The sequence below is a fragment of the Camelus dromedarius genome, chromosome X, assembly GCF_036321535.1.
Source record: "Camelus dromedarius isolate mCamDro1 chromosome X, mCamDro1.pat, whole genome shotgun sequence".
NCBI lineage: Eukaryota > Metazoa > Chordata > Mammalia > Artiodactyla > Camelidae > Camelus > Camelus dromedarius.
In genome coordinates, this window is record NC_087472.1 from 18,492,811 (window position 1) to 18,564,899 (window position 72,089).

Consider the following 72,089-nt stretch of genomic DNA (forward strand, 5'->3'; position numbering starts at 1 on the left):
CTGGCTGCTGAGACCTCCAGGAATAATCGTTATTCTCCCCTGCAGTGCTGTACCACCCAAGTTTCAAAAGTGCAGAGGGAAAGAGTGCATCTGACTGGCAGACCCTGGGCCACATCCCTGCTACCTAGCTGCTGATAGGTAGAGGGAGGGAATATCTACCTTTGTGTGTCTTGGGATTTGCTTCAAATCATCAAGGTGCTTGAATACTGAGCAACCCAAATGAAAAATGTCCAAATACAGTTGCTTACATTTCTTGAGCACTATCAATTTGCTGTACAGATTCCCCTCACCATCTTCTCTCTCCACTCCCTAGCCAGCCCCCTGAGCCTGGACTGGGGGTTCCTTAAGGACTCTCTGGACACCAGTCTTATTTCCACCCTTCCAGCCAGACATGGCACCCTCATTGCTCTACAAACTCTTTACATATATTATTTCATTTAATCCTGAAAACCACTCTGTAAGTTGGAAATTATTATTATCCCTGTTTTATAGAGGAAGAAGCTGAAGATGCCCTTGGTCACAGGGCTAGTAAGTAAGGGGTGGAGCTGATTTTGGTCTCAGCTCCATCTGACGCCAGAAGCCAGAGCTGTTGCTTGCGCTTGTTCACTCTGCTCCAGAGTGGAAAAGAATGGTGAATAATAAGACCATAAGCAACCTAGAAGAAAATAGGGAACTATTCCTCTGGTCCTGAGAATAGGGAAAGTCTTTATGAAGAAACAATAAAGGATATGAAAATACAGAATTGGCTATGGAAAAATGTAAAAATTCTGTGTTTAAAAAATAATAACACCACAAGCAATATTAGATGGCCTACAGGCAAGGAGTATTTACAAAGTTTAAGTATCTTTGATACATAAAGAAGTCTTACAAATCCACAAGAACAGAATAAACAACTCATTAGAAAGCTAGGCAAAGGCATGAGTTGGCACTTCACAAAACAAGAAATACTAATGACCAATAAACTAGGAAAAATATTCAGTATTGCTAAAGAAGTGCAAATTCAAATATTCAGATAGTGAAGTAGAATCTTTTACCCATCCAGTTGGCAAATATATATGTATATATTTTAATTTATTTTAATAATATTTATTTAGATAATACTCTGTGGTAAGAGTTTAGGGAAGCATATTTTAAAAATCAGCTTGATTGAGGGATAATTTAGCTACAATTAATGTACATTTATATCATACAATTTAATGAGTTTTGAGATATATATATATATATATATATATATATATATATATATATATATCCACCCATAAAACCACTGCCACAATCAAGACACAGAACATTTCCATCACATCCAAAACTTTGCTTTTTACAATCTGTCTCTTCCCCTATCTATGTCCCCAAGTAACCATGGATCTCCTTTCTGTCACTATAGTTTTGTTTGTATTTTCTAGAATTTTATATAATGGGATTATACAGTATATAGTATTTTGGTCTGGTTTCTCTCACTCAGGATGTTTTTGGTATTCATCCATGTCATTACCTGTACTGTAGTTTATTTCTTTGCATTGCTGAATGGTATTCTATTGTAATAAATATACCATTAAAAAATTATTCACCTGTTGATAGTCATTTGATTTGTTTCCAGTTTGTGGTGACTGGGTTATTGTGAATAAAGCTGGCATGAACACTCTGGTGGGAGTGTAAACTAGTTAAATCTTTTAATAAGTCAGTTTGGTTCTGTGTGTCAAAATATTAAAAATACGCATACCAAAATTACATGATGTACAGGATTTGCTTCAAAATAACCCATTGGCAGGAAAGGTGGGGGTGTAGATGACAAAAGATTGGCCATCAGTTGATAATTATTGAAACTAGGAGATGGGTACATGGAGGGTTGATAAACTATTTTACTCTTGTATATGTTTGAAAGTTTCCATCATAAAATTTTAATATGCATACCTGTTGATCCATTTGTTTGTAAAATCACATGTTCACAAAGGATGTTCATAAGAAATTATATTTATAATGATGAAAAAAGGCTAAACAATCTAAATACCCAACAAAAGATTGGATAAATCAGTTATGGCACATTAAATGAATGGAATACAATGAAGTCTTTAAAAATCATGTTTTCATTTTCAAAGAATACTTAATGACTTAGAAAAATGCAATATACATTTTATATGAATATGTTACAAACCAGTTATATATAGCATGATTCCATTTTATTGAAAATATATAGTAAAATACAAATAAAAGAATGGAATGTTAATGATGGTAAACTATGTGGTAGGATTACAAATTTTTTTATGATTTTTACAGTTTCTTGTATTTTTAAAATTTCTACAATGAGCATGTGCCACTTTTATAATATTTTTAATGGAAGAAAAATCGTGTTTCATTTTTCTTTGGTATTTTTCTTTTTTCGGGTTCTTTTCCTTTACATTGTCTTCTTTTTAACCCTACAAGATCAATAGGACAGCCTTTTTTTTTTTTAAATATTCTCACAGACCCAAAGTAGTACATTCTCAAAACTAGATGGAACCTTAGAGACTAAGACAGATCCCATTTTTTAGATGAAGAAACCCAGGATCAAAGAAGGGAAGTGACTTGCTTAAGGCCAGCCACACGGAAAATGAGTGTCTGAGCCAAGACCAGAAGTCAAGCCTCCCAGAGGCCAAGTCTAGGGACCTTTCACTGCCTCTTGGAAGAAGGGACCTCAGTGAAACCCAGTTCCTCCCAGGGAGCATAACTAGACATTCTTAATTGGAGGCCCCGAAGATGAGACACCTGCCCTGACACTGGCTGCAGACTGAACACTCCTGCGTTAATCCAGGCCTCAGTGGACCCCTCGACTCCACATACAGAACAATTTCCCCAACCCTGGCTGGAGGTTGAATTCGGATGTGTGTTGCACAAGGAGACTTTTCTCCACCCCACCCCCCAATCATACAAATCTGTGTGGTGGAAAGGGGGACAGGGGCAGAACGTGAATCGATGCAACCTCCTCCCCGGGAGGGTCAAGGGCAGCATTTTCTTACAGGCAGGCTGGCAGGCAGGCAGGCATCTTTTAACTAGAAAGACAAGGGCAAGTCCAGGGCTCGGACGGAGGATACTCAGAACCAGCGTTCTAACTTGCGGAGGGTCTGGCTTCTCTTGAGAACATCTCTCCCGCCAGTCCGTGTGGCTATTTGGGGCCCTCAGCCTTCTGGCTCAAAAGGGCCAGGCCCAGAGGCCTTTCCCTGGGTCCCAGAGTTAGAGTTGGCTGAGGGAAGGGAGTGGCCCAGCGAAGGGCGGTTCTTGAAAGGTCTTTGGGAAACAGGGGCGGGGCGCAGGGGCGGGGCGTGTTGAGAGCTGCTGAGGAGCGCCAGACGAGATCCAGGGAAAAGATGCGACCCGCGATGCCTGCTTAAAGGAATTGGAGTGGCAGGAAGGAACGGACCATCCTCTCTTCACCTTCATTCCCGGAAGCTGTCAGAACTTCTCTGTGCTGGGAACCCCAGCGGAGGGGACTGACACTCCCCGCGGGGATAAGGAGGTCCCCAAAGCTGAAAAGGAATTTCTCTTCCTGTGAGATGATTGGACTGGTCATGTTTCCCAGGGTCTCAGTTCCCCCTATCTGTACAATGGGGCCGCAATAACCTCCCTGGCCCCGCCTCCTGGGGGGATACGGGAGCATGCATAAGACAGAATGGGGTACAACATTGCTGAAGCATCTCTAGTTTCAAGCTCAGCTGGGAGAGAGGCACCTGTCATCCTAAGAGAGTCGTCATCCATTTGGTGTCTCTACTGACAGGCACTGGAAGGCTGGACATTTAGCTTAGGACTTTTTAAGGGCTAGGACACTTCTCCCCGCCTCCCCCAACTTAAATTTCCAGGGGTGGTGCTGGGAGGAAGGAAGGGGGCTCAACCCTTGCCTCTCCATCCTCCCTGGACTGGCAGAGGAAACCTATCCCAACATAACTGCTCAAAGATTAAGGCGACCCCTCAATGTCCAGCATTTTGCCAAATGGAAAGAATTCCTTTGGTGGCATGAGATGGCTCCACCTCTGAGTCTCTGGAACGTTGTTTTCTAGCACTTCCCCACTCGGAGCTCCTGAAATCCGGAAAATGAGCTGTCTCTTTCTAGCTGTAGTTTGTGTGTGTGTGTGTGTGTGTGTGTGTGTGTGTGTGTGTGTGTGTGTGTGTGTGTGTGTGTGTTGGGGCGGTTTGGGGGGAGAGTGAGGAGGAGAGGCAGAGGTGAAGTAGATAAAGGGGAGGGAAATGGGACGTAGTGTTGCAGGTATTAACACGCCCAATAGATTTTGTTTCCTCTCCCACAAATGCTTAGGGGGAAAAAAATGACCCTCAAAGCTAGAGAGTAGCTTCAAGATGAATTTTCTGATTTAAGGCTTTTCAGACCCCAGTTAGTCCTCTGCCCACCTGAGCAAATGAAAGAGAAGAATGAAAAAGTAAAAAGAGATCAAGGTAAATATGTGAATCTCCTTTTTACCTCTTGATCTTTGTAGAAAATATGCCAGTGGCAGCAAAGCTAGAAATCCAAGTGACAGCATGGAAGAAGCAAGAGGACCATGGGAAGAAAAAGGAAGCTGACTACATGTCTTTCTTGAAAGACTTTTCTTTATTTCTCTGTAGCCAAAACTGAGCTCAACAGACTTACAGTGTGGGCAAGGAACTAGCTTATAAGGAACGGTTAGAGAACAAGGCAAGAGAACAGATCATCAAAATTCAGGTTAAAAAAAATCAGACTGGAAGAGAAAGTTGAGAGGTGGGCAGAATCAAGGAAGGCTTCTAGGAGGAGGTGAGTCCTGAACCTTGACTTGGAGAATTTAGGTATGGAGAGTGGTGGGGAGGGTATCTCAGGCTAGAGGAACACTATGAATCTGAATCCCTGTTGGGTGGAGGGTGGTGCAAAAGAACAAAGGCTGCAAAGAACAAGGTTTACTGAGGGAGGCATTAGGACCTTAGAGGAAGGTGCAAGGTCATTATGGAAATCTGAAGAGAATGTTCTGTACTGGTGGGATCCAGGGAAGAGACTTTGTTTCCCTTTTGAGAACACTGTGGCCCTGAGATAGTAGGGTAGGCCTCCCTAATTACACACACACACACACACACACACACACACACACACACACAGGCACGCACATATACACAGTTCAGCCCTCTGCCCCCTGGCACCCCCTCTCGTTTCTATGCTTGCAGGACTAAGGGGTGATTTATAAGATGAAGATACTGATCTTACAGACAAAAATCAGTGTAACTACTTTACAATCCTACTGTGAACATGCGGGGTGCTGGGTGGCTGTGTATGCCTGTTTACGTGCGTGCTATTCTGCAAGGACACACACAAAGCATGTCTTGTACTGTGTAAAACTGAAGCATAGCAGGCGGCAGCCTGCTGGGCACTCTTTGAGACAGGCTGCACGGCATAGTGAGAAAGGCACAGGACTTGGGTTCAAGTCCCAACTCTGCCATTGTCCATCTGGGGGGCCTAGGTAAGTCCTTTCACCTCTTGGAGTCTCACTTCTTCATCTGTAAAATCAAGATACCAGTACCTACCCCATAAGGTGAGAGTGAAATGAGATCAGCTATAAAGCGCCTGGCTCATAATAGCTACTCAAGCATGGACAACTTTTTTTTTTTTTGCATTGTTTTAAAATTGAAGTATAGTCAGTTTACAATGTTGTGTCAATTTCTGGTGTACAGCATAATGTTTGACTCATACATATACATACATATATTCGCTTTCATATAGACAAATTTTTATATTAGTTACCCACTCCCCCAGCCCACGTCACCCCCAGGAGCCCACTCTGCAAGCCTAAATTCCCACCATTTCCCGCCAAGCCCTAGCTCCTTTGTTGAAAGAGCTGTTCAAGGCATGGCTAGGCACTGTTTGTGTGAGCTGGGGGATACAAACATGAAGTAGAAACAAATGTGGCAAAATCTTGATAATTGTGGAATCTAGGTGATGGGAGTTCACTGTACAATGCACTCCTTTGTGTATGTTCAAAACCCAAAGTATAAGATGAAGTGGAAGCACTCCTTGTCCACAAGAAGGTTACGTCTGTCCCATAGGAGAGCAGCAAGCCAGTAACTAATTTTTATGCCAGGCAGAGTGTGCATGGAGGCCCTCAAAAAGGGATTACTAAGTGCTGTAAACCCAAGTGGGAGGGAAGATGACTTCACCTGAGACACTGTGGGAAGCTTCCTGGAGGCAAGTACAGTTCAGCTGGTCCTTTGGAAAAGAGAATTTGATTTGCAGAGAACAGGGTGAGGGGCTTGGTTCCAGTGGTCCAGGCTCAGAGAAGAGGTGTCAGCCGTACAGACTCTGGACCAGAACGTGACATGACCGGTGTGCTTGGAGAATTGCAGTCCAGTTGGGTGGCAGGAGGGAGAACACATTAACCCCTTAGCCCTCAGTAAACAGTTGTGGAGAGGGCTTAACTGTTCAGGTTAATCTGCTCTTGGTTAGTTAAGTGCAGAGCCAGGAGGGGGCCTATTTCAGGGCTCAGCTGGGAGATGTGGATGAAGGAGCATGGAGCTTGAGGACTAACCTGCTTATTCAGGTGTGGGGGGTACTCCAGGTGTAGAACTGGAGAGGAGAGTGCCAGGTGGGGTTGAGTGGGTTTGCTCAGGTCCCAGAGTTCAAGGCAAAATTTACAAGGAGGTAAAACAGAGTGTCACAGACTATGAGGGGTAAAAGTTCTCTCCTTCCCATGCCAACTTGGCCTGCTGAAGGCCCAGAAAGCCCCTGCTATCTGTTTGCATGCTCTTCTAGGCACATTGAGGATCTTTTTTTCAAGTTAAAGGGGCTTCTATGTAACTGCAAAACCTAGAGAGGGGGCAGCATATTGAGCCACTATTAGCTTAAGTCCTTATCTATGCAGAGAGAATCCTCTAAGCCTTTCAGATTGAGAGCAAGATTCTCCTGGAACAGGAAGGGATGAAGGGAGAGGGGTTATCAGTGGAGCTGGCTTCTCACTCCGGCCCCTCTCAGTACTGTGGTCCCCACCTGTCTTCACACAAAACAGGAAGAAGGCAACCAAGAAGAGCCCAGCATACTCTCTACAGAATGGGTCTGGTTGACTGGGGAAGGATGCCCAGGCCACTGCCACCTGGGAGGGCCAGCTTAACTCAAGCTTCTTAGGCAGGTGCTAGGACAGAAGGTCCTAGAATCCAGCAACCCTGGGACAGGACAGTGATTCTTAAGGGCTGGAGCTAATCCCAGGTTAAAGGGATGGCCTTAAGAAGTTGGAATTAACCAACCAAAAGCATCACTTTGCCAGTTGTATTTGGGAGATTCTGGGGACACCAGGGGTCCATGTTAACTTTTTATGGCTAATATCTAGCAACCATAAGTCATTTCTTCTTCATCTTCATCACTGCCATTTTTGGAGTAGATACCATGCGCTAAGTACCTTATTATTATCAACAGTAGCTCATAGGCATGGAACACTTATGGTGTGTCAGGTTCAGTACCAAGAAGTTGATTTGTATTATCTCAGTTCATCCCTACAACAGCCCTGTGATGTAGGTACTGTGCTGGCCCCCATTTTACAGAATGGACAACAGAGGCTCAGAGAAGTGAAAGAACTCGACCCACACAGCTAACAACTGGTAGAGACAGGATTCCAACTCAGGTCTCACTGGCTCCCAAACCCACATCCTTTGTGCTTCAGCAGTCCACCCCAGTCTCCAGCAGGCTCTGCTGCCTTGATCCTCACTAGCGATGCCTTCTCCCAATTAGTAGATTAGTCATGTGTTGACACGTCTAGTCTCAGTCTAATGGCTTGTTTATTTAACTGATGGATGCTGCTCCCCATTTGAGGCCATTAGCATTTAAACAAAACAAAACAAAACAAAACTGTTGAGCCTGGCAAAGTGACACTGTGTTTACTGTTTTTCTCCCAGTGTTAATTGTGAGTATTTTCCAAATATGTATTTTGATGTGCTAACGGTCCCTAAAGAGAACTTCGGAACAGTTTAGTAATCTCCTCATGCAGCTCCAGCCCCACTCCCCTTAATCTCCTTGGTGAGGGGGACAAATGGCCCTAGGGGCCAGCCTTGGTTAGATCGGGAAGAGGGATGGTGACTGTCCCATTCTGAATAATCAGGGGGCAGCGAGACTGGGCTGGGCTAGCAACTCTGTCCTTGGGGGCTAAGCCCTGGTGCATCCCTCCTCCACGTTTGGGGAGGGAATTTCATATTTCTTTCCAGGACAATAAGAACATCTGTGCCAAGGCAGAGGAGGAGGCCGGGCACTCCGAGGCATCTCTGCCCGGGTCTCTTGACACTGTCCAATTGTTACTGTTTCAGTTTCTGCTTGGATCACTGACCGTATCCATTTAGAGCAGGCTGGCTTGGGTAAAGACTAAGGAAGGACAGAGAGGACCTGTCAGACTGGGGGCGGGGGTGTGAGGTGGGTATGGAGCTGGACTGACTCTAAAGTGACCAGTTACAAATGAGCCGCTGCAAAGTACGGGGTGAATGTTGCATCCATAAATGGGAGGAAGGAGTGCTTCCACAGTCCCTCTTCCCCTGGGGTTAACTGCTGTTGATCAGGTCCAGTTTGTTTGTAGCCTCCTTACTCTGACATAGTAGGGTTCAGCTGAATGAAGAGCTATAGGTTTGATCCTTATATGGGACAACTTGCTTTACACTGAGAAAAAAAAAACCTGGCTACGTCCTTCTTTCAGCTCCAGTTGCAAACTGATGGGAGTTAAAGTGGGGGAGCTTATGGCTCCCTGCAAACCCATTCCCAGCACTGGAAAGTGACATCAGTGTGTTCTGATGATGAGTGCAGCCAGATCTGGCTGGATCTGGCCCAAGGAAGTCAGCCTGGGACTAGGAATGAATTAAGGCAGCTCCTTATTTTCTTCCTTACTCAGGACATCCAGCTCTGGAACTAGATCTGGGGACCAGGAGGAGGTAGGCATCGTCCTCTTGCATAATTAGCTACATCAGTCTGAAAAAAACATTGATGACCCATCCCTTTGGGCATCATGCTGTGCCTGGCACGAGCTAGTAATCTCGACCCAGTCTTGGCCCTACGGAGTTTACAACCTTAAGTCACACAATAATGACACAGATCCCAAAGGCGGGCAGTTAACAAATACATCCACTTGTCCGCCAATCACAAGAGATCCATTGAGGGAGCCACAAACTGGGCCCCCTTCAAAGAGCTTCCAGTCCGGTGAGTAAATAGGTAAGACTGATTGAGGGTTTGGGAGAAGAGGTTCAGGAGAGGAAACACGGTCAACTTGGGCATCACCGAACAGACTTTTTAAAAAAGTGCCCAATGGCAAGTGGCTGGGTTTTCTGTTCACTTGAGCCGCGCCCCCCACCCTGGATTGAGGTTTTAATTCCAGTCCTCCACGCGCGTGGCGTGGCTACAAAGGGCCAGAAGCAACATCGCTTTACGCCTCGAGGTGGGCAGCCTGGGACTGGGAGGCGGGGTCCGAGGCGATTGGCGTGGGCGCCCTTTCTTCTTGGGTGGCCGAGGCGTGTCACTGGCCCTGGCCTCTTCGGGCCTCACGGTCCGCAGCTAAGGTCCTTCAGTGTATTTTCGGGACAGCCTCCCACCCCCGTCCCGCTATACGCGAGTCCCAGCTGTGCTCTGCGCGTTGGTGGCACAGGTTTGGGGTGGGACCCGGGAGGCGGCTCTGGGTAAAGTCATCCCGGGCGGTTGGGTCGCAGCGTGTCCCCAGGGCCCGCCGGCCAGGCCCGGGTGGCGGGAGGCGCCGCGGCCGGCCTGTCCCCCAAACACTTCCGACGGGCGCTTGCGTCCCGGGCGGCTGCCGAGGGCCCGGCTAGGTGGGGGCGACCCAGCCCGGATTCGTGCTCCGGGGCGGTGCGCCTGCCCGCGAGGTGCCCCTGGCCGCGGGGCGCCGAGGCTCCCCCGAGGGCGGGCTGCACGCCGCGCGAGGCCGGGCCGCCGCGGGGCCTGGGCTGGCGAGCGGGCGAGGCGGGGCGGAGGGAGTGCGCGCGTTTGTGTGTGTGTGTGTGCGTGTATATGTGTGTATGCGCGCGCGCGGGGGGGGGTGCGCGGGAGCGCGAGCCGCTGGCCCGGGAAGGGTGGGTAGGGGAGCCGCGGCGGCGGCGGGAGGAGCGAGCCGGGAACCCTGGAGGTCGGCTGGCCCGCGGGCCCGGAGCCGCGGGGGGGAGGGCGGAGCGCCGAGGGCGGAGACGGGACCGCGGGAGGGAGGGGATCGGCGGGGCGCGGCCAGGGGCGGGGCGCCGGGACCTGGGGAAGATAAGAGCGTGCTCGCGGGGAGCGAGGGCGGGAGTGAGGGAGGGGCGGGGGACTTGGAGACCAAAGAGGAGACAAAAGGACGGGGTGGGTAGGAGGGGCGTAGACGAGCAGGGGTAGGGGAGGGCCGCCGGGGGACGCCTCGGAGGGAGGGATCTGTGTGTACGGGGTGGGGGGAGCCTGGTGTGGGAGGGACTTAGAGAGGGACGTGAAGGGACAACATAAGAAGGGAGCGCGGGGGTACGGAGAAAGGGGGGGGTGGGCTGAGAGTGCTCCACCACGCTGGCCACGAAGGGGAGGGGAGGCCGCGAAGGGGAGGCCGCTGGGAGGAAGGGCCACACACAGGGAGGGGCATCCTGGGGATGGACAGTCCGCGAGGAAGGGGGCCCGGGGCTTCGGCAGGCTCGGGAGGGGAAGGGTGAGCAGACCCGGGGAAAGGGAGTGCTGCAAGAACCCGAGGGTGGAGGCGGATGGGCGTGTGTGCAGCGCTGAGGGCAGGGATTTAACGCTGCCGATCCAGATGACCCAAAGACCACGGTGGGGGCCGCACAGACGGGACGGGGCTACCAAGGCAGGACCAAAACTGCCTAGGGGAAAGTGGGACCTACGAGGGCTGCAGAAGGGTGGCGGGGGCGGCCACGGACTCGGCAGGAAGGCGCCACCACCGCCCTCTGCCCGTCCCCAGCGTGCCCCGCCCCGTCCGGGGGCCCTAAGGGCAGCGGCCTGGGCCGAGGGGGAGCCGAGCCAGGGCGGTACCATTCGGAACAGAGAGGGGGGCTTGGGCGGGGGAAGGGAGGAGCCAGGGGTCAGAACCCTGTTGGGGGCGGGGGGGGCGCCACACCCTGGGAAAAAGGCTTGGGCACATCCAGAATGGACCAATCAGCGAACAAGGCCAGGGTGGCGTCAAGGGGCAGCTCCGGCCAATGGGAAGGGAGAACACTTCGGAGGTTCGGAGGAAGAAAAGAAAAAAAAAGCCCCACGAAACAACAATCGAATCCGTTTGGGGGCTTGGAAGGCTGGGAGTGGGCGTCGTTTATAGCACGTTCCAGCGCCTACCCTCCTCTTTGAAGGATGGGGTCGCTTGCATCACTCCTGGGCCGCGGGGAGCACAAGGAGCTGAGGAGGGTCCCGGGAAAGTAGACGGGGATTGGCCGTTTACTGGGGGCACTTGATTGGGCGCTCCGATTTGGGGGGGGTGGGACGGAGGTGGCAGCTTTGTGCTCAGAGGAGTGAAAGAGGTTAAGGTCTCTTAAGGGAGGCAGAAGTAGGCAGGGGTCTCCCATTCCCCTTTACTGGCTACGGACTTAGTGTCAACCTGCAAGTGGATCGCGGATAAAATCTCAAGCCGATGTGTAACTTAAAAATACACCTTGAGCTCTGAAGTCTGTCAATATACTCAGTTCCCATCCCAGCACGGGACTGGTTCTTGAGAGGATGAGCAATGGTAGTAGGGGCCCACAGCTACCACTGGGAATTTCATAGACAGTTATGGCGTGGCTTTTGGCTTCGGAGTTAATCTAGGGTTCCAGTGCCTACTCAGTCACTCATTGAATGTGTAACACTGGATACATCACTCTGAAATCTTACGCCTATAAGGTAAAGGGATTGGGACTAGTTAACTTTGAGGTCTAAACATTTGAGAACTGATTGGGAGAGTAGTGGGCTCATAAAAGAGGGCCATATGGATGGGGAGAATTGCAAAAGCAAATTCGTGGAGTGACAGAGCTTATGGCACAAATGCCTGCAAAGCTCCTGAAACTGTATGTAAAATGGTGTAGGTGTTTCTGCATTCTTCTGGGGAGGGTTCATAATTTCACCAGACCCTCAGAGGGTTCTGTAACACAAAAATTAACCCCCTCTTGGTCTAAAAGGACTGGGGGAATTGACCTCCAAGGCAGGAGGTGAAGCACAGTAGTGGTTATGTCCTTTTGGAATCAATGAAGAGGTTTCTCCAGTTCCTTGTTAGGAACCTTGTCTTCAGGGACCCTTTCCATACATATTGTCATCCAAAGAAAGGCTGTTCCTCAGAGCTGAGAAGCCCACGTGAACTGCCATATAGCAAAGTAATGTTTGAATAAACTATACTTTAAACAATGGTGAGGAGTTGGCCTGCATTAGGAAGTAAAGGGAAGAGAGCTTTACTTCTGAAACCTCATCTACCTCGTCGGTAAAGTAAGGTTAAAACCTGTCTTAAGAATGGGAAGTGCTAACTACTCTAGACAGCAACCTGGGTAAGCCTAGAGGCTCACACAGGAAAAGAAAATCATAGTGGCTAGACTTAAAGCTGAACCCAGCTTCTGCACCATCCTAGGACCCGCCCAGAGCAGAATCCAATTGCATGGTTCATGCAGACTGTTGCTAGGTTCAGAGGTTAAGACTATACAACATTTAGTTATTACCCCTGACTCTTGAAACTGGTATTTATGGTTATATCAGAGGTGATGGATTTTAAGATTGTAGGCTAGGTAACTTCCCTCCACTCTAATTTAGGACTACATAAGAAAATAAGGTCCCCCGACAAGTGTGACTGGAGAAATGCAATGGGCAGCATCCAAAGGTGTTTCTTCTGACTTGAAGGAAATGGGAAACAACACAGAATACAATCCAGTAAAATAGATAAAAATGCCTTTATTTCTAAAATGTGGCTTAACTACACCCACGTGTGCTAAGCCAGTTTTGGAACTGATCCTACAGCTTGGAGTAAAACCAGGCCAATGGAGGAGCAGTTGGGGCTCCTGGTTCCAGGCACCAAGGTGTCACTACTCCAGCAACTCAATCTATAGAGTTTTTCTTCAGCTGTTTTTTGTGACGTATGGAGAGTCGTTTTGGATTCCTCTGTACAACAGAAAGGTCCGACCTTGAGGAAGCCCGGTAGCCCACATCCTCTGCTTTTATAGGCTTAATGATATGGCCTGGCTTAGTGACAATCTTAGGCGTAGTCAGCTTTTGGAAGGCCCTCTGGGTGTTCCACGTAGATCCTATAGGGGTCTGGATGGTCCTTTCAAATTGCTGATGGTGTGTGAATGGATATGGAAGCGCCTGCACCTGGAAAGGAAGGCAGAGTGACTTGGCATGAGCCAGGCAGTTGTAGTGCACAGGCCACAGTTCTGCGTGGTGACTGCAGTGAGTGAGGCTACTGAAAGGCCAAGGTACCATCAAGCCCCCATCCAACCTTAGGAGTGCCAATCTGCTTGGCATTTGGGAGTACAGGGGCCTACTTTGGATTAGGACCTCCCTTCCCCCAGGCTTACCCAACAATCTAAAGATTGTTTAGAAACCATCCTAACAAGGGACCCGCAGCTGTCAGAACATGACACTAGCTCCGGGGTTGCTGTCCCCAAGTGGATCTTCCTATACAACACTGTGACGACAAGACACATCTGAGTACTTGTGTACTGTGGCTTTTATGACTTCCCTACCCTCTTCATGCTCTTAATCCATTCCTTTCCTCCCCCTGATTCATAGGCTGTTTTAAGGAACCCAAAGATTTACTCGCGAATACTGAATTCTACCAGGCTGTTAAGCTTAGCTTCATCCTCTTCTCAAGTCTCATTTCCCTGCCCCGTATGTTCTTCCACCCCACCACAGCGCTACCTTCAGACACTTAAATCATATTTAGATTTAGATGTTTCCCCGTGGTCAAAGAGGAGAAAGGTGTAAGCAGCAAATTGGGGAAGCTACAAGCAGTCCTTGGAGATATTCAATGAAACACTCAAGAGAAGCCAAGGAAGGCCAGGCAGTCCCGGTGGGGGTGAAGGACAAATTCTTTAGGTTAAGGGAGCATCTTAGTGGGCTTGATAGCTAGATCTGTGCATTTCACCCAGGGCAAGAGAAAAGAAAGAAACATCTGGACAAAATATTCGGTCTTGGGAGGTTTTTTCCCCCCTCTTTAGCTCAAAGTACTTTATTCTATTGCATGCTGGGACCTGTGGTGTATAACTTATTAAAAAGATGAGGAGAATCAAGGGAGATTCTTGGAAAGCTATTTATCAGTTTTCTGTGACTGTATTAAAAAAAACAAACACATAAGACTCCGGGAAGGGAAGGGTGATCTTTATTGAGGTCACACTCTGCCCTTCACCTAGAATCCCGGCCTGGTGAAGCAGCACCCCTTTGCTCTCTTTATCCCATAACTGCCTGTTCATTGCCTATTTTCTGGTTATATATCCTCAATTGAGATTAGAATTCAATTTCTGCAGCAACTGGTTCACAAAATAAGATCAACACAGTATTACTGAAATTTCTCCTCTCTTCTTTATCAAATAGCCCCTCTCCACTTTTTTTCAGAAGAAAAAATACAACTCATTTTAATATTAACCAGCTGGGGACAGATCTCAGAGTCACAGAGCTTCAGAACTTAAGGGAGCATAAAGGTCACCGAGTCCAAGCTCATTCCAGAATCCCCTCTAACATGCTCACACCCACCCCTGGGGCAACCCTTTTCCTCTCTGGACCAGCAGAAAGTTTTTCCTTGAATTGAACCCTGCCTTTCCTCTGACTTCTACTTCATGTGACTACATGCCATACAACAGCCTTGAATATACTGAAGACCATGATCATGCTCAAATTTGCTTCTCTCTTGGGGAAATATCCCTAGCTTGTTATCAGATGACACAATTTAAAATTCTCTCACTGTTCTGAACAAGTACGAGTTTGTCTTCATTTTTCTTAAGATGCAGCTCAAACCTATGCCCTCTGAACATTACCTTGACCATAAACCCAAGCCTGTAGACGGGCAATTCTTAGTTTGGCGAGACCCATTTGCATCAGAATCATCTGGGGGTACCAGTTGAAAATGCAGATTTGGGGCCCTGACCATAGTTGTAAAGATTATCCTTTAAGTCTTAACCTTCTTCCTGGTCAGTAATTAAAAGAGCAGAGTCGATCTGGAATTACTCATCTCAGAGCCAGTCAGTGAAAACAAGAATACATCTGATTCTGTGGTCAAGATCACACATCCCTCTGGATCGCAGAGCACTAGAATGCTCCTCCCAAGCAAAAGAGCTGGGCAGCAAAGTGGCAGCTAAAGAGCACTCCTTCCCTCACCTGATGAGCCGCTGCATGGATGTTCCGCTTCTCATTGATAATCACATTTGGCAAATTTTTGTCTTTTCTTGGAGGACCCTCAGGGGCTTTAATGAGAAACCTGGAAAGCAGAACAGCAGGACATCTGACTAAGAGCGTTAAGGACTTAGTCAAAAGGCAGAGAGGACTTGTGAGGGTGAAGTGGGAGAACCTGGTGCCCTTTGGACAGGCTTTCTTCCCTGTTCTTACCGGCGTCTCTTCTTGGCACTGGGCTTTAGGCCCACACCACCCCACTCGCCCCAGCCAGGCAGAGTCAGGTCCACGTCCTTTGGCTTACTCGCCTCCACAGCTTCTCTCTTTTCTTTCAAGAAGTCTCTGATGACATCATCCCCAGCAAAAGCTTCCTTTATCATCTGCCTTTGCGCTCTCTCTTCTTCATCTTCCTGGGAAGAAACGAGAACAAGAGATACAGCTTGCCTCCTGAGCCGAGGTTTGTGGCAAGACCGCTTGACTATTGGGTTATGACATTTTAGCGCCCCCTAGGGGGAAGTGTGGAACAATGAAGGTCTTGCACTATAAACTGATCAGTAGCCAATCAAGCTCCAGTCTTCTCCCTAGGGTAAAGATCCCTAGCTCATTACCAAATGACACAATTTTAAACTTTCAATAAGGAAGCTGCAGGATGGAGGAAGGAAAGGGCCCATGTTAGGAGGAGGAGCTCCAAGTGGGCCCAGCCAGAATGTGGGAGTCCTCCAGCTTATAGCCCTGAAAAGACAGGTACCAGGGCTCCTCGCTTGAGCAGTTTCAATGACTTAATTGGGGAGCCTGGACCATTTGAGATCCCACTGAGTAGGGCCAAAGACTAGCAACAGCTCAATGACTCACCTTTGAGATGTTCTGCCTGGGATCTGGTCAGAGCTTTGAGTGACTCCCTCTTTCCTCTGAGGGCCATTTTAGAGCCACCGCAGGAAGATTTGGTGGCTCAGGATTTCAGATGTGGGAGTCTCAGCGGCACTCACATATTTCCATCTATTAAACTGTCAACTAGGACCAGCCTGGCCCCATACTATTGCGGACCTCTCAACTACTGCAATGTGCCCCCAGCACAAAACTTCACTGATTCTACTCCTTGTGTAGGAAAGACACTTTCTGCACCAGCTCTGATCCCCCACATTGGCCCACAACCCTGGCTCTGCTCACCAACTCCTCTATCGTCGTGGGAACTGCCAGAGACTTGACGGAAGGAGACTTTGTGTTTAGGAGGTTCTGGAGATCAATCATTTGCTCCTTCTTTTTCTTCTCCTTGGGGGCACCAAGATGATTATCTGGGTTCCTCTCCAAGCACTGCCCTTCTGCCGCTGCCCTGGGAAGCTCCTTATTTTGAAAACACCCTTCTTTGCTCAGCTCCTCCAGCTTATCCAGAGTTTGCGCTCTCTCCGGCCTCTGCAGCAACAGGGGCTCCTCTTCCTCCTGGGCAGGCTTCTCTCTCTGGACTGCCAGAACTGTCTTCACTGAACTCACTTCTTGCTTCCTGGACTGACGGTTCTCCTTCTTGAGTTTCTGAGACAGTACCCTCAGTTCAGACAGTATCGCCTGGCTACTAGAATCTGGGGAAAGAAATGAAAGCTGTCAGAAAAGGAGGGTGGGAGTTGCCCTGTCAATGAGAGTTTATTGAGCTCTTGCTGGGTGCTGGGCACCGTGGAAGTCATTCCAACCAGGGCAAATGGGTAAGAGAAGACTCCATTTGCTGGATCTCCCGCAGAGTTCACTAATCATTACCTGTCAAGTCATGGACAATGGAGTTTAGGAGTTACAAGCGGCATGCTGGGGAAGCAGATATCCTGGGTCCTATTCCCAGTTTTGCCAATGACTCACTGTAATGGGAGCTGTGGATGAATTTCCCCATAGAGTAAACCCTGCTTGGGAAGATCACCCCAAGTTCCAAATTTCTATTAAAAAAGCTGTTTTTAGCAACTGGCCTTGGAATGCAACTACACTGTAACTTATTATTTGTAATTTCTCAAAATTGTGATTTACTATTTGTAATTTACATTGTAATTGTCTATTTATAAAAACCTTAGCCAGCATTGTTTTCTCTGAAAGCAGCGTTTCATGATCTGCTGTTGCCGAGTCACGTAGCTCGCACTTTCCAGCCACCAGCACCATCTGAGCAAATACCACTAGTCTCTGAGAGCCCAGAGGGAAACACGGCCGTGACACGCTTCTAAACTGTCCTCTGCGTTGACTCAAGTTGCCTCCATTCCCACGTTCATCCTGCTCTCTAGCTCTGGCTTGAAGCCATTGGGAGAAGCTACTTAGGTCTGGCCTGAGGACACGTATATTTATTTTCAGGGATCAAGTTTCCTTGCTCATTTTGTTTGGGGTCCAAGCCTTCCCACCATTTTAGAACACTATCTCCCCAAAGGTTTGGGATCATTCTATTTATTTATCATCCAAGGAAATCCAAATCCACCTTTCATTCCACAACCAACTGTTCTATGCATTTTGCTAGATGGCCAGCTTTTGAGGGGGCTTGGGAGGAAGCAGCTGGTGTCCCGTGGTCATGTAGGAGCTGCCCACCGCCTTGGCCTGCGGTGCTGGTTTCCAATTCCTCTTGGAAGTGACTGCTTATAATTATTAATCCCAGAAGTCTCTAGCTAAAAACCTAAAGTAAAGGTCCTACAATACATTCTAAATGGCAGCTATTAAAAATAATTTTTTTGGCATGGAGAAACAGATTCTTGCTGTCATCTAAATGTATTATTTCCATGGGAAATATAATCAGACCCAAGAATCTATCCAGATTCAGGTGACTTCTCAATGTAATTAGCTTCCTAAGCAGGCTTTATAATGCCCTGTTTTGTCCCCAGAACTGGAACCTTCTGACCTGCCTTGAGGGTGCTAAGGTTGTACATGTATATAATATGTAAATCGAATCTGAGCATGGGGTAGCAATTCTAATTTACCCTGTACCTTGCAGAGTCATTCATTCCTATCAAGAAAGCCACACCCACACTGACACATCTCAACCAGCATTACGAAGTGCTACAAATGCCACTCCTACCTCCCTAACAAAACAGAAAACTGCAGCAATGATTTGAAGATCTTTCATAATGTCTCAAAATACACTTCTGTGTGTGTGGGTGTGAACAATTTTCGGATCTGCCAGCCCATCACACGCACTCCTCTCTGGCTTGTGGGTATCAGTGACATTAACTCTAGCCAATCCTTCAAGGATGGTGCAGTTCTGTCTTTCTGAAGACTGAACAGACACTGGAAAGCCATGCAGATGCCCGCTTACTAAGTGCCTTTGAAGAGAAAGGGTCATCATGAATCTATTTTCTCTTCAGGAACCCAGTTTTCCTCTCACTCCACCACGAGCAACAGCACTAGGCAGTTCCCCTGGTCCAGCACTGCTCACCTTTTGTTTCTGGTCTGCCCACCGGCTCAGCAATCTGGTTGAGCCCAGACTTTTGTCTAAGTGATCGCCTTTCCTCAAATTCCTTCAAGAGAATTTCTTCTTCTGCCACTGGTCCTTCTTCTTCCTCACTTTCAGAAGCCTCGTGGGCCGTAGACCCTGCAAGTTCTTCAGGGTCCTCCTGGGTTTCAGCCTCTTTGGCATCACTGGAGTGATTCCTGAACATCCAGGGGTTTGGTCTGTTTGCCTTCACCTGCACCTCATTCACCACGTCAGGGACAAGGGGGTCACAGTCTTCCTCTGTGCCTCCCTCCTCTTCCTCACTCTCGGAGGCCACCTGGATCTTCTGTGTCAGTTCTTTGTTCCTGGCCAATTGTTCCTGCATAGCTTGGCGAGCCTGGAGGAAAATCACAGTTATGAGTGCCCTGCCATTAGTGACTGCGGAGACGCCGTTCCCAGTCCGTTTCTTAGAGCTGCCTCCTCTCAATTTGACTTAAGTATTTCTTACTGGTGCCTACTGTTTAAACTGCACATACACCACTGTGTTAATAGCTATGGAATAAAACGGAAGACAAATTCTTTGTCCTCAAGGAATCAACATGTGAAATAAAATTTAGAAAAAAAAACACAAAAAGACCAATTCCTCTTCCCTTTAACTGGACTTGCCTTCAGTGCTGTTTCCCTTCCATCTCTTTTTCCACTTTGTTCCTGATCATCTTCCTCTCTGCCTTAGAGATTTTCTGATGCCTTTTTAGATTCCTGGTTTTCCATTAATCCTCACGGTTCTTTCCCAACTCTGCTTCCGCTAGCATCCTTATGGACTGATTTTCCTTTCTTTCCTCCAATTCCATCTCTTCTCTCACCCTGATGGTCTCTTACCTCCAGGTCATATTTGGCCATAATTGCTTTTGACTTTGCCCATTTCCCACTGTTCTGGTGCTTCAGGCTCATTCGCTCCTGGAAAGAAAGGGCAGAGTGAGATCCTCATCGCTTTCCAGGAAAAGCCAGTCTCAAGGGCTGGGGGCCAGAGGCAGCCTCACCATCATCCTGGCCTTTTCGAGCTTTTCAAGCTCCTCCAATGCTGCAGCAGGATTGACCTTCCGCAGCTTCTCGAAGTCTTTTAGGGCTTGCTTGGCCTTTCCTTTCTTCAGAACTTTGTGATACCTATAGGGTAAGAGAGGGATGAGGGAAGAGATTTACTGAAACACTGATCACACACACACACACACACACACACACACACACACACTCCCACTATACAAGATGTTTCCCTGCACAGGGGCTGAACAGGTGTTACTGAGCTGGCTGACCAGAAGTAGCCAGTTTAAGACCTGCAAGGACTGGCAAGACTCTCAGTCCCCGCAGCCCCCAGGGGCAGACCTCTGCAGAGCAGAATCCCCTCTGTTTCTAGAGGGCCAGGAAGAGCAGCACAGGTTCCAAAGAGGCAAAAAGGCAGGAAGGAAGCTCTGCAGGCCTCCAAGGCTGCAGAGCTCAGAGCTCAACTGGCAGAACTATTCCGTGATGCCCTGGAAGGGAGAGGAAGTAACTGAACAGTCCTCTTTTTAGCAAAACCAAGACAAAGCCAAAGCCAGAGGAGTGGGCAGTACTGAAGTGGGTAAAACCCTATGAGGTTGGTTTGAGAAAAAAAAAAGGCTTGTCACTCTATTTGGGGCCTCTCCTACATGCCCCCAGCCGCCATGGGAAAGGTTCTCTCCTAAGGACTTGTGATTAGCTATGTTACTTTCTTCCATGGAACCCAAAGTTGGCTCACAGGGGCCTCCTTACTTTTTGCTTTTGATTTTCTTCTCTCTTCGAGCCCTGGCCTCATAGTAGGACTGTAGGGCCCGGGCCCTCTGAAGCTCTGCTCGGCGCATCTTTGCCTACAACGAATGACATTTACAGTGACCCCGGGGCTTGAGGGCAAATGCTGGGAGAAACAGAGCATGCCAGGATGTATCAAAGGGCCCATCACACTTACCTCTTCCAGGCTCATGGCTTTGAGAGAAGCCTTTTCCACGGGAGTCAATAAAGGGTCTGTCACTGGCTGCCTGTTCTTATGGAGGAGGTTAAAAATCTCCTGCTCCAGGGGCGTTCTTGCCTTAAGGAGGTAACAGAACATACTAAGCTTTAAGTCTTGGTCCTACAGTCTCCCTCCTTACAATCTTACGGCCATCTACTCTATGACACTATAATTAGAATCACAAACTAGATAGGATTGGCTGTTACAGCAAGAGAATGGGGTTCCGGGCTCCCTGTTCAGCTGTGTAGATAAAATCTAAAATTCTATTCTGATCTGAGACAACTTTAGCAAGAGGACTCTGAGGCTACTCTCTAATATTACCGAGGGGATCACTCTGTATTCAGATTACCAATATATATAAAACAATACCATTCTCTTAAGAATCAAAGCAGGATGCCCTTAACGTAAATGCTGGCAGGACAGAGGAACAACAGTATTAAATTATCAGTCTTGATAGTTGCAAAACAAAATAGTCGTATATTTGAAGCACATAATTCTTAACATACAGTTAGGAATCTCAGATTCATATAAGCCTCCTTTTAAGACTATTTCTAGAGGAAAGGGGAAGTCAGGTCTTCAGATGAGCCTGCTTCCTTACAGTTGAAATTTAACTCTAGTCGGTTTCTAACTTTGGCTCCAACTTCTCAGTTTCCAGTCAACTTTGCATGCTAGGTGGTGTCTATGTGGATGAAATGAATGGACTGTGAGCCAGCGACTTCACATGTCAACAAAAGACCCCATTTGCTGCTTGACTGATATTGTAAGGATGGCTAAAATAATCAAGCTGATCATGTCATGGTCCACTCTGGCAAGGCACAGAGATAGCCCTGGGCAATAGAGCCAGTTTCCAACCTCATGCACATATTTTATGTGGTTCTCTTCAATAGTCATATACATCATGGTCAGTATTAAACTTACAAATATCTGGACAAATGCATAAACACACATCATCACATGTTACACGGTGCTATTGATTTAACCATAAACCTATTCTACTGAATAGAGAAGGTGCATGTTCTTCCATTTTTAGTATTTGCAGTAGTGATCAATCACAGGCTACAAAGTGATTTATATTACAATGTTGTAATCTCCCTCCAATTCAATTCAATTTACAAACATTTATTGATTGCAGCTACATTCCAGGCACTTGTGCGGGGTGCTAGGAATACATAATTAATTAAGATAGTTCCTGTCCTCATAGAGCTCATAGCCTTTCAGAGGAAAGAGACCTGGGCACCACTAACAACATAATAGGTTAAATGTTAGTCCATGGGAGTAATCACAGAGGAAGGACAATTAACTTTGATTAGGAGGTGGGTTAGGCTTGGGGAAGGAAGACTTTTTGAATTAGGCTTTGAGGCATAAGCATAATTCTTTAAGGAGGGGAAAAAAGCCAAATGGAGAGATGAGTATAAGAACAAACGCAGATCTAGGGAGAGAAAAGGTACATCAGGGAACAACATATTGTCCAGTGTAGCTAAAGTGCTAGGTGCTTCTGTCCTATTCTATAAGTGGAGAGCCTTTTAATGGATTTTAAGCAGTGATAATCAATTTTGTGTTTTGGAAAGAAAATCCTGGTGATTGTGGGCTTTTTTTTTCGGGGGGGGGGGTGATTATTTATTTATTTATTTTAACAGAGGCACTGGGGATTGAACCCATGACCTCATGAATGCTAAGCACACGCTCTACCACTAAGCTCTACCCTCACCCTGAGAAAATCCTGGTGATTGTGTCAGGGATTCTATGGAAAGCATCAAATGCAAGGTGAAACTGAAAATGAGGAGAGGAACCACGGACCTGCGAGCTGCTATGGAGACTAAATAACAGGACTAGCCCCCTGTGTGGGCTGGGGAGGGCTGGTAGTTGAGGGGCGAAGAAGGACCTAGATGACCGAGGCTTCCAACCTAAGTAACTGGGGTAGGGAGTTATGCCGGTGACTCAGTTACAGCACGAAGGTGGCAGTACAGGGTTTTGGGGTTTGGGGAAGGAAAATGCCAGGCTTACTTTGCCGTGTGTCAAGCTTAGGTGCATAGGGGAGACCCTGGCGAGGCCTGCTAGTCATATGGAATATGGGCCTGGAACTCTGAAGGAGCTGAGAGCGATCTGTACCCTATTTACAGAGCAAGAAGAAAAAGGACTAAGAAAAGTCACATAACAAAACAAACAAAACCAACAGGAGTATGTCACAGAAGTCAAGGGAGTTTTTAACAATGTGATGTGTTAATAGCCTCAAACTGGCTGAAGGCACAGAGGGCTTGGGATCTGGGGACTGGCAGGCCCCTCAAAACACCTCTTGAGAGAGGCTTCAGGAAGGTAGTAGGAGAAGAAGGCGAGAGAACGGAGGCCAGCTCTTCCCAAAGCATGTTCCTCATCAGCTGACAAGATGTACTCCACTTTTTAAAAGTTTAAAATTCAATGCATTCAATTTTTAATAAAATCAGTTTGTACTCCCTGGCTTAGGGTAAGTCAAAGAGGTTTCTTTACAATCTTTTCATAGCCTCTAAAAGGCTGGTGTACATTGTGAACCGCCAGTCTCTAGCAGGGGTGTGCGGCAGTTTCTAGCAATGGAACACTGCCCCCCTCCCACCAGCCCAGGGCATATTGAGAAACTATGGTTTTGAGGCGAACTGTGGGAGATGCTAGTGTCAGCTGCTAGTGGAGGGAAGGAGAGTGGGGGTGGGAAGTTACCTTACATCATTTCTAGCACTTTGCAGTTTATAAATGCTTTCTCACACATTATCCCAGGTAATTCTTCTCAGCTGGAGTCAAACAGAATTTTAGGATGCTGGACCAAAACTATAAGCACACACTTTTTGGATTCTTAATCTCCAGGAATACTAGTATATTGCTAGACCTTGGGCTTTGCCCTCTAAAATGTTCCTCATCAGAAACCACCTCCTGACCTAAGTATTTCCTGATTTCTCTCTGCCTCACTGGTATAACTTCTCAAAAATGAACCTGAGAATGAATGAACAGCAGGTCTGGGTGCAGCACCTGGGCCCCACTCTGTCTTGCACAGGGGGTCCCTGGAGAGCAGCGGCTGTGCCATTCTCAGTGCAGCCTCCTCCCCCACCATCTCATCTTTAATGACCAACTTGGCATTTTCCTGCCATCTCCAAGATCACACCAACATTTGGAAAAAGCAAGGTGCAGAACAGTGTGTAGCAGTTTACTACTACTTTTTTGATTAAAAAAAAATGGATAAACATGAATAAATCAATAAAACTCTTAAGTTAACAATAATGAAAAACTCGTAAAAGTGGTGACTTCTGGGTGAGTACAGGGGTAAAAATGAGCAGATGGGGGATGGGGTGGGACTAGACTTTTCACTGTTTACCTTCTATACTTAATTTTGAATCCTGCAAATTGTATTACCTCTTAAGATTTTTTTCCTAAAGTCTCCCTTCCATCCTGCAGCCACACTTTAAACCTGATCTGTTTTTCATGTGGAAAAGGAAGCATCCTAGAAGGAGAATGGTAGTGACTTCAACAATATCAGAAACAGAACTTCTCCCCGAAATAAGCAATGGCTCGCTCAATTTCTAGCTATGGTGGCAAGCCATGTTTACTTTGATGAGCTTTAATTATCTCAGCTTCCTAACACACGGGACACCTTTTTTAGATTTATATGAAGCAGGGGAGAAGCACAAAGAGGGTATCTGTCCATAGTTTAGGCACTGCTGTTTTGGACTATTTTTCTACTTAAGACAGGACATCCCATTATAGACTCCATAACCAATGACGTACTGGAAAAGAAAGGCCTAGCTGTTCTGAAGTTGTTCAGAGACTAAAAATTGAGACTTTAGGGACTGACGTAGGATTCCTAACTTTCATAACTACCATTCCACCTTCAACCCCACCATTTACTACCACCATCATTTCATGAAAGAATAGCTATTTCAACACCATTAAAGTGGAAAGAATAACCTCATCATAAAAAAAGAGCTGGTGACCTTACACCACCACATTCACAACTATCCTTCTACCTTGGACAGATGAAAAACTTGTCAGAGATCAGTGTTTGGGAAACCCAGCTCTAAAATATCTTTTTTATTTTCTGCAGCTCAGTCATGAGCTATTTGCTACCATTTTAGCCATTAGCAACAATTTGCTATATTCTAACCTGGTATTCCTTTTCAAGCAAACTGGTTCTGCTGCTCATATACTCCTACTAAGACATCATTAATGCTGCCGCGTTTCTGATTTTCCCAGATCAGAATGTGGCTTTACAGGGGAGGGTATATAGCTCAGTGGTACAGTGCATGCTTAGCATGCAGGAGGTCCTGGATTCAATCCCCAGTACCCACCCCATTCCCATTCCGCCCCCACCCAAAAACACTATTTGGACTTAAAACAGAATGTGGCTTTAAAACGTAAAAAAAAAAACAGGGTGTGAAATGGAAGACATCATTATGTTCCCTCTGTCCTGGCAGTCAGATCTGGTAACACACAAACATGGAAATAACCAAGCAGTGGACACTACAGGCCAACGACGGGCAACTACAGAGCTACGGTGACGGGCTATTGCATGACCGACAATGAACGCTGCTCCCCCTGCCGCCCCCCCTTCTGACTGCTAAACTAAAATGACTGCAGCTGGCATTTTGGCTTAACATGTCCAGGGAGGCCCACCGCGTGCTCTGCAGTTTCCACGCTGCGTGATCTCACCTCCCAAGGTGCGCTTTCCTCGGGTTGCACTCACCTTCCAGCCACTGAGCACGTGCTCAATGGGAGCGAAGGCTGACTGCTGCTTATTCAGGGGAAACACCAGCTGCTCTGCTTGCCGGTTCTTCAGAACGATGGGATCCCATTTGGAGAGGACTTGTGAGGTTTTATTGAATGCCACTTGTCTGTGGATCTGAAACAGGCAAAGTACACAGGAGAGAGCCATGGAATGAAGCATTAAACTCCAAGGACCAGCAGGAAATTAGGAGGCAACGTTTCTTCATCCAAGAAAGAAGCAGCATGCTTGAGATTAGCTCTTGCTTTCTTCTCAGGACTGCACTTTCTCTGAGAATAGCTTTGATCTTTTCCAGGGTGCAGCCACCACAACTTGCCCTCCTCCCATTTTTCAGGCTTTCCCTCCTTCTCTTCTTATCCTATTTTCCCTGTTAGTTCAATTTCTTCCCTTTAATGGACCACATTTTCTTTGACTCACCCGTTCAATCTCTTCTCTGTGAAGGGGTAACTCCACAGTCTTCTTCGATTTGACTCTATTCAGTTGCTTTTTCACAGTGGCCAATGAGGATACCGTTTTCACAGGCTCAAGCAAATCGGAAAGGACTAGCTTTTCTCCTGATCCTGCGGAAAGGCCAAGCTTTCTGATCAGACTGGGAAGGGAGTCAAAACCTCAATATCGCACAGGGAAGAGCCTCATCAGAAAATGCTGGGAGACATACAAATGTGCAGGGAAGCAGGTATAATTCTCCTCCTTCAGTCACTAGCCAGAGGGCTTTCTTCCCTTCCCAAACATGTCAGAGGGTGGAAGAGAGAAAAGTATTTAGAACAGTCATTTGCTTTTCTCCTAGCCTCTCTGCCTCTAGCCCTGCCCCACTGGAATTCATGCTTCACACAGCAGCCAGAGCGATATTTTGAAAATGTAAATCATGGCATGTCATGATCCTGGTGAAAACCCTCCAGTGTCACCCGATTATACTTGGGATTGCACCTATCTAAGGAACCTGACCCCTAGGGGATCTGGTCCCTGTCTGTCTCTCCAACCTCATGTCACCCCAAGGTGGAGGATGCTCCAGCCACACTGGCCTTCTTCCTCTTCTTCAAACATGCTGAGCAGGTATCTTTCTTACAGCTTTTGCACTAGGGCTGCCCCCTTGCCTGGAGCACTGCCCCCTATCTTTGCACAGTTGACTTTTCCTGTCATTCAGATCTCAGCTTAAATTTTGCCTCTTCAAAGGCCTTTCATGACCAGCCAACCTAAAGCACCTAGTCACTTTACTGCATCATCCTGTTTTAGTTTGCTTATTGTCTCCCTGCACTAGAATGTGAGGTCTAAGCCCCATGAGGTCGTGACTTATTCTTTATTGTAGCCCCAGTACCTAACTGATCCTGAAACTAATACACAGTAGAGGCACAGTAAGTATCTGCCAGACGAATAAGCTTAGATGAATAGAATACATCGTTACTGGCTCTGGGAGGTTATATTAGTGCTTACTAGAAGCGCATAACTCATTCAAGCTGCCTAACTTGTGAATACTATGGAAAGGATCTGGCATCTAGACTTGGTATCAAGTTAAAATCCCAACTCTGCTGTTTACTAGATCATATATTCTCAATAGCGCTGATAGCATCCCCCCACCCAGGGGTAAAAATTGGTACCTGGGTGAGGCAGGACTAAAAAACATCTTAGATACAGTCATCCCTTGGCATCGGTGTGCAGGGGGACTGGTTCTAGGACCCCCAAGGAAACCAAAATCCAAAGATGCTCAAGCCCCTTATATAAAATGGCATAAAATCTATACTTCAATTAAAAGAATTTAAAACAGCAAACTTTAAAAAAATGGCATATAATCCAGACACATCCTCCTGTATACTTTAAATCATATCTAGATTACTTATAATACCTAATACAAAGCATACAAAGCAAATTCTATGTAAATAGTTGCCGGCATGTGGAACAAATTCAATTTTTGATTTTTGGAACATTCTGGAATTTAAAAAATATGTATTTTCAATTTGCATTGAATTACAGATGCAGAACCCATGAATACAGAGCATATTACAGTTTTGTGTCCCTCCAAAGCTCAACCTTATCTAACAAAATCTTACTCCTGGTGGCAGGGGAGGTGAGGAGGGAGAAAGGCATCGAGGGAAAAAGTTTCTAAAAAGGCTCCTCAGAGGAGTAATAAAGGAAAACTAGCGGTCAAGCTCAGTGGGAAACCTTGATTTTGGCCTTCTAGGCTTTTTTCTAGAAATGGAAGAAATGTGAGAGCATCTGATTACTCTTCTTTACCCATTCATATGTAAGTATTTATGGTATGATTCATTAACCACATCAAAAACAGTTTGGGGTGGGGAGAGGGAAGGGACCATAATGCTTTTGGAACTCCACAAGTTCCAGGTAGATAGCTTCCTTTATTAACTTACCTTTAGAACTGACATTGAACTCTGACACCTTCAGACTAGCCTCTGATCTCTCAGCCAATTTCCGCCTGAAATTAAGCAAAACAGAATACAGAAGGAATGGATACATTTTGTGGAGAACAAACACTTCAACAACGCTTTGGTTTCATTTCTCTTCTATTATCAGGTTTTGTCACAAAGTAAACAGGAAATCTGTTCTGAATCTGGACATGGTAGACTAACCATCTCTTAATGTAGACTCAGCTCCTTAAAAACACAGGGCAATACAACGTAGGCATAGTGAAAAAGGTATTGAACCTGGATTCAAACATATCTGGATTTAAATCCTGGATCTGCCACTTATTAGTCGGGTGACTTTGGAACATGTCAAATAACTTCTCTAATGGGGATAATTAATGCCCACTCAAAACTGTAAGTGTGGATTAAAAATTCAAATGTACAAAGGTCTAACACAATAATAGCTAATGATTTTTATAATGCTTACTATATGCTGGGTACTCATTCAAGATCTTTGTATTTATTAACTTGTTGAAATGTCACAATAACTCTATGAAATAGGTATTATTAATCTTATTTTCTAGTTGAAGAAACTGATGTGCAGAGAGGATAAAAAAAATTTGACTATACGGTCTCCAAAGTATGTGTTCTTAATTAACGATGCTGACAATTGTGTCTTCATAATTTTAAGCACTTGATAATAAATGTTAGTTGCAGATAAGTCTCGTGGAATCAGCTAGTTATAATTTGTCCAAATTGAGGAGGTATAGCTCAGGGGAAGAGCATTTGACTGAAAATTGAAGGGACTGTTACCTATTCTTTCCATCAAGGGAACTGATTGCTTCCAGAAGCTTTTGATGCTTTCTTTCTCCATCACTGTCCCCCTGGAAACAGAAAAGGAAAAACTATCAGAATGATGAAGGGAGGGAAAAGACAGTACAGAAATTGAGGCTCACGTAAAATCTCTTATCCTTTTGGTCAGTGGAGAACTGGGAAATCAGATGAGGTCTGATGACAAGGCATTCCAGCTCAAACGGAAAGAACTGCTTCAAAAAGCCAAACCCCCTCATTATAAGGAACACAGAGCTTTAGTAACAAGTAGTTAATGTCATGCCTCTGTCCTAACTTGTTTTGAGAAGGAAAGTGCTGTGAGAATGTTTCTGTATAGAATATATAGTGTGACCTGACACAGAAACCTTGACATAAAAAAACAATTTAAACAGTTTTGTCAAGAGAATAGAGTTGGAATTCCTATAGCAGCTGTTGGAGACCCAGCTTAATTATGCATATATATAATTCAGTCAGATAATCAAATAACTCTCTATGGACATCCAATCATAGAATGAGTACCATGTGTTTATATACTCAATTAAGCAACCTGAGGACATTGTATCTTATATATAGTCATCAAATTCCCATAGCACTTAATACAACATCATATACGTGAAACACTGAATATGGGTATCCTCTGCCTTTTGAAAGTTTGCTTTATGTCACTTTGCTTTCACAAAAGACCTACATTAGTACCTGTTTTTACTAACTGAACGAAATCTGAAGAGGATTTTTGCTTTTTACCAAAAAAAAAAAAAGGGCAAAAAATGAAAACAGCGTCTGGCATTTGTTTTGCAGCAAGCTCCTATAGAGACAGCGCACACCCTGAGTGGCACCACCAAGCTCCTTTCCCGGAAACTATGCTTAACATCTCAGCATTAAGCCGTCACAGCTTTGAACTGTGTCTGTGAGCATCTGTGCTTTACCTCAATTTATTTTGTATATCCATTAGCAAGATGTATCCTAAGGGAACTGCATCTTCCTTTTATGTCATTTTGGCTTATGAAAGGTTTCATAGGAATGCTCTACTTTTGGATAGTGGTGGAAACCTGTAATTTATTTGGGACACCTAAACAAGAATAAACAATGTTACCACCCCTTTCCTTTCCAGGAATGTGGCATTTACCCTAATTTTGGGGCAGGAGGGAAACTGCAGAAGGTGAATTAGCAGTTGTCACTCACCTCATCTTCACTGGTGCTCAAGGGGTAGTCTTTTGGCAAATCCTCTAGTTCTTCCTGTTGGCTTGAAGCCAGAAGGCTACTAAAGGAGATAAAAGAGAAATATTAGCCCTTTAAACAACTTTTCTTATATTGAAATGATCTCTAAAACATAACTTCAGTTCTCAACACAGAATAGTTCTATCCCCTGGAAGATGTACAAACCAAGCAATATGAGCATCTCTGGAAATTTGTCAAGACATTAAATTTAGACTGCAGAAGGCAGGCATCACCTGGAAGAGGTGAGCAGTGGTTAGTAATACCCAGACAGAACCGCATGAAAATGAAAAAGATCTAACACTTTTCAGTGATTGATTGGCACTGCATTTCCCACTGACCTCCCAGAGGCTGTAAAAATGTCAGACCCTAGGTAAGGTGACAGACGACACTGTTGCTGGCCCTCGAGGCAAAGCTATTTCACCATTAATGTTTCTAAGCATCCTCCACATGGAAGACACTTGTAAAGGTGTAGCTTACTCAAAAGTGACATCTTTTTTTTTTATGTTGTGTCAAATTCCAGTGTTCAGCACAATTTTTCAGTCATTCATGGAAATATACACACTCATTGTCACATTTTTTTCTCTGTGAGTTATCATAAAAAAGTGACATCTTGATCTCTTGTTCACGGGAATGCGGAAACGGGGACTTGGACAAATGAAGCTGAGTAAGCCATTTTCCCTGGAGCTTGATTGGCAAAGTGGGTGCTTAGCTAAGGAGATTGGTACCCAACAAATTATAGAGTGAACCATTACCTAACAGGATTTATCAATCTTTGCAACATAACCATTACAAAACGGAGTACATTTAGTTCTCCTAGGGAAGGCATGAAAGATCAGAAAAGAAAATGTGGATGATTCCAATCAGCAAAGGTTTCCAAGACAACAGGAGTTTATAACGTAGGCACTGCCTACGCGGAGGGTTGAAATGCTCCCCGTCAGCGGCAGAAAAAGGAGTCACGTGACAAGGAAAGTGCAACACGTTAACTTAGCTGGAGAGGGAGAGGCCCCATCAGGACCAGCAGGAATAAGGGTAAAAAGCTGGGGTGCGGATTAAATTAAATTAAAAGGACTTTAAAGGATGGAGCATAGAAACAGTAACGAATGGCGAGGTCTCGGGAGAGGAACAGTTGTCTGTTAAAAGGCGGTCTCCACTTCTCAAAAGCTGGGGAACCCGGCCCCCAAAAAGTCCCAGACCCTACCCCCTCCTTTCTGCTACCCCTCACCTCTCTGAAGCCCGGATCGCGCTCATCTCAGCAGCCGGTCTCTCACATGGGCCAGGAGCGGAAGCCGGAAAGAAAGAAATTCCTGCGCCAGCCGGAAAGCAATTTCTGCTTCCGCCAATTATGCGCGACGAGGTGAGCCACTTCCGGCCCGCCCCAAGGCGTGCGAGAAACTGGAGCCTCTTTGGGAGGGGCCTACGGGAAACGGGGAGACTGGAGATAGAAACTTGTCAGCATTGCAGCAACGTGGATGCATCTGGAGAATGTCATTCTAAGTGAAGTAAGCCAGAAAGAGAAAGAAAAATACCATATGAGATCGCTCATATGTGGAATCTAAAATAAAAACAAACAAACAAAGCATAAATACAGAACAGAAATAGACTCATAGACATAAAATACAGACTTGTGGTTGCCAAGGGGGTGGGGGGTGGGAAGAGATAGACTGGGATTTCAAAATTGTAGAATAGATAAGCAAGATTACACTGTATAGCACAGGGAAATATACACAAAATCTTATGGTAGCTCACAGAGAAAAAAATGTGACAATGAATATATATATATGTTCACGTATGACTGAAAAATTGTGCTCTACACTGGAATTTGACACAACATTGTAAAATGATTATAAATCAATAAAAAATTAAAAAAAAAAATCCTGTCAGCAGGCGGAGCTTTGATTTCCCCACCCGCCCCTCAGCTCAGGCGTAGGTCCTCTGGCAGTGGGTTTCCAGGCGGCCCAGGTGGGTGAGCTCAGCGCAAAGGTGCTGCGCTGTCGGGTGCCGACCGGGCTGAGCCTTCCTGTCCCTGCCTGATCCAAAAAGGAAAGGCTCCAGCCTCTGTCCGTGATCGACAGCGTCCCAAAAAGGAAAGGCTCCAGCCTCTGGCGAGCTGGGGACTTTATTGACCGCCCGGGAAGTGGTCAGCATTGTGCCAGGCCCTGGAGATCCGAAGGTGGACAAAGCAGGTTGTCCTCCCCTCCTAAGGAAAAAAATTCTCCTTTCACCCTGTGCCCTCTTGTAATTGCAGCACTGGGTTCCTGCTTCCCTACATAACAAAGTTTCATCCAAGGATGCCAGTGCTTGCAACTTCCTCATCTCCCATCAACTTGTAAGAATTTTTTTAATCAAAAAAATGTAGAAAGGTAATACAAGAGAACATCTTTGATATTTATTCTTTGAAGCCACTCCCATTTTGCTTTCACCCCACCGTTCCACTGAAACTATTCTGGACAAGATCATCCGTGACACCCAAGATTGCTAAATAAAACGAACACTTCTCAGTCTTTGTCTTCTCAGAACTCTGTGTGGTATTTGATACTGTTGGTTTGTTTTCTTAGTCATGTTCAGAGAATGTTTTTGACCACCTATTAATGTGCCAGGCCTCTCGGCATTGCAGATACATTAATGAACAAAACAGACTTGTTCCATGCCTTTTAGAGTCTACTTTCTAGTGGGATTAAAGACAGTTTTGTCGTTGTTGAAACTCCATCCTGGGCTTCCGTGTTACCCCTCTCCTGGTATCTTAGCTTTATGACCGTCTTCCTCTGTCTTCTCTGATGGATAATTTTTCTGTACTTATTTCCTAAATAATGATGTTCTCTAGGTTCGGTACTCAGTGCTGTTTGTTTATCCCACATACTCTTCCTAAGTCTTTAACACTTGTATGAGGACTCCAAAAATCTACATCTCTAGCCCAGATCTCTTTCTTGAACTCCAGACTAGTATCTCTTTTCTATCTTTTCTACCAGATTTCTGTATTTCCCACCTCTATTACAGGCACAGTCAACTACCGGGTTAGTCAAGTCAGAAATCTGAGTCTTCTTAGATTCCTCTCTCCCTTATGCTTCACAGTGGTTCCCTCACACTGTCAGTTTTACTTCCTAAATCTCTCATATATCTCCCCACCTTTCTATCATTGCCTTTGTATTAGACCCTTGCAATTTCAAGCCTGTTGCATGACCCTAAATCTGTTATAGAAAAAGGGAGCATTAAAGCGTATTGACAAAGAGCATGGATTTTGAACTGGACTCCCTGGGTTCCAATCTTATCTCTGCTCCTTACTAGCTTTGTAATTCTTGAGTAAGTCAGTTAACCTCTCTGTGCCTTTGTTTCCTCATCTTTAAAATGGGAATTATAATAATATATTGGATAGTTGTGAGGACCAAATAAGTTAATATACATAAAGAACTAGAATAAATGTCAAGCCCTTAAAATAACATTTGTCACACATTAAAATGCTCAATAAATGTGAGCTTTAATACTTATTTTTACTGGCTTTTTAGTCTTTCGTCTCTCTTCATCCAATCACATAAGTTGGATCATGTCATGCCCCTACTTAAATGATGCAAATAGACCCTCATCACTTTCAAGATAAAATTTTAAATAACTCTTTAGTCCTGTCTACCTCTTCAACCTGTTGAAATTGCTTGCAGCAATCCAAATTGTATTCTTATGGGCAGATGATGTTCTCTTAATCTTATATAAAGTATGAATAAAAGCATTTTAAGAAAACATTGACATTTTTATTGATTTATACTTAATCTAAGTAAAGACAGTGTGTTTGCTATGCAAATGCAGCTTTGAGACAAGCCCCCTAGGTATTTCCCCTTCCTAGCTCTAACCAGATTGCTGCCCCATTTCTCTCTTATATAGAATTATGGAACAGTCAATGCAAGGTTTCAGCTGAGACCTAGAAGAGGAGAAGGAGCCAGCAGTGAGGGGAACTGGAGATGAGTGTTCTGGGCAAAGGAAACAGTGTGTACCCAAGCCCCCTGGCTTGGGAAGAGCTTATTATATTCTAGCAACTGAAAGGCCAGTGTGGTTGAATGGTGGTGAACAAGAAGGTAAATATAACAGGAGATGGAGAGGTGGGCAGGGTTCAGATCTTGTAGGGCCTTGTAGACCATGGTGGAATTTGAATTTTACTCTATATAAAATGGGCCAGAAATAAGGGGATTATGTAGGAGAGTGACATCATCTAAATTTTAATAACATTACTTTGCTGGGATGTGGAGAATGAATTAGAGTGGGGCACAAGTGGAAGCAGAGAGACCAGTCAGGAAGCTATGGTATAGGACAGGGAGAGATGATGATGGCTTGGAATAGGGGGATGGCTGTGGAGATGGAGTCATTGGTGGGCCCACCAGAGGAATATAGGAGGTAAGAGAAAGAGAAAGATTATGCCTACATTACTGGCTTGAACAAGTGCAGTAGATTATTTATTAAGACTAGTGATGGAGGGACAGATTTGGGGAGTGAGACCAAAAGTTCAGTTTCATACATTTGAAGTATGAGAACAAGATATCTAAGTGGAGAAATCAAGTATGTAGTTGGGTAGAGGAGTAGTGAAATATAGTTAGTTAAGAACCTTTGATCTTGATTAGAGCTACTAATGATTATGAGTAAAATAAAAATATATTCCCTCCCCCAACCAGTATGATTATATTTCAACTGGCTTACATTTCACAAAACAGACCCAAGCTCAGCCAAAATTTGCAACATGGCAATAATTGTGATTTTACATAAATTCATGATGTTGTATGCCCTGCAGCAACTAACCTAGTCCTTGAATATAGTAGAGATTCAATAAGTGTTTTTTGAATTAGTGAATGAATAGTCATGAGAGTCCATGGTATTCATTCTCATAAAGGATGCATAATAATTATTATTTGTACATAACTTTCAAATTTATAGAGTGCTTGCTATGGTCTGAATGCTTGTGTCCCCCCAAATTCATATGTTGAAATCCTAATCCCAACATGATGGTATTTGGAGGGTGGGCTTTGGGAGGTGATTAGGTCATGAGGGTGGAGCCCTCATCAATGGAATTAGTGCCCTTATAAAAGAGGCCCCAGAGAGCTCCCTTGCCACTTTCCACAATGTAAGGACATAGCAATAAGATTCTGGCCATGAACCAGGAAGAGGGCTCTCACCCTATCATGACGATACCTTGATCTTGGACTACCAGCCTCTAGAACTGCAAGAAATACATTTCCGTTGTTAAGAAGCCAGCCAGTCTGTGGTCTTTTGTTATAGCAACCTGAATAGACTAATACTGTTTTTATATGCATGATGCCATTTTATTCTTTTTTAAATTAAACTTTTAATTTTGAGATAATTGTAGATTCACATACAATTGTAAGAAATAATACAGAGAGATCCTGTGTATCCTTTACCCAGTTTACCCTAATATAACATCTTGCAAAACTCTCATACAATATTACAACCAGGATATTGATATTGATAGTCAAAATACAGAAAACTTCCATCAGCACAAGGATCAATCATGTTACCCTTTTGCAGCACACCTGCTTTCCTCTCACTCCTGCCTCCTTCTTAACTCCTGTCAACCACTAATCAGCTCCCCATTTCTATAATTTTGTCATTCCAAGGATGTTACATAAATAGAATCATACAGGATGCAACTTCTTGGGAGTATACTTTTCGCTAGAGGTTCATTTAGATTATTCTGTATATCAGTAATTCATTCTTTTTTTTGTTTTTAAGTGTACAATCCAATGATTTTTAATATATTCACATAGTTGTGCAACCACTACCACAATAAATTTTAGAACATTTTCATCACTCCCAAAACAAATGTCATACCCTTTAGCCATCACCCCCTTGTTGTATAATAGGAAATATATTTGATCTTTGTCCTTGGATCCCAGCACAAAGCTACCAACATCTTTTGAATTTTTTGAGTGATAGGAGTGCCTTTCTGCCATTCATAAGGAGCCCCTTTCAACCACACTGAGTTTATGTTAATGAGGTGACTTTGGAAAGCCCCTAAGTAATCTAAAGGTTGGAGCTGACTGATGAGAAACCAACCATGATAAAGGGTTGGAACTTTCAGTCCTCCTCCGCCGACTTCTGGGGAGAGTGGGGGCTGGAGATGGAATTCAATCACTAACAGCCAATGATTTAATCAATCATATCTATGTAATGAAGTCTCTGTAAAAACCCCCAAAATTCAGGTTTCAGAGAGCTTCTGGATTGGTGAACACATGAAGATATGGGGAGCGGGGCATGTCCAGAGAACATGGAAGCTCCGCATCCCTTCCCACATACCTTCTTGCCCTTTGCATCTCTTCCAGTCTGGCTATTCCAGAGGTACATCTTTTTATAATAAACCAGTAGTCTAGTAAGTAAAGTGGTTTTTTGAGTTCTGTGAGCCACTCTAGCAAAATAATTGAACCTGAGGAGGGGATCGTGGGAACCTTAGATTTATAGTCAGTGGTCAGAATCACAGGTAACAATCTGGACTTGTGATTAGCATCTGGAGTGAGGTGGGAACAGTCTTGTGGGACTGAGGTCTTAACCTATGGGATCAGATGCTATCTCCAAATAGACAGTGTCAGAATTGAGTTAAATTTGTGGGATACCCTGTCAGTGTCCACTGAGAATTGGAAAATTGCTTGGCGGTGTGGAAAAAAATCACATATCCTAGACACCCCTCCCAACCCTTCCCAACTGTAGGCATCCATTTACTCTATCTCCTGTCTCTATAGATTTGTCTATTCTGGACATTTCATATGGATGGAACCATACAACATGTGGTATTTTGTGGCTGGCTTCTTTCACTTACCATAATTTTTCAAGGTTAATCCATGTTACGGCATGTATCAATTTCTGATTCCTTTTTATTTTAGAATAAATTACATTGTATAGATCTAGCACATTTTACTTATCTATTATTCATCAGTTGATGGATATTTGGATTGTTTCCACATTTCACTATTATGATGTATCATGATGGTATTATTTTTTATATTATATGCATGGTGAACATTTGTGTACAGGTTTTTCTGTGGACTTATATTTTCACTTCTGTTGTCTATATACATAAGAGTAAGATTGCTAGGTCATACGGTAATGAACTGCCAACCCGTTTTAAAATGTGGCCGCACCACTCTGCATTCCCACTGGCAATGTATGAGGCTTCCAGATTTTCCACATCCCTGTCAAAACTTTGCTATTGTCTGTCTTTTTTATTATATCTCTTCTGGTGAATGTGGAGTAGTATTATCTCAATATAGTTTTGATTTGCTTCCTAATGACTAAGATGTTGAGCATATTTTCATGTGCTTATTTTATTAGTCATTTGCTTGTCTTCTTTGGAGAAATATCTATTCAGATCCTTTGTCCAATTTTTAATTGGGTTAATTATCTTTTTATTATTAAGTTGTAGATTTCTTTGTATTCTGGATACAAATCCTTTATCAGATACATGATTTGCAAGTATTTTCTCCTATTCTGTGGGTTCTCTTTTCATTTTTTTGATGCTGTCCTTTGAAGCACAAAAGTTCTAAATTTTGATGTAATCTTTCTCTCTCTCTCTCTTTTTTTTTTTTTTTTTGTCACTTGTGTTTTTGGTGTTGTATTTAAGGAGCCTTGCCTACCCCAGGGCCACAAATTATCCCTCCGTTTTATTCTAAGTGTTTTATAGTGCTTGCATTTAGTTCTATGATCCATTTTGAGTTAAATTTGCATAGGGCATGAGAAGAGGTCTAAATACATTCTGCATGTGGATATCTAGTTGTCTCAGCACCATTTGTTGATTGTTTATCTTTTTGCATCTAATCATGAGGGATATTGGTCTGTGATTTTCTTATCTTGTAATTCCTTCCTCTTCAGTTTTTCCTGGAAGAGATTGTGTAGAATTGGAGCTAGATCTTTATGAAATATTTGTAGAATTTACCAGTGAAGCCATCTGAGTCTTCTTTGTGGGACAATTTTTCTTTTTAATGGAGATGCTGGGGATTAAACCTAGGACCTTTTGCATGCTAAGCATGCGCTCTGCCACTGAGCTATACCCACTCCCCTCTTTGTGGGATAACTGTTAACTAAAGATTCGGTTTTCTTTAGTAGGTATAGGGCTATACAGGTGTTTTCTCCCTTGAGTGAGCTTTGGTAGTTTGTATCTTTTAAGGGATTTGTCCATTTTATATGCATTTTATATTTATTGGCATGATGTTATTCATAAAATTTACTTTTAATATTTACAGAATCTGCAATGATGTAACCTCTCATTGGTAATATTGTTATCTGTGTCTTTACACCTGTTTTTCCTGATAAGACTGGCTAGAGTTTTATCAATTCTGTTGATTTCTAATTTATTTCATTTCTTGGGCTTACTTGAGTTTTAATTTGCTCTTACTGTTCTAGTTTCTTTAAGTTGGAGCTGAGGTCACTGACTGGAAAATTTCCTTCTTTTCTAATATAAGCATTTACTTCTATACATCCTCCTTCAAGTAGTGCTTTCTCAACATCTCAAAAATTTTCATATACTGTTTTAAAATTTTCTTTCAGTTCAAAATTCTTTGCAATTTTCCGTTTGATTTCTTCTTTGATTTTATGGGTTATTTAGCAAAGTGTTATTTGGTTTCCAAATATTTGGGGATTTTCTAGAAATATTTCTTTTACTGACTTCTAATTTAATTCAATTGTAATTAGAGAATATACTTTTTATGACTTGAATCCTTTAAAATACATTGAGATTTGTTCTGTGGCTGAAAATATGATGTTTATTGGTAAATGTTCTATGTGCATTTGAAATATATACATATTCTGCTGTGCTGGTTGGAGTGTTCTATAAATGTCAGTTTGGTTAATTTGGTCAATGGGTCGAATTGGTATGACCCTCAGACATACAGCCACAGGAAATAAATTCCAAGGTCATAAAGACTTTCTCCTATGTTTACTTTTTAAAATTTTATAGTTTTACAGCTCATACAACTCAACAGCAAAAACCAAACAACCTGATTTTAAAATGAGCAGAAGACCTGAATAGACATTTTTCCAAAGAAGACATACAGATGGCCAACAAGCATATGAAAAGATGTTCAACATCATTAATCATCAGAGAAATGCAAATTAAAACCACAATGAGATTATCAACTCACACCTGTCAAAATGGTTATCATCAAAAAGACCACAAATAAATGTTGGTGAGGATTTAGAGAAAAGGAACCCTTATACACTGTGGGTGTGAATGTAAATTGATGCAGCCACTGTGGAAAACATTATGGAAGTTTCCCAAAATAGTAAAAATAGAACTACCATATGACTCACAATTCCACTCCTGGGTATATATCTGAGAAAAAAATACCTGAAAACACTAATTCAAAAAGATACATACACACCAATGTTCATAGCAACATTATTTGCAATTGCAAAGATAAGGAGGCAACCTAAGTGTCCATCAACAGAGGAATGGATAAAGAAGATATGGTGTATACACACACACACACACACACACATATATAATATAGATATACACAATGGAGTACTACTCAGACATAAAAAATGAAATTCTACCATTTACAACAACATGGATGCACTTGGAGTGTTTTATGCTAAATGAAATAAGTCAGACAGAGAAAGACAGATACTCTATGATATCACTTATATGTGGAATCTAAAAAATAAACTAGTGAATATAACAAAAAAGAAACAAGAGTCACAGATATAGAGAGCAAACTAGTGATAACCAGTTGGGGAGAGAAAGAGGAGGGGCAAGATAGGGGTAGGGAAATAAGAAGTACAAACTACGATGTATAAAATAAATAAGTTACAAGGATATATTTTACAACACAGGGAATATAGCCAATATTTTATAATAAGTATAAATGGAATGTAAACTTTAAAAATTGTGAATCAGTATGTTGTACACCTGAAACTAAGGTGATATTACACATCAACTATAACTCAAATAAAAATTAATGTTTTATAGTTTTAGCTTTAATTTAGCTCTGGTCCATTTTGACTTAATATTTTCAATGCATGGTATGAGATAAAGGTCTAAATTTATCTTTTTGCTTGTGGATATCTAATTGTCCTAGTACCATTTGTTGAAAAGTCTGTCATTTCCACATTGAATTGCCTTGGCACCTTTGTCAAAAATAAATTGACCATTATGTAAGGGTTCATTTATGGACTCTTCATTTTTTCATGATGTATATTTCTATCTTTGTGTTAGTATCACACTGTCTTGATGACTGTGACTTTACAGTAAGTTTTGAAACATGGAAGCGAAAACTCTCCCACTGAGTCTTTTTCAAAAGTGTTTCGACTATTCTGGATCCTTTGCATTTCCATATACATTGCTGGATCAGCTTGTTAAATTCTGCAAAAAAAAAAGCCTGCTGGAATTTTTATAGGGATTTCATTTAATTTATAGATCAATTTGGTAAAAATTGCCATCTTATGTTGAGTCTTTCAATTCATGATGTGGACTTTCTCTTCATTTACGTAGATCTTTAATTTCTCCCAGCAATGTTTTTATAGTTTTCTGTGTATGTCTTATACTTTTTGGCTAAATTTATTTCTAAGTATTTTATTCTTTTTGATGCTATTGTGAATAGAATTGTTTTTCTAATTTTATTTGCACATTTTCCATTGCTCGTATGTAGAAATACAATTTATTTTTATATTTATCTTTCATCTCACATCCTTACTAAACTCACTAGTCTAGTAGGTTTTTTGTGGGTTTCATTTGGCTTTTTATATTAATGATTGTCATCTGCCAAAAAAGCCACTTTTACCTCCTCCTTTTCAATCTGGATGATTTTTATTTCTTTTTCCTTTATTGATTGCACTGGCTTGGAATCTCTAGTACAGTGATGATGTTATGATGTGAGCTTAGACTTTTCTCATGCCCTTTATCAGTTTAATTTACCTTCTATTCTGACTTTGTTGAGAATTTTAAATAATTATGGTAAAATATACAGAAGATAAAATTTACCATTATAACCGTTTTAAATTATATAGTTCATTGGCATTAAGTATATTAACATTGTTGTGCAATCATCACCACCATCTATCTCCAGAAACTTTTCCTCTCCCCAGACTGAAACTCTGTACCACTTAAACAATAACTCCACACTTCTCCTACCCCCAGCCCCTGACAACAACTGTCTCTACGATGCTGACTACTCTAGGTACCTCATACAAGTGGAATCATATATGTGTTCTTTTGTGACTGGCTTATTTCACTTAGCATAATGTCTTTAAGATTCATCCATATTGTAGCATGTGTCAGGATTTCCTTCCTTTATGAGACTGAATAATATTCCATTGTGTGTATATACCACATTTTGTTTATCCATTCATCTTGTTGATTGACACTTGGTTTACCTGCCACCTGTCAGCCCATTTGGGCTGCTATAACAAAATACCACTGACTAGGTAGCTTATAAAAAACAGAAATTTATTTCTCACATTTCTGGAGGCTAGAAATCAAAGATCAAGGTGCCAGTATGGTCAGGTGAAGGCCCTCTTCCTGGTGATAGCCAGCACTTTTTCTCTGGGTCCTCACGTGGTACAAGGGGCTAGGGAGCACTGCGGGGGTCTCTTTTATAGAAGCACTGATACCTTTGGGAGATGATTCGTCTCCCAAAGACCCCCACCTACTAATAGATAGGTGGAACTCATCACCTTTGGGAATTAGGATTTCAGCATAAGAATTTGGGGGCAGGGGACACTGACATTCATTCAGGCCATAGCACCACCTTTTGGCTATTGTTAATATTGCTACTATGAAGCTGGGTGTACAAATATCTGTTGGAGTCCCTGCTTTCAATTCTTTTGGGTATACACACAGAAGCGGAATTGCTGGATTATATGGTAATTCTATGTTTAATTTTTCTGAGGAACTGCCATATCATTTTCCACAGTGGCTGCACCAATTTACATTCCTACCAGCAATGCACAAGTGTTCCAATTTCTCCACATCCTTGACAACACTGTATTTTCTTTTCCTTCCTTCCCTACCTCCCTTTCCTTTCTTTCTTTCTTCTTCCCCTTCCTTCCTTCCTCCCTCTTTCTCATTCTCTTTCTTTCTTTCTCTCATAAATGCCATCCTAGTCAGTGTCATGTTCTGTGCCTGGGTCTTAACTTATAAAGCTGACTGAGTGGCGACACAGAGAGATCAATGCCATTGAAGGAAAAGTTTAATGTTACTTACAGTTCCCCTAGAAACAAAAGTCAATATTCCTCTGCCTTAATCATCCGAGGGCTAGGTACAGGCAACTAGAGACCACCCCTATAGTTTAGAGCCTGCCAAAATTATTCAAACTAGCCAATCCAGAACTGTTTGGCCTTCCCTGTCTTGCCTTTTCCTCAGCAATTCCAATAAAGGCTCTGGTCTAAACCTATCCCTTGCTCACCACTCAGTCAACTTTATAAATTAAGACCTGGGCATAAAACAATTGATGCAGTGCACGAGGTGACTCAGCGTTCTATATGTTTACCAAACAGCAAGTACTGCCCAGGAAGGCACACTGGCACTCTGGCTGCCACCACTTCATGCTGTATCTGCTGTACATTGCCATGATCTTCCAACTAAATCTAAGAGGACGTCGAAGGCACTCACCTCTTTGGTACTCCTCACTTAGTCTCAGGTGCTAAAGTCTACATTGGTGGTTGCCATAATTCCATAGTTGGCATCTCACCTTGGACAGCTTGGTCCACTGGGGCCAAACTTGATTTCCCTGATTTGACACACCTAAGTTCTGGGCAGTGACCTCTAGGCTCTGGGCAGTGACACTGGGGGCGATTAGGATCATTGGCTAATTTATAAGATCAAGCCCCCTGCCCAAGAGAGTGAAGAGAGGTTTTTAGATGAGACTATGTTTGGTGCAAGTCTGATCAATCGACCCAACAAGGCTGAAGTCAGCAGTGGGCACTTGGGCTCCCCGCTGGAACATCTCCTCCCAATAAGCAATTAAAGCATTGGCCTGCTTTTCTAGAGGGAGTCCCTAGGGAAGAGTCCAGGCATTGGTCCCTGGTGAGCTTTAGGGATCTGCTGGCAAAGCAGCTCAGGGTATCTTTTCTCTAGGCCACCCATGGGGCACCTCAACAGCTTTGCCATCCCACACAGTCGTTACAGGCAAGAGCTTAACTGGATCCACCTTCCTCCAGGAGCACAGGTATGGCATTACATCGATAACATCTTCCTCCAAGGAAATTCATTAGACACACTTATTAAGGACATACAAATCCAACATCTTTTAGCCCTTCTTGGCTTCTAATGACAACATATTTCTCATTTGCAAATTTTACTCCCAGATTAAAATCAACAAGCACTCTTGTTAGTGCCCCCTCCAAACTCCTTCCCTAAAGAGACTTTGGCAACCTCTTCCTAGACCACCTGGTGTCTCTGGACCACTTCTGATAGCCAAAGTTGCTCAAGGGTTTCCAGTGCAATAAACTGCCCCTACCAAAAATGCCTGGCTACCTACTGGGCTTTCCTAAAAATATAGGCTCTCATAGACCATGAACCTATGGCCCTCCATACTCAGCTGCCCATTATACTTTGAGTCATGAAAACAGCACCCTACAAACTCAGCACAGCTACAGAGGCCTTCTTAATTAGGATGCAACCAAACCTTGGCCCTCTGACATGTTCTACTTGCAGGAAGGGGCAGCTTCCCCTGTCCTTAGTCCCTTGCCAGATTATAGGGTGCTGGTGGAAGTCACACCTCCCCTAAACCCTTTGTTACTGGGGAAAACCCAGGGATTAACTGTAAACAACAATGGGAGTTCATAGACTATGCACTTGGCACTGCTAACCATCATACATGATGGAACTCCATGGAATGTTGCTGTTTTCCATCATTTACCCAGGATGTCCCTAATAAAAGACAGGACCCAAAAAACAACACACTTGGCCAAACTTCAGGAAGTCATCTTAACGCTGGATACCCTGGCCAACAGATGGTTCCATCTTCATATTTATTATAAATTAGTGGGCATTGCCTAAAAATCATCCCTGTCAGGTTAAAGAACTCTGGAAACTCTTGCCTCACAGATACCCAAAATATAAAATCACAAGTCTCTCTCTATATTAAGGTCACAATATAAGGCCTTCCCAAGACACTCATTACTCGTTGTAAATATTATTAATAGCAACCAAGGCACCAGATTTCATTTCTCAAAATACGCAATGCTGGGCTCTTGGAAAAGACACCCAACAGAACTTTCATGTCCCTAATAGGTCCCAAATAGCCTGTTTAACTAAGAGGCATAATGGTTTCTTCAAACAATTCCTTTTCAATTTCCAGTCTAAATAAATCCCTAAATGACTCTTTATCTTGCTCCAGGCCTTAATGTATCTTTATATATTTTCAATCTTGCCCCATTCCATAAGTGCTGGAGGCCAGATCGATGGTGCATATTCCCCTAGGACCCCTTAACCAATGATTGTGCAATAGCCAGGCAGCTGCCCATCTTATACAGGATGCATCTGAAACTAAATTTCCACCAAAAGCCTGTCAAGTGGAACTGCACACTATTCTGGTGACTGTGGTCTTATTACCAGCCACTTGGAGGTTTTCACTGGTTTACAACCTGGAGGCCCAACACTCCAAGTAAGCCACTGTTTCAACCAAACATGGCAAATACTAAGACCCACATTAACTTGAGTGGACATCCCCTTAAAAAGTATACCCCAAGTCCCACATCCTAGATGACTTCGCCTTGGCTTAGAAGCTTACCACCTCAGAAGACATCACCTCAATCCAAGACCTCACCATTAACAATGACTTCACTTCCTGTGCTGGAGATGACTTCTGTCCAGACACGAAAACCTTTCTTATTCTCATCATAAAATGTCTCTATTCTTTTTGGAGCTACTTAAGCCCTAATACTGAAGATCTCTGTTATCACCACCCCAAATTTTCATTAATATGATGTCAAAACATTAAAGCATTTATTGTATTAATCATGTTTAAGAAATTTTTTATATTATGATGTTTTAATATCTTAAAAAAATCTTCCTGGCTAGGGAGAGACTATGTCTCCCAGAGTTAGCCAATTCTTGGAGATAGCAAAAGACTTAACCTTTGATATGCAAACTAACCAATCCAGAGCCATATCTCCTCCATCTGGCCAGTGCACCCCAAGAGGCAATATTCCTCTGCCTTCGTCATCCCTGGGCCAGGTACCACCAGGTAATTAAAGCCCACCTCTTAAGATATTTGAATGTTAAACAAACTGAGTATTCCCAGGAAAAATCCCATTTAGTCATGGTGTTAAGTACTCTTTATATGTTGCTAGATTTGGTTTGATTAATATTTAAAAGGCGTTTTTAATCTCTATTCATGAGGGATATTGATGTGTAGTTTTTCTTTTCTTTTGATGTCTGTTTTTCTTTTCTTTTTTCCTATGATGTTTTTGGCTTTGGTGACATGATATTGGCCTTGTAGAGAGAGTTGGGAAGTGTTCTTTCCTTCTCCACTTTCTAGAATAATGTTACTGTTTTATTCTTTAAATGTTTGATAGAATTCACTAGTGAACCCATCTGAGTCTGGGCTTTTTGTGTGTGGAAAGAATTTAAATTATGAATTAAATTCCTTTACCTCTTGTAATCTTTCAGATTTTCTATTTCTTCTTGAGTTAATTTTGGTAAATTATGTCTTTCTAGGAATTTGTTCATTTCACCTAAGTTATCTAATTAGCTGGTATAAAGTAGTTAGTAATGTTCTCTTATAAACTTTAATTGCTGTAGATTCAGTTGTGTTGTCTCCTCTTTCCTTCTAGATCTTAGTAATTTAAGTGTTCTGTCTTATTTCATTGTCAGCCTAGCTAAAGTTTTATCAAATTTGTTGATCTTTACAAAGAACTAATTTTTTAAAATTAATTTTTCTCTGTTGTTTTTCTGTTTTCTATTTTACTGATTTCTGCTGTTATCTTCTTGTTTCTATCTCATGCTTGCCTTGTGTTTGGTTTGCTCTACTTTCTCTAGATTCTTTTTTAGTATATATTTTTACTGAAGTATAGTCAGTTTACAATGTTGTGTCAATTTCTGGTGAACAGCACAATACTTCAGTCATATAGGAACATACACATATTCATTTTCATATTCTTTTTCACCATAAGTTACTACAAGATATTGGGTATAGTTCCCTGTGCTATATAGTAGAAACTTATTGTTTACTTTCGCTAGATTCTTAAGGTGAAAACTTAGCTTATTTATTTGAAATCTTTTTTTTTCTCACATAATCATTTCAAGCTATAATTTTCCCTTTGAGCATTGCTTTAGCTGCATCCTATACATTTTAACATGTTGTGTTTTAGTTTTCATCCAGTTCAGATTTCTTTCCAGTTCCTCTTGTGATTTTTTTTTTACCTAAGGGTTATTAGAAATATATTGGCTTTTTTTGGAAATATTTCTGGATTTTCTAAATTTTTTTCTGTTGCTGATTTCTAATTTAATACTATTATGGTCAGATATACCATAGTGATTAATTTTCCAGATGTAATTAAAGTCCCAAGTCAGTTAACCTTACTATACAAAGATTATCTGGGTGAGCCTGACCCAATCAGGTGAGCCCTTTGAATACAGAGACTTTTCTCTAGCTGGTGCTAGAAGAGATAATCAGAAATCAAAGCACAAGAAGGATTTAATGCTCTATTATTTGCCTGAAGATAATTGAGGCCATGTATCAAGGAAATAGGGACCTCAGTTTCATAACTGCAAGGAACAACTATTGAATTGCTGCCAATAACTTGAACTTGGAAGCAGATTCTTTGAACGTGGAAGTGGATGCTTTTTATGTTTGGAAGCAGATTCTTTCCTAGACCTTCCGTATAAGAGGCCAGCCTGTCCAACACCTTGATTTTGGCTTTTTGAGACCTTAAGCAGAGAACCTGCCAGTCTTATGACCTATTGAACTGTCGGCTAATAAATGGGTATTGTTTTAAGGTGCTAAATTTGTGGTCATTTGTTACACAGCAGTAGAAATCAAATACACTGGTATGGGCAGTCCAGCTCTCTTATGGTTGCTGATTGCATAGTGTATCATTTTTTATCCTTTCAATCTATTTGTGTTATATCTAAAGTGTGTCTGTTCTAGACAGCATGCAGTTAAATTCTGTCTTCTAATATAGTATGATAATATATTTTTATTGTGGTGCTTATTTTATTTACATTTAATATAATTATTGATTATAATGTAAATATAATTATTTATAACTGCCATTCTGCTATTTTCTGTATGTGTCAAGTATTTTTTCCCTCTATTTCTCTGTGTACTTTTGCAAGCAATAGATACTTTCCAATGTGCCATTTCAGTTCCCATTATTTACTTTATTTGTTGAATTATCTTTTTAGTGGTTATTCTGGAGATTACAATATATATCTTAAAACAATATAATACACATGAATACTAATTTATTTCTGGTAGTGTACAGAAACTTCACTCTAATATTGCTCCCTTTCCTCTCCCTTCCTCTGTGCTATTATTATCATATGCATCTTTATATATTAAACCTAACAGGATTTTAATAATTATTGTTTTATGCAGATGTCTTTTAAATCAGTTGTGAGAAGGATAGAAACTATATTTATATTGTATTTTATGTTTTCCTATGTAATTAACATTGCTGGAGCTCTATTTCTTTGTGTGGATTCAAGTTACAATTTCTCATCAGCCTGATGAACTTCCTTTTTAAAATTTCATATAAGGCAGGTCTGATAGCAATTTCTTTTCTTAAGCTTTTTTTCCCCTGGGAATATCTTCTTTTGTGGGGCCTTAATTTTTAAGGGTGTTTTTTTCTATGTATGGATTTATTTTTTAATAACAGAATTATTGAGATATTAATCATATAACATATGATTAACCCATTTAAAGTGTACAGTTCAATGGTTTTTAGTAGTATAGTCACAGAGCTGTGCAATCATCACCACAATCAATTTTAGAGATTTTCATCATTCGAAAGAGAAACGCTGTACTCTTTGTAGCCACTCCCCATCACCCATCCTCTCTCTGATTCTACCAGCCCTAGGCAACTTCTAATCTCCTTTCTGTCTTTATAGATTTGCCTGTTCTGGACATTTTATATAAGTGGAATTATACAATGTGTGGTATTTTGTGACTGGCTTCTTTCACTTAGGATATTACTTTCAATATTTGTCCATGTCATAGCATATATCAGTACTTCATTTCTTCTAATTGCTGAATAATATTCCATTGTTTGACTATGCTACATTTTGTTTATCCATTTATTTGTTGGTAGATATTTGAGTTGTTTCCACTTTTTGGCTGTTATGAATAATGCTGCTATGAAGATTTGTGTACAAGTTTTTATGTGGTCACAGGTTTTCATTTCTCTTGGCTATATACATAGGAGTGAAATTGTTGGGTTGTATGATAACTCTACGTTTAACCTTTTGAAGAACTGACAGACTGTTTCCCAAAGTGGCTGTACCATTTTATGTCTCTACCAGCAATGTATGAAGGTTTCCACTTCTCCACATCCTCACCAAGACTTGTTATTATCTGTTTTTTTGATTACAGCAACATTTGTTTTATAAATGGTATTTCTTGATATTTTATAATATATTTAGACATTTAAAATTTTGAGATCTTTTAAATATTGTTTTACTGATTTTTAGTCTATGAATTCTGAACTTAAATACTGATATTAATACATATTTCAGTATTAAACAAAAAAGACCCCAAACTGTCATCTTTGCTCTGATGATTATTATTTTTAATATAGTTAATTTATAATATTATATTAGTTTCAAGTGTACAGCATAGTGATTCAATATTTGTATAGATTATACTCCCTTTAAAGTTATTAGAAAATAATGGCTACAATTCCCAATGTTGCACAATATATCTTTGTTGCTTATCTATTTTAGACATAGTAGTTTGTATCTCTTAATCCTCTATCCCCATCTTGCCCCTCCCCGCTTTGCTCTGAATATTGCAATACATAACTGCATTTTCTTAAAAAACTTCACATGACAAATTATCTTCAGAGCTTAGAACTAGGTAAAACTTTTTTTCTGCTTGTATATTCCTTCTACCAAAAAAAAAAAATGAGAGCTGTGTAATTCATTCCTTCTTTGTACTGGCTGGTAAAATGTTTAAAGCTAGAGTTTTTCTTAGTCTTGAATTCTTGCAAAACTTTTAAATTTTAATTTTCATCTTTTATCTTGTGGGTGTTATTTTTATACCTCTAAATTTAGTAAAAGCTAACTCACACATTTTTAAGAGGGAATAATATATAAAGAAGTAAATAAATAAATATTTAGTAAATACACTTGAGCTGCACAGCAATTGTAAGATGGTAGTTAGGGTAAATATTCCCAACTCTGTAAATGATAAAAGTGAGACAATGAAAAGTGATCTACTCAAATTCAGAAGCTTAGATGTGGCAAAACTGATATCAGAACACAGATATCAGAACACAGAAAGTCTCCCATTTCAGTTCCTTATATTATCCCACCAACATTCCACCACTCTGTTTAAGACAGACACTTTGTGGCATTGGAAAGGATTCCAAAGTATTTCCTGCAGAACTAACACTTAAATGTGATCAAGTCCCTGTGATAAGATGTTCAATTAATATACCACCACAATGATTGAGTTAATTTTAAATGTTCCCCAATCTAATCCCTACAATGGCTTACCTCTGTATGATAGAAACAAACTTGTTTATTCTTCAGCAATGATCTGTGATGGTTATGCTTATTACTATAATATTCAAATGATCAATTTGCTGCTAATGCTAAGAAAAATGGTATAAAACATAATTTCATTTAATAATATGGGTCATGGTATCTGATCTCTGTAGTTAACTTAATTAAGAACAGGAGGAAATATTTCTAAACATCTCCAATGTAGAATAATAGGAAGTTACTTTATATTTCACTGTATTACATTTTAAAGTCATATAAAAGAATTATTTAGTTATATTAAATTTATGCATTCTTTCTTAAAGAAAGTGAAATGTATTTGGTATTCATTGCTGGTGATACTGAATAAAAAGAATTTAGATTTTAGTGCTAGATATAAGGTGAGAAAACCATTAGCTAGAAACTACACTTACCATTGGGTGATTTCTGGATATTCAAAGCCTAATAATTTTACTTATTAAGTTGGGAAAATAAATTATATGTATGTTGCAGACCAATGTGACAATTACAAAAACAGTCTAAAAGTGAGTAAGAGAATTCAATACATTTTCTAAATGCCTTAAAAGAACCCTTCTCCTACCCTTATTCAATCTCCACTTCTAGACTTGAGTATAGTGAACACTTGCAAAGTTTGCTCAAAAAAACTAGCCATCACTATGAATAATAAACATCACAAAATGACTTAAATCACCATGTGCTAAGGGTCAGGTCCATGCAATAGATGAATAAATATTGGTTTTCTAGAATGGTAAGAAGCCTTAGAAGTTGCGTAGTTTGCCTCATTCATTTTACCAATGTGGAAAGTAAAGATGAGATGGAGGGACTTTCCCAAGATCTCATAAATTTATGACTGAGTAGGGACTATAACCAAACTAATTCTTGATTGGAGACTATTTCCGCAATACCATGATGTTTTAAGTCAAATTTTAAAATGCATTTGATTTGCAGCTTTGTTTACCCTTGGCTTTTAAAAAAATGAGCATGATATAGCCTAAAATAGCAAGAAATTTTTCAGCTAACAGCCAACTAGTAACCAAATATAATAGCAATATTAATATCAGATTATGGCTATATTATTATTAAAAGAAAGTATAATGATTACCACCCTCAGGTTTCCTAGGATATTTTAAGAATCACAAACACTGCTACTACATATTTTAGGGCCACTAAAATTACTGTCTAAAATAATTTTTGAAACTAAATTACTAGGAAAATTAGTTTCAGGCAGACAAAGGAACACAATTCTGGAAAAGGAGCTGAAGAGGTTTAATAGCTCTTTCTTATCTATCTCATCCCCTGGAAAATGTGTAGAATGATAACTTCACGATTTGAATATTACAATTGAATAAAGGGAAGAAATAGAAATACACTCAGTTCTGGAATCATGGATTGAGTTTTGGAAGATGATTTGATCTTGTAATCTTTTTTGCTGGTCCTCTCTTGTTATTTACAATCTTCTGATTAGCTGGGTTATATCTTCCTGTTTTCACTGGATTCTCTTTCATTCTATGCAGTTGACTCATTGGTTGTCTTTTAGAACCTTGGTATGAGCCAGAGAGCTGAGATACCTTAGCTAGGTATATACGGCGTTCATCGTCGGCCTTGTGGTAAGCCTTTGATTCTTGTTCCAGTCTAAGTGCACAGTCTTTCACTTGATTTTCAAGGATCCTTTTTTCTTTTTCTAGCTGTCTAAGTAAATTACTTAAGGATTCCACTGGCATTTGCTCATAGACACGAATAGAAGATAATCTATCTGAAGGATTTCCACGGAGTTTTTCCATTTTCTCTCTGAGAGTAGCAATTTGCTTTTCTAGTCGATCATTCAGCTCAAGGTGTGTCTCATAACGGGTTTTCCATTCACTACATCCATTGTCAATAATGAGTTTGGCTTTCAGTTCCACTATCTTGTGTCTTATTTCAAGTATTGAGGTTTGTACTAAGTCTTTCATATGGATTTCTTCCAATAACTCCAGTTTAAGGCATTCAGTGCTCATACTTTTGAAGTGGTCACGTCTTCCATCCCCCATAATGTCAGGTCAGAGACCTTCCACACCCTTTCTCTTAGGACAGCTTAGAGCAGAAGACCTGAAGGGACACCCACAAGCTGGGAAGAAGAAAGTGTTGTCATAAACTGTTGCCATGGTGAACTGATTCTTAGAATTCTTCGTTGAGTTTCTTTCCTCCAGCACTTTGACTATGTCATAACACTGCCTTCTTGCCTCCACTGTTTCTGATGAGAAGTCAGCTATTAATCTTAGTGTGGTTCCTTTGTATATAACATGTAATTTTCCTCTTGCTGTTTTCAAGTTTCTCTCTTTGGCTTCAGCTTTCAACAGTTTGACTATGATCTCTAGCTGTGAATATCTGGGTTTGTGCTACTTGGAATTCACTGAGCTTCTTGGATGTGTAGGTTAATGTTTTTTAAAATCAAATTTGAGAAGTTTTCACCCATTATTTCTTCAAATACTTGTTATATCCCTTTTTTTCTCCACTCCTCTTTTCAAATTCCCATTATGCATATGTGTTGTATTTGATGGTACCTCACAGGGGTTTCTGGTTTTTTTCAGTTTTCTTTGTTTTTTACATTCTATTCCTTAGACTGGATAATCTCTATTGCTCTACCTTTGAGTTTGCTGATTCCTTCTATTATCAGCTCAAATCTGCTTTTGAATGAATTTTTCATTTCAATTGTTGTACCTTTTAATTCCAGACTTTTCATTCACTTCGTTTTTATAATTTATATTTCTTTATTAATATTCTCTATGTGATGAGTCATTGTTATCATACATTCTTTTAATTCTTCAAATGTGGTTTCTTTTAGTTCTTTGAACATATTTATAATAGCTTATTTGAAGTCTTTATGTACTAAATCTATCACCTAGGTCCTCCCAGAGACAATTTATATAAGCTACTTTTTTTCCATGTTTGGCCTGCACCTTGTTTTTTAATTTTAATTTTTTGTTTTTGTTTAGTGATGTACTTGAACTAATTACGTAGTGTCTATTTCCCCTGTAGTGTGTGAAACTGGAATCTCTGCTCAGTTTTTTTTTTTAATTTAATTCTTGTTTGTTTGTTTTCTTTCTTTAAAATTTTTTTTCTTTTTTCCTCATTCTCATTTTTAAGCCTAGGGTTAACCCTTGGGTCATCACAGCTTAGTGGTCAGCCAATTATTGGTCCAAGAGTTTACTTAAACACTTTGAGCCAGTAAGCTTTCCATCCTTTTTCCTAGGGAATCTGTTCATGTGTTGGTACACTCATTCTAACTTCAGATAGTTTACAAGTCTCTGATTTTCACTTTCTGCTTGTACAGGGCCTCAAAGTCAGCCATAAATGAGTAGATAACTGGGGCTATCTCTGGTCTCCCCTGAGCATGTGTTACAGCCCTGTGTGTACATCTAACCTTCCGGATTCCCTAGAATAAATGGGAGCATATCAAAGCACCTTATGGTTGTCTCATTATCCACCTCTCCTTTTAAGTTTCTGACTGGTCTGTTGCTTGCTCTAGCCAGTATCACAATCCTAGGCAGCTGTGATGCTGGCCTTCCCTGATTATTTGCCCCTAAGGTCACTACTGGGCATGAGGCTTTTCTGCAGACCTTCATATTGGATCAGCCACTTCAGCTACCATGAGACTGCTAGTTCTCTAGTCCTCAAGGCTACTGAACTTTGGAAGTAGGGGCATGGGAGCAGCCCCAAGTTAAAATACCACAGATCCTGCTGTTCTTGCTGCAGTTCAGTAGTTTTTCTTATATGAATACTTTTCAGTGTGTTGTATGTTCTGATTAGTTCTGATTAATTTCCAGGGTTCTGAAATGGTAGATTTTGACAATTTTGTCCAGTTTCATCATTCTTTTGGGGTGAGAGGATTTGGCAAGGTCCTCACTGGGCCATTCTGGAAGCTGCACCATGTCTAGTTATTTTCTGGACAATTTTTGGAGATATAATTCATGTACCATACATTCCACTCATTTAAACTGTATAATTAAAAAATTTAGTATATTTATAGGGTTGTGCAATCGTCACCACAATCTAATCTTAGAACACACTAGTCATTTTTGATTGGATACCAGACATTATGAATTTTATCTTGCTGAGTGCTATATATTTTCGTATTCTTATAAACACTCTTAAATTATGTTTTGGGATGTGGTTAAATTACTTGGAGACAGGTTGATCCTTTTGGGTCTTGCATTTAGGATTTGTTATTTTGGACTAGAGTAATGCTTAGTTTAGTGCTAATTATTCCCCAATGGCCCATGAATCTTGAGCTTTTCAATCTATCTGATGAGAACAAGCAACTTTCCTAGTCTTGTGAGAGTGGCAGCCACTGTTACTTCTAATCATTTTGGATGGTTCTTTCCCCAGCCTTGGGTAGTTTCCTCATACATGTGTGCTTGTCAGTACTCAGATGGACCCTTGAGGAGGACCCTCTGAAGATTTCTGAAGTTCTCTTTCTATGCAGCTTTCTTCTCTCTGGTCCTCTATTCTGAGAACGTTAGCCACTATATTATCTTTGGACTCTCAGCTCCATTTCAACTTTGGGAATCTGCTGGCATCAAGCTTGGTTCCTCCTTCTTGTGCCATAGCCTAGAAACTCTCTCTAGGCAATAAAATGGAGTAATTGTATTTGTTTGTTTCCAACCTCTCACGAATCATTGTACTTCGTTATCTGATGTCCAGTGTCGTGACAACCATTTCGTATATATTGTCTAGTTTCTTTGGTTTTTTTCAGATGGGAGGGTAAATCCAGTAACTGTTGATCCTTCTTGTCTAAAAGCAGAAACAATCATTTGGGAGATTTTCTATATATCTTATTATTATTCATTTCTAATTTAATTACTTTATTGTTAGAGAATATACTCTGTAAAATTTTAAGTCTTTAAAATTTATTGACATATTTTATGGCCCAACATGTAGTCTATCTTGGTTAATGTTCCATGTGTTCTAGGAAACAGTGTGCATTCTGCAGGTGCTGGATATAGCATTCTACAAATATAAATCAATTAGGTCAAATTGGTTGATAATGTTCAAATCCTCCATAAGTTTACTGATTTTTTGTGTACTTGTATCAATACTGAGGGAGTGATATTAAATTCGCTGCCTGTGATTGTGGATTTGTCTATCTTTATAATTCTGTCATTTTTTTCTCATGTATTTTAAAGTTTTGTCATTAAATTCATTTATATTTTAGATTGTTATATCTTCTTGATGAATTGGCTCTTTTATCATTATGAAATGACACTCATTTTCTCTGATATCTGGTTATACTCCTTGTCTTGAAGAGCGTTGTGCCTGTGCCTTGTATTAATGGAGCTGTACAATCTTTGTTATGCTTAGTGTTTGCATGGGGTATTCTTTTCCATCATTTTACTGTCAACCTGTCTGTCTTTAAGGTATATTTATTGTAAGCATCATGTAGCTGGGTCTTACTTTTTTTAGATAGTCTGACAATCTTTGCTTTTTAATTGGTATTTATAATTAATAAAATTATTGTTATGGTTGACTTGTAGACTAGCATGTTGTTCTATGTGTTCTATTTGTCCCCTCTCTTTTTGTTTCGTTTTTTCCTTTCTTATCTTCTTTTGGATTAATTAATTATATTTTAGTATTTCACTGTAACTGTCTTTAGCTATAACTAATAATATAATATAATATAATGTAAATATTTAGTTTTAACTCTAACTCTATATAATTTTTAGTGGTCCTATAAGGATTGCAATAGGTATCCTTAATTTATCACAGATTACCTGACTTAAATTTACACAACTTCACATATTATATAACAAAGTTACAACTACATAATTCTGTTTTCACTTCTTCTTGTCCTTTGTGCAATTGTTGTCATGTATTTGACTTCTTCCTATATTAAAATCCCATAATTCATGTTATTATTTTTGCTTTAAACAATTAATTGTCTTTTAAAGAATTAAAAAAATAGATTTAAAATATTTACATATTTTCATTTTAAATAGTCTTATTTTCTTCCTGAATATCTAAATTTCCATCTCGTGTTATTTTTTTCCACTTGAAGAACTTGCTTTAACATTTCTCACAGTACAGGTCTGCTTCTGATGAATTCTCTCAACTAACACTATGAAGATGTCTTTAACCTTTGTTTTCCTTCTGTTCGACATACACTGTACCTCTCCTCATATATCTCTGCCCACTTTATTATTACAGTTGTTGCTGAGACATCCAGCTGCGTACAGGTATAAACTGATGCTAGCTTTCACCTCAGCTAGAGTACTTATCTTCTGCTTTCTGTTCTGAGGTTATTCTGGGGCCTCTTGTGGGATGCTTCCTAGAATTCATTCAACTGTTATGATGCGTATGTAATTTGGAAGTGCAAGGGTGTTAACCTCCCACTGGACAACCCTCTCCCTTGGGAGTGGGTCTGGATAAATTCTTCCCTCTTCTGTTCCTTCAGTGGACGGTTCTATCATGTTTGGCATGTTTCCTCACAGAACCCCTAGTGAGATCAAATCTCAGTTGGTCATGGTGGTGAACAGATTGGTAACCTCATACCCTTGGGTTCGTTTTCCCTTCTTACCTTTTCCACTCATCCAAGTCTCCTACTCCTATTCTTTGATATCACTTTACAAAATAAACTATCTGTATTCAAAGTCTTATCTTAAGTGGGGTTCTTTTGTGGGGAACCATGGCTAAACCAGTGCTTTTTAAATATTTGTGTTTCATGTTTTATTTATTTATTTATTTACTTATTTATTTTAATGGAAGTACCAGGGATTGAACCCAGGGGACCTCGTACATGCTAACCATGCACTCTACCACTGAGCTATCACCGCCCCTCCACAAGGGGGGAGGTAATTCAGGTTTTATTTATTTATCATGTTTTAAATTTTCTTACTGTTTTAAGAGCATTCCATAAGTTTTTGTACAACTTATTTTTGCGTTATCATTTATTTCTCCTTTGGTCTGTGGGTTATTTGGAAATGCATTATCTAATTTTCAAAATAGAGATTTTCCTGTATTTGTATTATTGATTCCTAGCTTAATTCTACTGTGGTCAGATAAAATATTCTGTATGATTTCAGTACTTTGAAATTTTTTAAGACTTGCTTTATGGGCCATAGTTGGTCAATTTTGATGAATGTTTCATTTGTACTTGAATAGAATATATGTTCTTTAGTTGTTGAGTGGAGTGTTCTGTATTTGTTGAGTTAAGTTGGTTGTTATATTGTTTAACTCTTATATATGCCTAATGATTTTTTTTAAATCTGCCTTTTCTGCAAGTTACTGGGGGAGATATGTATGAATCTCCCAACTTAACTGTGAATTTCTTTATTTCTTCTTTTAGTTCTGCCACTTTTTATACATTTTCTTACTGTATTATTAGATACATACAAATTTAAGATTGTTATAATTTCTTGTTGAATCAAATCTCTTGTCATTATGAAGTCCCTGTTTATCTCTATAATGCCAGTTCCCTTAAAGTCTAGTCTGTCTGATGTTCATATAGTTACCCTGATTTATTGCTTGCATGGTATGTTGTTTTTCTGTTTGTTTATTTTTGACAAGTTTTGTACCCTGACATTTAAAATGTCTCTTGCTAGCAGCATATGGTTGATTTTTTCATAGAATTGGATTGTATCTTTAATTGGAATATTTATCCAATTACTATATTTAATGTAACTATTGACACATTTATGTTTATATGTGCCATCTTTCTGTTTGTTTCCTATTTGTCATATCTGTTGTTTCCTTTTTTCTCTTTCTTGTTTACTTTTGGATTTATGAAGTCTGTTTTAAACACATTTTTAATTTTGAAATAATTTTAGATTTACAGAAAAGTTGCAAAGATAATACAGAAAGATCCCATATACTTCTCATTCAGCTTGCAATTCCTTTAATGTCATCATTTGTTGAAATTTTAAAAATAACATTGTTAACTAAACATCAGATTTTATTTGAATTTCATTAGTTTTCCCAGTGATGTTCTTTATCTGCTTCAGGAGCCAATCTCACTACCACATTGCATTTAGTTGTCATGTCTTCTTAGTCTTCTCTGATTTGTTAACAGTTTCTCAGTCTTTGTTTTTCTTGATCTTAACAGTTTCGAGCAGAATTTGTCAGGTATTTAGTAGAATCTCCTTCAATTTGTTTTTTTTTTTTTAATGTTTTTCTCACGATTAGATTGGGATATTGGGCTTTGAGAAAGAATGGTACAGAGATGAAGTGCCCTTCTCGTCACATCATATCAAAGGATACATGATATCAATGTGACTTATCACTGCTTGTATTAACCTTGACTGAGATGGTGTCTTCTGGGTTACTCCACTGTAATGTTACTGTTTTTTTCCCCTTCTCATACTCTATTATTTGGAAGTGAGTCACTAAGTATGATATGTTTTTTATTATCTTATTTTCCATCTTTTAGTTTACTAGTAATACATTCTTTTTTAAGCTTTAAATTTTTTCCAGTTTTATTGAGATATAATTGACATACAGCACTGTGTAAGTTTAAGGTGTACAGCATAATGACTTGATGTGGATACATCATGAAATTATTATCACAATGAATTTAGTGAATACCCATCATCTCATGTAGATACAAAATTAAAGGAATAGAAAAAAACACTTTTGTGTGTGTGTGATGAGAACTCTTAGGATTCACTCTCTTAACAACTTTCATATATAACATATAGCAGTGTTAATTATATTTACCACATTATACATTACATTGTTAGTACCTATTTATCTTATAACTGAAAGTTTATACCTTCTGACTGCTTTCATCCAATTCCTTCTCCCCCCACCACACCTCTGGTAATCATTTTCTATGAGTTTGTTTGTTCATTCATTTGTTTGTTTGTTTTAAAGTGTAATCGACCTACAACACTGTTAGTTCCTGTCATACAACATAATGATTTGCTAATTCTATATATTTCAAAATGATCACCAAGTCTAGTCATGTCACCATACAATGATATTGCATAGTTATTGACTATATTCTCCACACTGTACATTTCATACCTGTGACTCATTTATCTGCAGCTGGAAGTTTGTATCTCTTAATCTCTATCACCTATTTCTTTTCTCCTCCTGCCCCTCTCCCCTCTGGCAACCACCAATTTGTTGTCTGTATTTATAACTGTATCTGTTTTGTTATGTTTGTTCATATATTTTGTTTTTTAGGTTTTACATATAAGTGAAATCATATAATATTTGTCTTTCTCTGTCTGACTTATTTCGCTTAGTATAATACCCTCTAGGTCCATCCATATTGGCACAAATGGCAAGATTTCATTCTTTTTTATGGCTGAGTAATGTTCCATTGCATATGTATACCACATCTTTTTCACCCATTTATCTTTTGATGGGCAATTAGGTGGCTTCTGTATCTTTGCTATTATAAATAATTCTGCAATGAGCATAGGGGTGCATATATCTTTTCTAATTAGTGTTTTTGTTTTCATTGGCTAAATACCCCGAAGTGGAATTGCTGGATTGTATGGCAGCTCTAGTTTTAATTTTTTGAGGGCTCTCCATACTGTTTTTCATAGTAACTTCACCAATTTACATTCCCATCAACAGTGCATGAGGGTTCCCTTTTCTCCAGTGCCTCGCCAACACTTGTTGTTTGTTGTCTTTTTGATAATAGCCATTCTGACAGGTGTGAGATGATATCTCATTGTGATTTTGATTAGCATTTCCCTGATAATTAGTGATACTGAGCATCTTTTCATGTGCCTATTGACCAGCTGTATGTTTTCTTTGGGAAAACGTCTATTCAGATCCTCTGCCCATTTTTTAATCAGGTTATTTTTTTGATATTGAGTTGTTTGAGTTCTTTGTATGTTTTGGATATTAACCCTTCATCAGATATATTGTTTGAAAATATCTTCTACCATTCAGTAGGTGACCTTTTCATCTTGTTGATAGTTTCCTTCATGATGAAAAAGCTTTTTAGTTTGATGCAGTCCCATTTGTTTACTTTTGCTTTTGTTTCCCTTGCCTGAGGAGACATATGCAAAAAATATTACTAAGACTAATGTCAAAGACCATACTGCCTATTTTTTTTCTAGAAGTTTTATGGTTTCAGGTCTTACTTTAAGCCTTTAATCCATTTTGAATTTATTTTTGTGCATGGTGTGAGAAAGTGGTCCAGTTTGATTCTTTACCATGTAGCTGTCCAAATTTCCCAACACCAGTTACTGAAGAGACTGTCTTTCCCCCATTGTATATTCTTAACTCCTGTGTTGTAGATGCATTACCCATATGTGTGGGTTCATTTCTGGGCCCTCTATTTTATTCCATTGCTGTATGTGGCTGTTTTTGTGCCAGTACCATACTGTTTTGATTATTGTAGCTTTGTAGTGTAGTTTGAAAGCAGGGAGTGTTATACCTCCAGTTTTGTTTTTCCTTCTCAAGATTGTACTGGCCATTCGGGGTCATTTTCCATACCAATTTCAGAATTATTTGTTCTGCTTCTGTGAAAAATGCCATTGGTATTTGACAGGAATTTTATTGAATCTGTAGGTTGCTTTGGGTGCTATAGTCATTTTAACAATACTGCTTCTTCCAGTCCATGAACACAATATATCTTTCCATCTGTTTGAGTCCTCTTTGGTTTCTGTCATCAGTGTCTGATAGTTTTCTGAGTACAGTTCTTTTACCTGCTTAGGTAGGTTTATTGCTAGGCATTTTATTCTTTGTGATGTGATTGTAAATGGGATTATTTTCCTAATTTCTCTCTCTGATAATTTGTTGTTAGTGTATAGAAATATAACAGATTTCTGTATGTTAATTTTGTATCTAGCCACTTTACCAAATTCATTGATGAGATCTAGTAGTTTTTTGATGATGTCTTTAAGATTTTGTATGTATAGTATCATGTCATCTAAAAACAGTGAGTTTTATTTCTTCTTTCCCAATTTGGATTCCTTTATTTCTTTTTCTTGTCTAATTGCTGTGGCTAGGCCTTCCAATACTATGTTGAATAAAAGTGATGAGAGTGGACATCCTTGTCATTTTCCTGATCTTAGAGGGAAAAAAAAAGCTTTCAGCTTTTCACTGTTGAGTATGATGTTAGCTGTGGGCTGGTCACATATGGCCTTTATTATGTTGAAGTATATTTCCTCTATACCCACTTTGCTGAGAGTTTTTATCATAAATGAATGTTGAATTTTGTCAAAGGTTTTTCTACATCTATGACTTTTAGTCTTCAGTTTGTTAATATGGTGTATCCCATTGATCAATTTGTGGATATTGAACCACCCTTGCATCCCTGTAATAAATTCCACTTGATCATGGTGTATGATTGTGGGAGCTCATGATTGGATTAATAAATTGTAACAGACCCCAGCTGCTTGTGACTTTTAGGAAGAACAGATGTGTTTTGCTAGTAGGCACCTGTGCACTCCTGTCTCCTTGCTGTAAAAAGCAGAGACAATGCCTTGCTTGCATAGTTGAGGTTCTAGATTAGGGCTGCTTCCACAATGGCAAAGCCATTGTGTGTCCCTTGCTATAAACGCAGGACACAACTTGTTTTAAGCATAAGTTTATAGTTCAGGGCTTACTCTGCTCGTTGCAAAGTGACAACTCTAGTCCTCAGCCATAAACACTGGTCATGCTTTCTGCTGTTTAGATAGTCTATAACCCCCAAGACAAGGAATTGGCTGGTCTGGTGGTCTGTTTTGTAACCAACATCTTATATCTGAAGAATGTACCTTGTTCCCCTCTCCCCGTGACTGCCCGGAAAATAAATTAAGACTTTGTACTCATTGTGGATTATATGATCTCTACCCGATCCTGGTTTAACTCAAGTTCCTGCATTCCATTACACAATTGTTTGTGATCTTTTCTTTGTGCACAATAAATATGGGAGTGTTTGAGAGGCTCGAGGAGTTGGTCTCCAACTCCCTCTCACTCAGTTGACTTTCCACAGAGTCTCGAGTAATTCATTCTGTCTCGGTGGGACTTCTGCTGGACAGAACCCACAACTGGTGACCCTGACATTATCAGCTGCACAGCAACGGAACCGGCACACTTCAGCTGGAGAGAGAAACTGCATCTGGATCCCCATAACTTGCATCCTGGTAAGGGAACAGCAACACCTGCTGGGGATAGTTGCCAACGTGCCTAGAATTTAGCGAGAGCCTAGTTTTTCTTTCATTTTCTTACTATGGGTCAACAACTAACTAAGAAACAAATGATCTATCTCTCCACCAGCAGCTGCTAAAAGCAGCTCGCTGCTCTAGGTCGGAAGAGCAACTTATTACATTGTTACAAATGTTACAGGAGATTTGTCCCTGGTTTCCAGACCATTAAACAATTGATTTGGAACTCTGGGAATGGGTTGGTAAGAATTTAAAAGGTAGGCATCAGCAAAGGGAGAAAATCCCCACTTCCATTTTAACTACTTGAAGTTTGGTACACACTGCCTTATGTCCCTTGTATTCTTCCTCACAGAATAATTATGCTGAACCTGAACCCCATTCTCCCCCTTCCTCTCCTCCTACTTCTTCACCCCTAGTCCTTCCTGCACCATCTGCCTCTCTTTCACAGATTAGTTTGCTGCTGCCACCGCCTCCTCCTCCCTTTACTGAGGAGTATGATTGTAAGTGAACTGCTATGCAACAATATTTTAAAGAAAGCTTACATTTGGGAGAGCTGCCTGCTTACCCTGTGATTGCTGGGTGTGGGCAAGGTATTAAGCATGAGGCTGTCCCTTTCTCAGTATTCAAGAAACTAAAAACTAGTGTTATGGAAAATAGGACTCAGAGTTCGTTTACTAAAAGTATTCTTGATACGGTTGGAAATGCATATGTTATGACTCCTTGGGTTTGGAGAGCTCTTGCAAAAACTGTCTTAACTCCTGCTCAATTTGCTGTTTGGTCTTCTGAATGTCATGTAGGTTGTCTCTTATAAACTTCTCGTAATGCTGATATTGATATATCTATAGAAATGCTTAAAGGAACAGGTCAATATACTAATACTCAGCAACAGATCCATATGGATAAGTTGACTTTAAAGCAATGTACTGATATTGCCCTCACGGCATGGTCTAAGGTTCCCGATACCAGAGCTGCTACTGTCTCCTTTGCTACCATTTGACAAGGTGCCCCAAAACCTTATGTTGATTTTATTAATCACTTAAAACAGAGTATCTCTCCAAGTAGATAATCAGGAGGCAGCAAAAGTGCTCTTGAAACAGCTGGCTTATGAAAACACTAATGCAGATTTCCAGGTAGCTCTTGCCAGTATTCAAACTCAAAACAAAAATATAGCTGATTATATAAAGGCTTGCCAGAATGTGGAAACCGAAACCCATCATGCTCAGGTCCTTGCGGCTTTAATGAGATCTCCTTCTGCTGTGACCTGCTTTAAGTGTGGTAAACCTGGCCATATTCAAAAGGAATGCCACCAGTCCAACAAGGGAGGGCAAGGAGGTCCATCTCAGAAATTACCTAACAAAGACTGCGCTCGGTGCGGCAAAGAAGACATTGGGCAAATCAATGTCGCTCTAAATTTGATAAGGATGGCAATCAGATTTTGGGAAATGGGAAACGGGCGCCAGCTCCCACACCCCAAACCCCAAGTGGAGCAATCCCACCCAGTCAGCTCAAACACAGGTCTTTAATACCCAGCCTCCTCAGTCCAGTCCTGCAGAAACCCCTTCAGCAATGCCTCCACAGTGGACTTATGTTCTATCTCAGAATTAATTCTTAAGAAACAGGATTGTATATACTCTGCCTCCACTGGAATCTCTGGCCCTTTCCCTGAAGGGACCCAGGGTCTAATCATAGGCTTCTCAGACATATCACAGCAAGGCATTGTCTCTGCTTTTTATGGCAAGGAGACAGGAGTGCAGATGCACAGGCGCTTGCTAGTAAAGCACATTTGTTCTTCCTAAAGGTCACAAGTGGCTGGGGTCTGTTACAATTTATTAACCCGATCATGGGCTGCCACATATGATCTTTTTGATGTATTGAATTTGGTTTGTTAATGTTTTGCTGAGGATTTTTACATCTATGTTTATCAGTGATATTGGCCTGTAATTTTCTTTTTTTGTGATATCTTTCGCTTTGGTATCATGGTGATGCTGGCCTCACAGAATAAGTTCAGAAGCATTCCTTCTCTGTAATTTTTTGAAATAGTTTGAGAAGTACAGGTGTTAACTCTTCTCTAAATGTTTGGTAGAATTTGCCTGTGAAGCCATCTGGTCCTAGAATTTTGTTTATTGGGAGTTTTAAATTTTTTTAATTCAATTTCATTACTGGTAATTGATCTGTTCATATTTTCAATTTCTTCTTGGTTCAGTCTTGGGAGATTGTACATTTCTAGGAATTTGTCCATTTCTTCTAGGTTGTCTAGTTTATTTGCATATAATTTTTCATAGTAATCTCTTATGATCCTTTGTATTTCTGTGGTGTCAGTTGTAATTTCTCCTTTTTCACTTCTGATTTTATTAGCTTAGGCTCTCTTTTTTTCTTGATGAGTCTGTCTAAAGGTTTATCAGTTTTGTTTATCATTTCAAAGAATCAGCTCTTAGTTTCATTGATCTTTTTCATAATTTTTAGTTTCTATTTCATTCATTTCTGCTCTGATCTTTTTGATTTTTTTCCTTTTACTAACTTGGGTTTTGTATGTTCTTTTTCTAGTTCCTTTAGGTGTGAGGTTAGGTCGTTTATTTGAGATTTTTCTTTTTTCCTGAGGTAGGCTTGTATCACTATAAATGTCCCTCTTAGAACTGCTTTTGCTGTGTCCCAAGATTTTGGATTGTTGTGTTTTCATTTTCATTTGTCTCCAGGTATTTTAATTTTTCTTCTTTGATTCCTTCAGTGACCTATTGCTTGTTTAGTAGCATATTGTTTAGCCTCCATGTGTTTGTGTTTTTTGCAACTTTTTCCCCTTGTAGTTAATTTCTAGTCTCAGCCTTACAGTCAGAAAAAAAAATGCTTGGTATGATTTTTATTTTCTTAAATTTACTGACTTGTTTTGTGGCCTAGCATTTGATGTATCCATTTACATGGAATTCTTTTTTCCATTCCCCCACTTTCAGTCTGTGTTTGTCTTTAGATTTGAAATGAGTCTCTTTTAAGCAGCAAATATATAGGTCTTGTTTTTTTGTCCATTCAGCCATGCTATGTCTTTTGATTGAGCATTTAGTCCATTTACTTTTACAGTGATTATTGATAGGTATATACTTATTGCCATTTTATTAACTGTTTTGGGATTCTTTTGTGGTTGTTTTTGTTCCTTTCTTGTTCTTTTGCTCTCTTCCCTTATGATTTAATGAGTATCTTTAGCGTTATGTTTGAATTCCCTTCTCTTTTTTGTATATGTATCTATTATAGATTTTTGGTTTGTAGTTATCATGAAGCTTATTATAGCAATCTCTCTCTCTCTCTCCATATACATGAAATTTTTAAATTATTGATTTCTTAAGTTCAAATGCATTTTAACAATTCTGCATTTTTACTCCCCACCATTTAACATTTTTGATATCATATTTTACATGATCTTTTTTTTGTATATCCCTTAACTACTTATTATGGATATAGATGGTTTTACTACCTTTGTGTACTACCTTTCTTCTACCTTTACACATGGTTGATTTACTACCTTTACTGTATATTTGCCTTTATCAATGAATTTTTCCTTTTATAATTTTCATATGTCTAGTTGTGGTCTTTTCTTTTTCACACAGAGAAGTCCTTTTAACATTTCTTCTAAGGCTGGTTTGATGGTGCTGAATTCTTTTAGCTTTTGCTTGTCTGTCAAACTTTTGATCTCTCCACCAAATCTGAATGAAAGTCTTGCCTGGTAGAGTATTCTTGGTTGTAAGTTTTTTGCTTTCGTCATTTTAAATATATCATGCCCTCTACACTGGAATGTGACACATTGTAAAACAACTATAACTCAATAAAAAAAATGTTAAAAAATGAAATATATCATGCCACTCCTTTCTGGCTTGCAGAGTTTCTACTGAAAAGTCAGCTGATAGCCTTATGAGATTTCCCTTGTGTGTAACTTGTTGCTTTTACCTTGTTGCTTTTAATATTCTCTCTTTATCTTTAATTTTTTGGCATTTTAATTATAACATGTCTTGATGTGGACTTCTTTGGTTTGATCCTGTTTGGGACTCTTTGTGCTTCCTTCCTGTATCTAGATGTCTGTTTCCTTTCCCAGATTAGGGAAGTTTTCAATTATTATGTCTCCAAATATGTCCTCTGCTCCTTTCTCTCTCTCTCCTCCTTTTGGGCCCTATAATGTAAATGTTAGTATGCTTGATGTTGTCCCAGAGGTCTCTTAAACTGTCCTCATTTCTTTTTATTTTTTATTCTTTTTTCTGTTCAGCTTCAGTGATTTCCACTACTCTGTCTCCCAGTTCACTGATCTGTACCTCTGTATCATCTAATCCACTATTGATTCCTTCTAGTGCATTTTTTATTTCAACTATTGTATTCTTCATCTCAGTTTGGTTCTTCTTTACATTTTCTAATGCTTTGTCAGAACTTCTAACTTCTCACTCTGTTCATCTAATCTTCTCCTGAGTTCTTTGAACATCTTTACAATGATTACCTTGAACTTTTTATTGGCTAGATTGCTCATTGCATTTCACTTAGTTCTTCTTCTGAGGTTTTATCTTGTTCCTTTGGAACATATTCCTCTGTCACCTCATTTTACCTAATTTGCTATTTTTATTTCCATGCATTTGGTAGGTTGGTAATGCTTCTTGACCTTAGAGAAGTGGGCTTTTATAGAAGACAGCCTATGTGTTCCAACAGCACACTCACTTCTGGCCACCAGAGCTACATGCTCTAGGAGTCCCCCCATGTGGGCTGCATGGGTCCTTCTGCTGTGGTGGGCTGACTACTGTGCATGGTCTGCTAGATGTGGCTGGCCCCTATTCTGGTTAATTGCTCTTGTGCCTGGTGCAGAGTCTGCTGGCCTCTGGTGGGTGGGGCTGGGTCATGAAGTGGCTTGCTGTGGGATCCCAAGGGTACTGGATCTAGTGTCAGGCCACTTGTGGGTGTTGCCAGATTTCAGAGCTGCTGTCTGAGGGGCCCAAGTTGTCCTAGAGCTGGTGTTGCTCTGGTGGTTTGGCTGGTTCCTGACGAGGTAGGCTGCATGGGTGTGGTGGTCCTCCAGCTGATGCCATCCCACTGGTGGGTGAGGCCAGGTCTTTGGGCTAGTGCTGGCCTAATAGTAGGTGGAGCCAGTTCCTGGGGCCTCTGGCTGCAGGACCTAGGTGCCCTGGAGCTGATGTCAGTGTGCTGGTGGAGGCAGCTGAGGCCCAGGATGTCTTAGGGTGAGTTCCAGCTCACTGATGGTTGGAGCCAAGTTCTAGGATCTCTGACTACAGGGCTCTGGAGTTCCCAAGGTTGGTCGACACACTGGAGAATGGTGCTGGGGCCCAGGAGGTCCTAGAGCTAGTGCCTGCCCACTAGTGGGTGAGACTTGTCCTAGGGCTAGTGCTGGTCCACTGGTGAATGAGCCATTCACAGGTTCTCTGGCTGCAGGGGCCTGGGATTCCTGGGGCTAGTGCTCATGCATTGGTGTGTAGGGCTGGGTCCTTGGATCTCTGGTGAATGGGGCCATGTCCTGGGGCAGCTGTAGGCTCAAGACATCTTAAGTCAGCCAGCCTGCTGATAGATGTGGCTGTATCCCTGCTCAACCAGTAACTTGTACTGAGTTGTCCCAGTACTGGTGGAGACAGGCTGGTAGATGGGCTCAGGTTCTAGCAATAATAAGCTAGAAGAAGGATTCCAAAATGGCACTTGCCTGTACTAGTGTCCTTATGGTAGAATGAGCTCTCAAAAATGGCTGCCACCAGTGTCTATGCCTCAGGGTGAGCTCAAGTTGCCTCCTGCCTCTCCAGGAGGATCTCCAAGATCAGCAGATGGGTCTGACCCAGGCTCCTTTTAAATGATTGCTTTTACCCTCAATCCCAGGGCATGTGAGATTTTGTGTTCACCCTTTAAAAGTGGATCTCTATTTCCTACAGCCCTCTGGACCTTCTGAAATTAAGCCCTGCTTGCCTTCAAAGCCAAATGTTCTGGGGGCTTGTCTTCCCAGTGCAGGATCCCTGGGATGGAGACCCCAATGTGGGGCTCAGGCCCCTCACTCCTTGGGAAGAACTTCTGCAATTCTTATTATCCTCCTGTTTGTGGGTTGCCCACCCAGTGGTATGGGTCTTAACTATATTGCATCTCTGTCCCTTCTACCTATCTTGTTGTGGTTCCTTCTTTACATCTTTAGTTGTAGAAGATCTTTTCTGCTAGTCTTTAGGTCTTTTTCATCAGTAGTTGCTCTGTGAATAGCTGTAATTTTCATGTGGGAGGAGGTGAGCTCAGGGTCTTCCTACTCTGCCATCTTGGCCACTTCCTAGTAACATTCTTTTATTAATATTTCAGTTGTTAATCTAAAAAAATTACAACATGTATTCTTGACTAAAACCTACCTTCAATTTTTACTTTCACCACTGCTTAATGTAAGGAACTTTCAACACTTTTACTCACTTTATTTCCTTTTAAATTGGGTTGTTATTATGTGCTGTTAATGTCATTATTTTAATTCATTGTGTGTGTTTTTTAAAACCCCACAAGGCATTTTTAAAAATTTTTTGAAACAACCTCAGACTTACAGAAAAGTTTTAAGTACACTACAAAAAACTTTTTTCCCTGAACCTTTTATGTGTCTCCCCATCACTTCAAGATATTTCCATGTGTATTTACTAAAAGAAAAGACCATTCTCTTACAAAATTAAATATAACCATTAAATCAGAAAATTAACATTAATACTATATCCAGTATCACTATTATCCAGCACTCACATTACATTCAAGTTTTGCCAGTTTTGCCAATCTTATCCTTTATAGCCGAAGAATCCAATTCAGAACCAAGGATTGCATTTGATTGTCAAGTCTAGTTAGCATCCTTCAATCTCCAACAGTTCCTCCCTCTTTCCTTGACTTCCATGACCTTAACACTTGAGGGTTATTATTCTGTAAATGCTCCAGTTATTCTGTAAAATGTCCCACAACTTGGATTTATCACGTGTTTCCTCATGATCATATTCAGTTTATAAGTTTTTGGTAGGAAGATCACCAAAGTGACACTTTGATCATTCATTGCATTAAGGTGATGTCTTCCAAGCTATCTATCTATCTATCTAATCGCCCCGGTTCCTTATCAAACTACTTAGTCATTCATTCATTCATTCTTATCAGTATGGACTCATGGCTTCTTACTTTATTCAATGGGTTTTAATCTAATACTATCATTATTTACTGTGATTCTCAAATTTAGCCAGTGTGAGTCCTTTCAGGCTGGCTTCTGTGTCTTTTGACATTTCCCTATTATTCTTTGAGCACTTCTTTACTGTTAGGAACAAAAATAATTTCAAGCTTCTCATTTCTTCTGTGCCCCAGTCATAGAATTAGCCTTTTCTCCAAGGAGCCTGTTTCCTTTTAATGGAGAATGGTATTTAGAAGCCAAGGTCTAAGAGCTAGGTATTCTCATTCTTATTAGGGTTGTTATGGACTGAATGTGTCCCTACAAAATCCATATGTTGAAGTCCTAATCCCCAATGTGATGGTATTTGGAGATGAGGCCTTTGAGAGATAATTAGGTTTAGATGAGGTCATGGGTTTGGGGCCCCCATGGTGGAATTAGTCCCCATACAAGAAGAGGAAGATACCAGAACTCTCTCCACCATGTGAGGATGCAGTGAGAAGGTGGGAACCAAGAAAAAGTCTGCAAACCAGGAAGAGGCCTATCACTAGAACCCAACCACGCTGGCACCCTGATCTCAGATCACAATCTTCAGAACTATGAGAAGTAAATTTTTGTTGTTTAAGCCACTCAGTCTATAGCATTTTATTATAGTAGCTTGAGCTGACTAAAACAAGGGTATTGCTGCTCCCAGGCCCTCTCAGTGGGTTAATAGTGAGAAACCTGGCTCCTATTTTTCTTATCATAATCTTCCTATGTGTAATCAATCTTCTATAGCTATAATTCTCCATATTTCATGAGTATATTAATTACAGTTATTTTCAAGTCTTTGAGAACTATTAGAGTTCTGGGTCTTCTGTGGGTCTATATCTATTGTCTATTTTTCTCTTGATTTTCAGTACGTGGTTGTCTTTTAATATGCTTCATTATTAGTGATTAAATGTTGGACACAATATGAAAAGTTGAAGAGAGAATTTGAGGTGATGGCTGATCTTCCTCTAGAGGGGATTTATTTATTTATATTTTCAAAAATTTGTTGTTGTTAAGACTTTATTTTTTAAGGGAACTTTTGTGTTCACAGCAAAACTGAGGGGAACATTCAGAGATTTCCCATATACTCCTGCTTCCACACATGCACTGCCTCCCAAATCATTAACATCTCCCACCAGAGCGGTACTTTTGTTGCAATTGATGAACCTACACTGACACATTATAAACACCCTTAGTCCATAGTTTACATTAGGGTTCACTCTTGATGTTGTGCACAGGGGATTTCTTTTTTAATCTGGCAAGCACTCAAGGTAGAAATAGGCTACCTTAATCTGATTAGACATTGAGACTGGGCTTCAGTCTTTATGAGGGCTGATTTGTTTCCCATTTCCTATTACCCCTAAGTAATGGCTGTTTGAGGGATTCAGCTGAAATTCTGTGGTATTTACCAGGGCTCCTCCTCCTTCATTGGCATTCAACTCCATTTTCCCACAGTCGGCTCCATGCGACTACTGAAATCTCTGCCCAGCTTCTCAGATTCCCAGCCACTATTTTCTGCACCGTTTTCTGCTTGGATTCTTAGCTTCTCAATCTAAAGCTTTCAGACTGGCAAATGCCTTAAAAGCAAAAGTGCAGCCAGATGTCTGGCTCATTTCTCTCTCTCTTTCTAGATTCTCCAAAATCTTGGTCTCCCAATTCCTTGCTGCCTTGAGGGCTCTTCAGTGTGACTAAAAAAATTTTTTTAATGTGTTGATCAGCTTTTATTGTTGTTCTCAATGGGATGGTTAGTCTGAAACAAGGTAGTCTACCACTGACAGAGCAGACATTGATTTAGACTCATAAAAAATCCCTGTGGTGGTTGTGCTGAGAGTTAAGAAAGGGCAAGAATGGAAATAGGGAGACCAGAGGAGAGTCTTGATAAGGTTATGGCTTGGACAAGTGTGAAAATAGAGGTGTAAGGAAATGGACAGATATGGTGTAAGGAACTGAGTGGTAGGGATGAGAGGAGGTAGAGGGAAATATAAAATATTAATGTCTTCATCTTACAAAGGGGGCAGTTAGGAGAAAATACTTATGATTGATCAAACATGAAATATAAGTTTATGCATATTATTTAAAGTAAAAAAGATAACCATTAGAGGAAATAAAAATAATGTTAAAATTGTATTGGAAGGGATGGATGGGAGGTGGGAGTGGTGGAAGTGAGCTTAATCCTCATCTTTCATAGCATTAGTAAATAGGTAATGTCAAAGAAGAAATATAGAGGTGTGGATAAATTTGAAGAAGTTTTAGGAGGTAAAATTTGTACAGCTTGGTGATTTAACTTAGTGAATAAGGGAGAGGGGAGGCCAAGGTGATTTGCAGATTTCTAGCTTGAGCCGTTGGATGCTTGTGGCATTACAACTAAGGGGTAAAGAAAATGGAGGAGTATCTAATTCAAGAGAGAAAATAATGAACTGTCTTAGTTGTTGTGGTGCACTGTAGTTGAGAATATATAGTAGGTACACACACACACCTGTGGGCAAAGGTTCTTACTACAATAAAATTTTAAAAGAGCAATTAACAATAAAACCATAGCAAAAAAATCTGGCCACTTGGAAATTTAAAATGACTTGTCTGAAATCTCCTGGGGTAAAGTGGAAATGAAACAAATTACAAATTGCTTATAAATACATGATAATTAAAGCAAAAAAGAAAAGAATCCATGCTACTGTTATTATAGATAAATAACTTTGCTTGGTAGACCTCTGCTATAGATTGAATGTTTGTGTGACCCACAAATGCATCTGTTGACACCCAACCCCCAAGGTGATGATATTTGGAGAGGGAGCCTTTGGGAGGTGCTTAAGTCATCGGCGTAGAGCCCTCATAAATAGGACTCGTGCCCTTATGAAGGACACCCCAGAGAGGTCCCTTGCCCCTTCCACCATGTGAGAACACAGTGAAAAGACATCAGCTGTCTAGGAAGCAGTTTCTCATCAGACACTGGATATGCTGGTTCCCTATCTTGGACTTCCCAGCATCCAGAACTGTGAGAAATAAATGTTTGTTGTTTATAAGCCCCTCAATTCATGGTATTTTGTTATACCAATACCAGTGGACTAAGACGACCTCATTGATGACTATGGTCAGGATTCTGTACAGAGTGGGCAGATGAGATGAGTCTTACCCCCTTCTGTGATGCTAAGTGAAGCCTGTGTTTGTCTGGCAGTGCCATACATTTCATTTTGTCTTGCATTCATTTATAACCCTCAGCAACAACTCCTTCTCCTGATACCTTGATATAAATTGGCTTCATACTCTAGTAGAACTTAGGGAATGTTGATATGCTCAAACTATAGCATCCCAATGTCTCCATAGTAACTAATGCACACCCAGGGGGAAAAGATGGAGAATAAATGAGAATAGCATTTTAACAAAATAAGTGAGGGGC

The 72,089-nt window shown here is 40.8% G+C and overlaps 2 protein-coding genes across 2 annotated transcripts; both read right to left on the reverse strand.

The window, feature by feature from the left end:
- Nucleotides 1-12,812: 12,812 nt before the first annotated feature.
- Nucleotides 12,813-31,116, reverse strand: UTP14A (UTP14A small subunit processome component). Its single transcript, XM_010991571.3, has 15 exons — nt 31,037-31,116; nt 29,779-29,857; nt 28,579-28,649; nt 27,772-27,836; nt 25,826-25,968; nt 25,370-25,525; nt 20,626-20,745; nt 20,433-20,527; nt 19,688-19,811; nt 19,527-19,604; nt 18,651-19,044; nt 16,430-16,836; nt 15,479-15,672; nt 15,251-15,350; nt 12,813-13,249 (listed from the first exon to the last, which is right to left on the reverse strand). Exons 1-15 carry the CDS (start codon nt 31,060-31,062, stop codon nt 12,977-12,979), a joined length of 2,325 nt encoding a protein of 774 aa, XP_010989873.1. The 5' UTR covers nt 31,063-31,116; the 3' UTR covers nt 12,813-12,976.
- A 19,728-nt stretch (nt 31,117-50,844) lies between these two features.
- LOC105098821 (coiled-coil domain-containing protein 169-like) lies at nt 50,845-51,489 on the reverse strand. Its single transcript, XM_064483248.1, has one exon. It carries the CDS (start codon nt 51,487-51,489, stop codon nt 50,845-50,847), a length of 645 nt encoding a protein of 214 aa, XP_064339318.1.
- Nucleotides 51,490-72,089: the final 20,600 nt, after the last annotated feature.

Coding starts and splice junctions, on each gene's coding strand:
- UTP14A (XM_010991571.3), bottom strand. CDS start 31,062: ATGAGCGCGATCCGGGCTTCAGAGAG. Junction 20,746..25,369: donor ACGTGCTCAGTGGCTGGAAG/GTGAGTGCAACC, acceptor TACCTCCTTAAG/GCAAGAACGCCCCTGGAGCA. Junction 19,605..19,687: donor TCGAAAAGGCCAGGATGATG/GTGAGGCTGCCT, acceptor CTTTCTTTCCAG/GAGCGAATGAGCCTGAAGCA.
- LOC105098821 (XM_064483248.1), bottom strand. CDS start 51,489: ATGGGGGATGGAAGACGTGACCACTTCAAAAGTATGAGCACTGAATGC.